The following is a 72089-nucleotide window of genomic DNA, read 5'->3' as shown; positions in this document are numbered from 1 at the left end:
TTCTGGATGAAGAAAAAGGGATGGAGGTGAATGAGCAGTCAGAACAGATCACATAGGTTGTCCTTATGCTGTCCATTTTCAGCCTGAACTGAAAGATATCTTTCTAAACTAATTCCTTTTTACCACACACCTTTTAATTTTGACAGATGTTCTCATGTGTCATATAATTCTAGGGAAAAAAAAATCAATAAAATGCAAACTCTTACAAGCTAAGATAAACTTCTTTTCTCAGGGTCTTGTAAGATTTCTGCACTAATTTTGAGGTGATAATCCAATTTTTCAAAGAAACTTTGGAGAAAGATCAAAATGTTCAAATTCATTGTCTGAAATATAGTTACCTAAAAAACCCAAGCAAACAAAAAGAAAATGTAGCTTAAGGAGTCGATTAGCTGCAATTGAATCAATAATGAATTCCACAGAAATATGTTTAAATCCCCTAGGAGACTGCAAAAGGATTTTAGAATACGCCTGTTTTAGAAGCCTTAAAGGGGGTATATATTTTTACCTAAACTTAAGCATCCCCAAGTTAAGCCTCTCCAAGCTGAACTAAGTTAGCTGTCTAAGAACCTTGAGTAGGCAGTTGAGGGTGATGAGCTTGAGAACATGATTCGTATTATGTACCATAAGCATGCATCTTTTAAGTTGATAAAATCCTTCGTGAAGGGCTGTTTCTTTCCATTGACACATGACTCTGAACTTGGCGAACCTCAACTTCCAGATGCCTAAAGCTAGGTCCACCCTCATATTTTTTGATTCAGCATTGGAAAGCTGCTTGTGTTTAAAACACCAAAAATGAAAATGTTTTATTCATATGCTTAAATACTCTTTAGAAGACTAACCTGGAACCTAGCTGTGAGAGATTTAGAACTATTGAGCTATTTAGTCTCAATCAAGATCAAGATCATACTCTGTCAAGATTAAGCCACCATATCTTTTGAATTATTTACTTTTTCTATTCACTTTCTTAGGAATAGTTAATCTCTCAAGTAGACACAGATTTATTCTTTGTGATTCCTTTTATAAGGAAATCTTAGTTTTGTAAATAAATCTGTCTTTTCTGGCCTATGGATTTATTTTTATTTTATGAGAAAAAAACAGAAGACAGTTACTGCTGCCCTTCCCCCCCCCCCCCCCCCCCCCGCCCCCCCCCTTTTCTTCTGTTGTCTCAGAACATTTTGTATGGCAAAATTAGCTGTACAGGTGGAAAAATGAAACAGAAATCATAAGTAAGAGGAAATCTCCTGTTCTGTCTCAGGAATGGGGAGAAGAGGGCATATAAGAATTTATCAATAATTTAATAAATACCATATTAACAGCTCTCTATATTTTTGGCATATTATGTATATCTATATTCCTTCTTCCCAGACATAATTAGCAAGTGAATATCTTCCACTTGTAGGGCAGAGTATGAAAATAACACCTGAAAGCAATTATGAAAACTGCAGTGTTTTTCAAAATGTCTATTGTCTAACATATGGTCTTTAATCTAAAATAATCTGTGCTGTATTATTTTCAACTAGAACTGAAGTAGAAACTTGTAAAGGTTTTTCTTGCACTGTATCAAGCTGTTTTTGAAAACTGTAGTTTATTACTTTGCCCATAAAACCAAGACAGCAAAACATATTTTATTAGGCAAACTGCACTGCTAATTTAACAGCAGTGGAAACATACTTTATTAATTTTATAAGGATTAACATAGAGCTAAAAAGCACTGACTGTATTTTAAAATCATTACATAAAACATGTTGTTGACATTCTGGAGATAAGGTTCCCTCTAACCAACAACAATAGATCTCTTCTGACTGCTAATAGCTGTGGAAAAATTGTTCTGATTAATCTGTGGTACAGCTCTGAGGAGTGGGTGGGATTACATCAGTGGCAATGTAGATGCCACGGGCTACCAATGTGATAGTTATGATTCAAATATTTCTCAGAATTTAAGGCAGTCAGTTTCCTGTAGTAGTGAGAACCTGATTTCACACACATGGACCACAGAAATTACCTCAATAAACCCACTCCTGAAGGACCTCAGCTCTTTTCAAGGCAAATGTTCACTCATCTTAAAAAAAATTCAGCAAAGTTGGACTTTGGAACCAGTAAGTGGCAGCTCCTGGGCTGGCCAAATCTTAATTACAAGCTAAATTATATGAAAAAGCTGTATACTGCCAAGAATATTTATGAAGTTACCATGGTTTGTGTTTAAGTTGGTTCCAGCTCAACTAGAAAAAGTCCTGAAGGACGTTTGATCTCCTGAGGTTTCTGCTTGCATCTTTGAGTAAAAGAGACAGTTTACTCAGATGGAATATATAGATGGGTCAAGAGGGGTCAGCATGACTCCATAAAGATCATTTAAATGATCCATATTGTAAATGATCTAGCTTTCTGATAGTTGTGATGTAATTTTTTCCATGGCAGGTGTTTTAACCTTTTTTTTTTTTTTTTTTTTTTTTTTTTTTGGGTGTTGGGTGTTTTTTTCCTGTTTGGGATTTTTTTTTTATTTTTGGTTTGGTTTGGTTTTTTTGGTTTGGTTTGGTTTGGTTTTTTTTTTAGTTTTGGTTTGTAGCAAATTATGATTTATGTATCCATTTCCCAAATTTTCTGGTGAAGACATGAGTAAGGGTTGACCTAACTGCACTCCACAACTGCTTGATGGGCAGTAATAAAGTTGAAAAGGCCAAACTTTTTCCAGCAGGTCGTGTACTTGTGGCTTGGGATGTTCAGACTGGACATTAGGAAAAAAAATTCTCATCAGACTAAGGGTGCAATACTGGAATATGTCACCCAGGGATGCTGTGGATCTCCACCCTTGGAAACTTTCCAGATGTGGCTACTTATAGCCCCATCTGCTCTGACCTAGTGATGACTAGTAGAGCCTGCCTTGAATCCTGAACTAGATAACCGCAGAAGTTCTCTCCAACCAATGATTCTATGGGTCTATGACACTGTTTATCCCATGGGATCATCTGATATTGAAAGTCTGGGGAAGCATATCAAGGACCTAGGTTCAGATTATGTATCTATAGATAGATAGATAGGTAGATAGATAGATAGATATAAAAATATAAGGCCATTTAGTGTTTGGAACACACCATTCAGCCATGGTGTCAACTTATCCTTGTGCTCTGAGTCATAGAAGAGGCCAGTATATTTGGAAGATTTACTTACACAAAATCATCATCATCATCATAATAATAATAATTAAAAAAAATTGGTGCAAGCAGTTATTTTTGCACCATGATGTCTGTCTTTGGGCTACAGGAGCAGAGGAAAAGAAGCAGTTGTGGATGGGACAGTTCTAAGAAGTTTGCATCTGTATTTTCCATGCTGTAATTTAAAGATGTTCCCTGGGAAAAGTAAACAAAACACAGACTGATAAACTTCCTCCTGTGCTTGCACAGGTACTGTTGCTCATTGCACTCCCTGGGGTGGAAGGCTTTTACTAGAACTGTGTTAAGTAGCATGTAAAATTAATTTTCCTATAATAGAGACATCTTTAAAAACATGATCTTGCTGTGCAGTAAGTCAATTCATGTGACAGATTTATTCTTTTATTGGGAGTTTTCCCAAAGGTTTTAAGAAAGGGAAAACCATTTGAGACAAAAAAAAAAGGGGAAAAAAAAGGAAAAAATAAAGAACCGGTTGAAATATCAGAAACAAGCAAACAAAAGAACCACAAAAAAGAAAACAAACAAAACAAACAAAAAAACCCAAAACAAAACAAAAAAACCCAAACAAACAGAAAAAAAAAACCCAAACAAACAAACAATGAACTGGGAAAATATTTTGAAAGCTCAGAAAGTTTGTTAAAATTTTTGGCAGAGTAATTCATTTATCTTCACTGTCAGCTGAGCTGACAATCTCAATCTTCATTTGTATGTGTTGTCCTTTTTAACTTGTAGGTGATTCCTGATTGCAGAAAGTGAAATAAGACCAGAATACATCAGAACAAAAGGTATTTTAGGTGTTTTCAGGATGTTTCCAATCCACTAGAGTTTAGAAAACCTGGAGATCTCTTCATCAAGTTTCAGCTATGTTTAACCAGTCAGTGAAAACTCTACATGAATCATTGTTATGAGAGCTTGATATTGAGAAGCCCAGGCTTCTTTTCTCCACTTCTGCTACATCTTTTCCATATAATGTCATGCAGGCCGTTTAATCTATCTTAGCTTGTGCTTCTTCATTCTTCGTTCCCTCCTAAGTGAAATGCCTCATCCGAGATACTCAGCAGGAGGCTGTGCCTTTCAGAAGTATTGACAATGTTTCAGGGGGTGGGGCTGTTAGCTTAAAGAGAGGATGGTTTTTATGCAAAGAACCCCTTTATTTCCAGATTGAAAGACTGTAGAAGATAGAAAGCTGTATGACTAGCCATCTGGATAAGGTGGGAAGAGAAAAGCAAGTGAAAGAACTGTGGTTGATAGTCTAGAAATGCAATGTGTAGAATATACTGAAGTCTTCAAATTTACAAAAATATTTCTGCTGAAAGGAACAAGCTCCATTTTTTTCTTGTCTTCTGAAGGCAGGATAAAAACTAATGGCAGAGTAGGAGATTAAATTAAATATTTAGAAAGGCAAGTACTGGAATAAAAGAATAGAATGGTCAAAGAACCTCTGTGCTGCTGCAACCAGATAGTTGAGTTTCAGTTGTTCTCACTTTGACTTCTGGTTAAAAGATGTCTCCATATTCTTTGTCTTTTTATGATTCCACCATTATAAAAATTGGACATTTAATTTTGTTTCAGCCAGACAGAAAACCAGCATATTTTGGCTAAAAATTGAACCAATAAAAATCCTATTTAGATCAAGGGACAGAGTCTGATTTTCTGAATGCATTTTGAAGGATGCATTTTTTTGTAGCTAAACATTCACACTTCAAAACCAAACCTCTGAGTTTCACCATTGCTGCTTAACAAAACAGACTCAGTGAATTGGAGTTTTTCTTGGCACAGAGCTGCATGCAATTAAGAGTTCCACTAGCTGGGTTGTTCCTGCCTGCAAAAATGAATAGTTTCTGTACAAGTTAAAAAAAAAAGAAAAAAAACCCGAAAAAAAAAAAAAGGAACTTATTCAGCAGTTGAAATATACAATAAAAATGTCACTGCTATCTTTGCTTTAATTATGGAGCTCACATTGTGATTATATTCTATACCAGTTTGTCAGAAAATGAGACTGTAACCATTATTGCTAAGCACTGTAACATCTCTTCTCTTCACTGAGTTTGTGTGCCCTCATTTTTATTCAGTCATATTCAAACCATATCCTTTTCTCACAGGTTTGCAATAACTAGGACATTTTTCTAGCTCATTCTGCTTGTTATAAATGAATAGCCTGGAAAATTTCCTTCTAACTCCCATGTTTAAAGGCACAGATGAAGGACAAAAAAAATTCTCTGCTGCCATTGTACAGGAGGCCTTTCACTATGACAGGAGATCTCTATGGTATATTCCGTACTTGAGCATTAACCTGATCTAGAGAGGGTAGTAAGATTGCAGCACATTGCCACAAAGGCCTGGAGTGTGGAGAGACATGAAAAGCAGCTTGAAGAAAGCAATTTTGCCCCTGGTTGTTCTTCCAATCAGAAGGAAGCCTGAAACATGCAGTCGTGGTCTGAAAGAAATCCATCTTGAAATCTTTCAAGAAATCTTGAAACACGATCAAGAGTGAGCTACAAACTGAACTCCACGTGCAGGACTGTCTCAGGAAGAACCAGGGTTCTGAAACACGTCATATGAGGAACACACCAAAATGAATATATACACTTTCATTGGAAGGGTTGTGGTTTCTGTTTTTTCCAATCCCTGTTTTCTACAGATCCAATGTAGAATTTTGGCCTTTGTAACTGTCGATGTCAGACTCTGTCTGGTCACCTTTTACTATAACTTGTCGGATTTGTACCTGATTATATTAAAAAAAACAAACAAACCCAAACCCAACAACCCAATAACAATGAACACTTTCTAGAAGGTCAATCCATTCCACATCCAACCTTGCCTGGATCACAGGCAGCTGATTCTGAGGATGTCATAAGAATTTACTGTATCTGATCTTGTCTGCAGAGAGGGGATAATGCAGACCATGTCTTGCTTTTGCCATACCTAGTAATACTACTGATAAATGTTTTCTGAGCAACTGTAGGTGGAAGATATTTCTACTGACTTCTGCTGACAGAGTGCATTTCTGCCAGACAATGCAGTTAAGGCAAAGTTTAAGTATTTCTTAAAATCATTCCTGTTTTGTTATTTTTTCTTCTCAAGACTAAAAAAAGTGGAATTAATCCCTAAATTTTAATAGACTTGAAGCACTTTTTTTTTTTTTTTTTTGACAACTTCAAAAATACTTCTTTTTTTGTGTGTTTAGTTTTCAAAGTGTTTTGGTTTAAAAGTATTTTGTATGACAGTTTATGTTATATATCAAAACAAACTGAAACATTTCAGGCCAACAGAGGCAGAACTGTTTTCCTCTGAACGTTGTATTGGTAAAAACATGAAAGTGTTGGTAAAAATATAAAAATATGAAAATGCCTTGTTTGCATTCAGAAAAGTCAGACTGGGAAATGATGAAATTCTGTGTAAATATATATATACTTATAACGTGCCCGTTTATGTTTATTATCACAAATTGGCAAATTCTTCTGACTGTAGTGGACAAATATGGGGAAATGAATGCTGTATGTTTGTTTTATTTCTATTAAAGTGGCTAAAAAAAAAAGAAGAAAGTAAGCATTTGTTTCAAAGTGAGCTAAATGAAAAATCAAAATAGGTTAATAGTAGCTAATAAAAAAACCAACAAACTAACGAAACTAAAAAAACCACAAACGCTGGTGCTTTTACAAGTATTTCAAAGAACTCCAAAAAGGCATTAAAAATTTTTCAGTATTTTTAGTGAAGTAAATTATAATTTGTCTGCTTCTTTCATAAAGGGAGTTAATAACAAAAATCCATAAATATTTGTTCCTTAAACTTTTGAACAGATATTTTCTCTTCTAGACTCAGAATAGAGGCATCCATATAAGTATCATATTTCTAAATGTACTGCTTGAAACAATGTAAAATAAATACACTTTTTGGTTATGCAATAGCCATCTATTTATCTTGACATTGAGAAAAACCCATTTTAGAATGTACAGTCCTCAGCGACTGGGCATTTCCATGCAGATAAAGGATATACGAGTTTGAATCCCATTTAAGTCAGAAAAAGAATTAATTCTAATTAAGTAAGACATGTATGATATAAATATTATTAGGCTACAGAATGCAAGATTCAACCTTGTTTTGCTGATTTTTATTGCTGGTATCTATGATGTTTTGTAACTCCGCTTGAAAAGCAGGAACATATTTGACATTTTCCTTTCTCCTGACTGCTGTTCAAAATTATTTCCTGGATTTGACTTCAGTTTGGAATCATTTCTACCACACTACAGTTGGACCTTTTAATGTCCTTTCCTAGTTTCCTTCCCTCCCCACCCCAAATAAATGAGTCACCAAAAAAAAAAAAAAAAAAAAAAAAGGTTGCAGCTCTAATGAGAACCACAGAACTGTTCAGAATGATAACTTTTTTACGTATGAGAAAACTGAGAAACAAAAATAAGTTCAGTCCTTGCCACTGACAAAGAGTTCAGTACTCTGATCTTTGCTATGGGCAGAATCAATCAGCTCGCCCTATTCATGGACCACGTCTCACCACACAGACGAAAAAAAGCATTAGCTGTGGTGTCCCCCCAGATATTTGAATCCTCTCATCATTATACCATTATTGCATCGGTTCAATGTCCTGAATTTTGATCCAGCTGCACGCTGGGGTCCTGCTTATGCTGGGCTTCATAGCAACCACCACAATATGTATGTTCTGTGTAATGCACTCAATGTAATATAAAGGCATTTCTATAACTGTTGCTTCCTTTGCTTTCTAGCTTTGTTAACCTACAGCTGACCCCAGTCTTCAGGTTCTATTAAGAAGATGTAAATACGTATGTGCCTTCTAGTTGTCACTCTGAGGAAATGAGTAACGCTGGCTTCGATTCGTGTTACCCAAGTGTAGATGGGAGACGTTTACAGCAGCATCTCCCTTCGAATGCATCATCCTGGACTCCTTTACTCCACAGAGAGTGGTAGGAGCTTTCAGGATGCAATTTATACAGTCTGTCTTACATATCTATTTTAGGGCGGAAAGAATCATCTTCTTGACTATAAAGGGACTCTCAGGTAACTAGGTCAGAGGTATCTACATGATGGATATCTGTACTCATTCAAATCAATGTCTCCCATAGGGTCTGACTGCAGTTCAGGTATAGGCACGTATTATCCAGATTAAGAGGCCAGCTCCTCCTTTTCTGACCACTAGACATTCATTAATGTCCCTTTGCCTGATGATACTGCTCATCTGTGCTCCCCAGTCTGTTTAATCCAAAATGAACTAGGTTAACAATATAAATAGTAGGTCTCTGCTAATGTGTTTCTTTTTGACTGAAATGTACTGTGGAGGACTCATGAAAATAGCTGGTCATCAAAACACCCATCTAGGTGGTAAACTGAACTTTCAAGTAAACTAAAAAATTCAGAGAAATAACATTTTATCTTTTTGATTATCTTTTCATGAAAAAAACCCAAGATTTTAAAAAAACCAACCAAACCCACAACTTCCTACAGAGAAAAATGTATTGTATGTTATATTTTCTGTCTTCCCTCCCATTATGTCTATTTTCTGGAGTTTTTTTGTTCAGATGAGATTTAAATTATGGAAACAATAGATCTCAAAATACTTCCATGGCCAGTCTTCTAGGACTTCCACAAACAGTCTTCTTTGGCTTTCTTCAGTACTCTCAGAAAACTTTTCCCAGAAGAACACTTAATAAATCCCTTCCCTTAGTTTCTTCAAACTATTAAAGTATTGATATTTCTTACGGTTTGAACGATCTTCTAAAGTTTCTACTTTCTCTTTACATTAAGTTCTTTGAAGTACTGGAAACAAAAACTCCCATCCAAAATTTGTTTGATTTTGTTTGTTTGTTTGTATTCTCTCTCCCTACCCCCCCCCCAATAATAGTGAAAATAATAAATTCATAATTATTACTATATAATAATTATTAATAATAATCATATTTTTTATTTCAAAAATATCCTGTCAAGCTGGAGAGGTTTTGTTCAAATAGTGGATTTATTCCATTATTCTGGAGTATTCGATGTATAAAAAAGTTTACTTTATATTTATCTTCTGAAACATTCAAGAGTCTCTTTGTGTTGAAATGATGAAGCTGGAAATACTGGGATTTGTCTAGATTTTCTCAGCATAACCTAAACCTAAGAGTTATTTACTATGTCTATCATCTTTCTAGTCTTATGCTAGACCAAACATGCAGATAGTGGTGACACAACACTGGAAACTACAGCATATTAACCTCAGTAGTTTCTTGGTCCATTTAGAACTGACAGGTTAAGAGAATGAATGAAACACAAGGAAATCCTGTCTTGCCTCCTGGACCTCCCAAGGAATTTTGCAAAGGAAGATTAAAGAAACCAGGGGCTGGATTCTGGTGTCTAAAATCTATTCCTTCTCAAGTCTCAGGCATCCAACAGCACCCTTAATTACACTATGAAACTATATTTGGGTAGCTGGATTATTTCTTGATTCGTCTCATGCTCAACTACACATATAAAATGGATCACCTGCATTTTCCTGTAGACGTCCTTCCTCCCCCCCCCCCCCCCCCCGACTCTTTGAAGAGCTTTAAGTAGCACAGAATTATGAATATACTTTCTACATTTCCAGAGTTAGGTAATATTAATCATATCCATGTCTTCTTTCTTTCTTTTACCTTTGGAAAAACTCTTCCAGCAAGACTCTGAGATGTTTGCAAGGTACAGAGTCACGATTCATACAGATTTACTTCAGTAAAAGGAGCTCACAGGAAAGGTATGCCTTCCATGTATGCTGTGAAAATCAAGGTGAGACAGAGTTTTGCTGCTTGGCCAAGCCAAGAGTTGATGAGGAACACCAGAGCAGGGAATTTCAGGCCAACAGAGAGGATGCTGTTGAGGTTATTCTGGCCTCTGACATCTCTAGAGTTGAGCTGAGGAACTGCTGTGGGCTTTGGTTCAGACACACCTGAGAGGAAAAAGGCAGAACAGCAGACTGATCTGTGACTCCATAAAGATAGTTTTGCATCTCTCTTTACACGATGCCCAGAAATTAGTATTCTGACTCTGAATGAAGAATTTTGCCTCAGACTGCTTGATTTGGAGAATTTATTACCTGCATTAGAAATGTAGTTTGCTGTTTGTGAGCTCAAGATTGAAACCAAACTAAATCTAAAACTCTGCCAAAGAGTTTTATTTGATACCACAAACCTCTAACTGACTTTTTCTCATGAAGTTTCAGCTATGTTCATATAGGAAGCAGAGGAATATCACAGGGTTTTATTACTCCCCCTGAAATCACAGCGGTTGATACTAATGTAAAAGTTGCAGCTGTTCTTCCAAAAAGTCCCCAGAAATTTGTATGTGATGGTTGAGCTTCAACCCAGCTCTGTTTTTGACCCTGAAGTTACTACTAACATGTATGGCAGTGTTTATTAATAAAACAATAGTCCAATGGTAAACAAGTTTAATACCAGGCATGAATGTTTGATATTCTGTCTTAAATGAAAAAATATGTATTCTATAATGAATACTTAATTAGGACCGTGATCTGAATACAACGACCAGAGCCCCTACCGCTGTGCAGACAAACCAGAATGAAATGAATTACTGTCATGCAGGGGGTGATATTAATGGTGTCCAGCTTTATAAATGAATCCAATTTTAAGCCACTTTAGTTGCTATCATACTGAGAGAGAATGCAACATGCCTAACATATCATTTCTCTCCTGGCAAATGGTAAGATTTAAGCTGAAAACAATTTAACTTGCAGATGTTTTCCTGCTTTAAATATTTCTAATTAGCTGTTGTTACAGCCAGCCATCATTAAAAATAAATAAAATTAAAATCTTTGCTCTTTTGTTGTTGTTGTTTTAAGCCATCTATTAATAAACGGATGGTGATCGGAACTCTGATTTTCCCAACAGCTGAAATTCTGACTAATGCTTAGCATAAACCCTTGCTATTTGGCCACTTCTAATCTATCACAGTGCAGTTTTGCTTAACTGATGGTGTGCCGTGCAGGATATGTCGTACAATTGGTTTAGCAGCTGATAGTAACTGACCCTCAGTGAGAACCTGTGCTTACTACTTCACTTGCAGAAATTTTAATATTCCCACTTGAGGGAGCAGTCATGCAAAGTCTCATACCTGTGAATAGCTTAAGTCATGTGAGTATTTCTTCACTGATTACCCAAGGCTTACGTGCATGTGCAAGCATTTGCTGGATTTAAATATATCATCAGTGTTTTGGTTTAAATGTGTATCCTAACGTCTGACTCATTTAAATCTTCCAGATTGTAGACATTATTTTCACTTGTAAAACAGGTTTTCTCACTTATATAACTGGCATTTCTCTCCACCCCTGCCAGCAAACACCCAGATAAATATATTACAAAAAGGCAATGCCAGCTTGCAGCCAACTTGAAAGCAAAATTCTTTGGGAATGTTGAACAGTTCAGATGGCTAGTAGCAGAGCAGATGAAACCATTCCCATTACAGCACAGATCAAATAGGCAAATGGGAGAGCCAAGCAAGGGCATGTATTTAATTTCTGGTAAGTTATTTGGAAGTATACGGTGTAAGCCTTCCCCTGTTCCCCATGAGGTCAGTGCAAATTTCACTACCGACTCTAAGAAAAAGCAGTGTTAATACAAAACTGAGCAGTTTCTAAAATCTAATGTAAAGTCTGTCTGAGGTTTGTCTCAATCTCCGGCTGCTTTTTTATTGCAAATGCTGATGTTCAAGTTCTCACACATAGCAGGGATGAGTGGAATGCTTTTCAACCTGGCTGAAGGATGAGCCCCGAACTCACGGACATATCACTATGTTAAAAAACATTGCTCGCTATTCCTTTGCCAGAAATATTCCATTTTGAAAGAAAAATGACAGGGTTAAATAGACAGAGAAAAGAACCTTCCAATATTTTCTTTTCCAAGATAAGGAACTTTGTAAAATGGATGAAAATTTCTGAAGAACTGAAGAACTGTGAATAAAATAATTCTGATTTTTAACACTCTTCACCTTTTTTTTCTCTCAACAAATGTTTTGACAAATAAAAAGAAGTGGGATTTTTCTTTTTGCCATCAGCTCTGGCTGTGAAAAAATATCACACAGACTGAAAAGAGCTTAATTTGTCTCAGTGAACCAAATGAAAAGAAGATAATTTCTCTGAGCACTGGATGTTTCTCTCATCTGATTAGTAATAGGAAAGGAGTTTAATACTTCTAGGTCAGTGATTTGAATTGAGGTTAGTTAAGTAGTGTATGTTAGACAGAAGTTCATTATTACTTTTTGTTATTAATTATGGGTTTTGGTTGACTTATCTGAAATGATTAAGAGCTATATTCAGAGTCCAAATTTCACCTTTGGTCCTGTGGAAAGTGGTCCAACTTTTCCTTCAGCTGCCTTTTTCAAGTGTTCCCTGTCAATGAGGCTTAGGTGAAATTTTGGCCACTGCATTATAGTTCTTTTAAAGGAGACTATAGGGGTTCAATGCCTAAATTCCACTGAAGCTTAAAGAGAAGAATGATCTAAGCTTAAGATGTCACGAGTCCAAAATTTCTGCCTCAAAGAATTTCGGTATGACTTTGGATAAATCACTCAGGTTAAACTTATACAATGAAAGCAACTGTGTTTCCCAACATTGGCTAAATGTTGTGAGTTTAAATATATTAACAATGCTGACATATTTAATTATCATTGTATGGGTAAACTGAAAACAGGAAATTTTTATTATTATTATTATTATGTATTTTTAATCTGCACATTACTAGACAACTTTTATAGAACAAATAGGAGCGAGATTCATTTCACATAATTTTAACCACCTAGAATTTGGACACCAAAACTAAACAGTTTGTCTTGGCTCCCTCAGTACTGAGTTGAGACAGACACCTCCAGGGAATGATTCATCCTGTATGCCTTATGTCTTACAAGTGTCTATATCTCCCAATTACCTACAGAAAAAGCCTAACTGAAATAAGATGGCTTTTAAAATCTTAAGATTAGGTCCCCTCATCCTGCCCTATCACTATTGGCCCATCCCCATAATTTCTTGCACCAAGAATATTGGAGGACTGCAATAAGAAGAAATACTTTCCCTCTATAACCTCTACAACTCTCCAGAAGGTGACCACTGATGTGCTAGATAAGCCAGGGGAAATTAGCACTTTCATTTGTTTATTTTGTACCAGAGTGGCTGATAAAGAAGCAGTGTCTTCCAAAAGAAGAAAATGTGTTTTTATTGAAGCAATAATATGAAATAAAGGACTATCACATGATATCTGGAAAAATCACACAGAGCATAGCTGTGGAACAATGACTGTTTAATCCACATTTAATTTGTGTCACCATTGTATATTGATTATCCATTATCCTCATGCAAATGGCATGACTTATCCATTGAAACAGCTGTGCATTGTTTTTAATTTTAAGTGAATTCTTTTAGTGCTCCATGAAAGGTGTCAGATTAATAGCCCCAGGGACTGAAGGCCTCTGTTTATCCACAGAGCGTATTCAAGTGATAATGATGGATCCACTCAAGCAGCTGCCTCAGCCTTTACTTATCTTGAGGGTTTGTTCCACTGCTCATAGGGTCAAAACATCCCCTGCACAAATGAAAACCAAGCAGACTCTGGCCCTATAGATAGGAAATGAGGGTGTTTAAATCCCAGTGTCTTCAGCAATAGTATGTTCCTGTGAATATAGGAGCTCCTGTGTGAAACTGGGGATATGGAGTTGTAAGGTAAGCGTCTTGGAACAAGAGACAGGCACAGCTGTATTTTGAATATTGCTTGCAGTTTACACGGCTTCTAAAAAGTTTATATATCAGAGTCAGAAAAAAATACAGGAAAAGGAGACAAAAATTATCTGTGTTTGCTGATAGGTGTTATACAGGAAAAGACTCAACAGTCAGACTCTGAAGCTTGGCAAAATTATGATTGTGTGAGGTTTCCCAGAGAGGTCTGTAAACATTAGTCATTAAAATACAGAAATCAGGGGGTATTCAAGACATTCTTGGATATTACAAAAAAAAAAAACCAAACAAAAAAACCCAAAACAAAACCACAGGTATTTTTCAAGCAGCACACAATTAAACCAGATCTCTCATCACCACAGGATACTTTTGAGGCTCCAAGTGGATTAAAAAAGGTAGTAGACAAATCCAGCAAGACCTGGTCCATGGGAGGTTATTAAATACTGTGCCATGGATGTTAGTTTCCATTCAGAAAGTGCCAACATCAACAGCTGCCAGGAGCTATGGGAATTCAACAGCAAGTAATCACTCTATAGTTGCTTTGTCTGTCTTATTCTTTCTCTAAATGTCTTTTATTGCTCTCTTTTGGAAAGAGGATCCTGTTCTGGAAAATTCTGGTGTAGAGAATCTTCATCTCTGAAATCACTGCCCTGTTTGTGGTAAAGTCTCTTTTTCATCCTGGTAGGAAATCACAGATTGCATTTCCATGTCCTGATTAGTCTTCGAGATCTTGATTTTCCTTCTCCCTATAAATGAATTTTCTCATTGGAATAAGAAGATCTCATGGTCGTTACAGTCCATTAAAATGATACTGAAAGTGAGATGGGGAGATACAAAACTATTTCGTGCACAAGTATTATTTGGGGAATGTTTACTTATGTTTAGTCTCAAGCCATTTCCAGATTAAGGGCTTGCCTAAGGAGTTAGGAAAATAGGTTCTCCTTTTCAGGCAATGAGACCAACAAGAGTGGGGAATAGGCTGTCTCCTTAACACTGCATGTAAGTGACAGATTTCCTGATGTGATTCCAAGGCATCAGAGGCAGCAGGGTTCAAGGTGGGATGCCTGAGAAGACCCTTGATATTTTCTCCCATTCTGTACTCTGTATACATCAAGATATTTTCAATTACAAATTAGGTTTTCCATCCCCACACAATCCCTATCTTAAGTATTGACTTTCTGTCCTTATTAAGAGGCTTTCTTGAGAGTGGTAAAAAAAAAGGGAGGATTAAGGGACATTAATATGGGACATTCATGCATTCTGCTGGTTTTGAGTCCCTGACAGTCTAGCTACAGTTCAGGTTTAAAGATATGAATAGTACACCAGGAATAATATATTATACAGTAGAATTGTATAATATATACCTATAATACATCATCCCACTATAGACAAATATTTCCTATTCATGTCAGGAGCTATCTTTTATGGAGGAAAACAGAACAGGCAACTTTAACTGCAAGCAAAGCAGGTAGGTGAGAAAGGCAGCAGATTGATACAGGCAACAAACTCATGGCCTTGAACAAGACAAACAGAGAAGAAGATAAAGAACATCCTTTTACTGACTTAGTCACCTATGTCAGGGAGTGAGCCCTGGTCCCTGGCCAGCTGGGGTTGACTAGCTCATGTTTTCCCTGTCTCTGAAAACTGGACTGCAAAGCAAATCAACCTCACTTTTTGGATTGTGTTTTTTTTGTTTTGTGGTTTTATTGTTTTGGTTGTATTTTTGCCTAGACAGCAGAGCTAGATGCCTCACTCGTCACTGAAACCTTGAAATAAAGTAGTATATGCATAGAGCAGGAGCCTTGAGGTGAAACATGGATCAAAGTGTTGTCCCTTTGAGATCCATTAAGCTCTGTGGTCAGCAGCAGAGCTTCTTCAAGGCACTTCTTTATGAAGATACACAGGATGTCTTAACTGAATGAGCTACCTAACCCTAGCACACTGCTTTCTGCAAATACACATATGCACACATCCTGATGCTGGAGGACACGTTGTACAGACAGAGTATGTTGTGGGGAGAGAAAATGAGAAAGGGGACTTGGGGTTGCTTGATCTGCCCTTCATTTACCCTTCTTTTCATCAAACGCAGTGCAGTTATGTGTTAGCAGGGAATGGAGGCTAAACCACTGCAGAGTGGGGCTGGAAGTGAAAGCAGCACAGCTAAGGAGAGATGTGACTCTGTCTGGGAAGCTCATTCAGTCCTGGAGCTTTAGCTGCTGGAAAAGGACTGTCTCTGGGGTAGGAAAAAAAAATTAAAAAAAGGTCTTAAATTACCCATGGGGGGTGAGGACTCTCTCCATCCATTTCTCCCACCTGTGCTCTGTGTTCTGGAGGCAGGGAATGCAGGACGTCATTCTTCTCCCCCTGCCTTTCTCCAGTGCAGTTAGTTCTTCCTCATGTTGCCTCCAGGAACGCCTCCCTCAGTCATCCAGAGGCCTTGGACTGCTCTGTCCCACATCATCACGGCTCACACTGCTGAAGCTGTTTAGACACATTTTTTAGCTGGCTTACACCAGACAAAGGCATTTGACCCACTCTGCTTTGGTCAACAAACTATAAGAATTAAGTATCTATTAAGGTTACATCTGAAGGACACATTGCTCAGTCCAGACCATCACTATTTCAAATAAATTACAGATATCACTAAGCAAGGGAGTAAACGCAAGGCAGTGTTGTCTTAGCAATCATCTCTTTACGTACCAATGTTTTCTGGACACACAAAACCCAGAAGTTTGACAGAACACTCCTTGAAAAGATCCTTTACCTGGAAACAAAAGGCTGTCTTTCACAGTAGTTTTTAAAAATCATCCCTCCCAACCCACATTTTAATCTGCATTTAAAAAAGAAAAAGAAAAAAAAATCACAACAGAAAACCCAAATTGGAAGACTCAAATGCTTTCTGAAAATTAATGAATCATTGCAAATGACCTTGTTTGCCTTTAAAATATACTAAGGTGCTTTTGAGGTTGTTGGTTATAACCCTTTTCTTGTTAAATGGGTAGTCAGATAAGACATTTTCGACTGAAGTGTACTGTGAATCTGGGAAGGTCACCTCACATGTACTTTCCATTGCTGATATAGATTCATAGATTTTAAGTCCAAAAGGGACCTTGTGTAACTCCTCCTGCATAACACAGGTCAGATAACTTTGCTTGATAATTCTGCATCAAATCAAATTGAAAGCATACCAAGGAATGCAGATATTACTTTATTTTCCACACTATAACCTCCCTCAACACTGCACACGTGTGTGTCTCTCTTTCCCAGGACTTCCTTAGATCATACAGAGCTCAGAATAACTCCCTATTATAGCTTCGAGTGAAAAGCGGTAAAAGGAAAAAATATAATAGTTAACAGCGGCTGGTCTGAGAGTAAAACAGAGGAACAGAGGCAGTAGGTCACAGAATAGATGTGACAGGGAACAGAAAGTAATGAGCAAGCTACTGTATTTCCAAGACCTCCATTCAAATTAATGCTTACTGTACCAGTAGGTCATAGATTAAAATGAGTTGGGTGGTTCCACCTAGTTCTGGACACCAGTGAGCATTTGTCAATATCACCAGGCATTCCCTAATATCAGGACACATTTAGTCCATCAAGTCCTTTAGGTGAACTTGACTAGTGGGAATGCTTTTCAAGTCAGAAGTGATTGAGCAAGAAGTACATGCTATGGGATAGAACAATTTTGGTGAGGCTGTCCCAGCTTTTCTATGTTGGACGAGCAAAATTACCCCAGATTCTGTATTTTGGCATTTTCACTCCAAGGACTGATGTATTTTTGACAGAGAACTTTCTCACTTTTTCCTGTTTTTTACAACCATATGGTGAAAGCTGATACCAATTTATTTGACTAAATAGGACAAATCAAAATCCCGGCTGTTCTCAGTTAATTTGTGAAGAATTGCACCATAGACATATGCACATGCAATGCACTAATTTCAGGGGCAAGACAGGAATTCTATTTTCCTCATTCCAAACTTTTCCTTTTACTCCTCCAGGATCTCAAAGACAAACTTTTCATGGGTAATGAGCTTGTCAGAACAGAATACTTAAGTACAGAGCCTTACTACTGCCTAACTGCTGCACTGATATGCCCTGAGGTTAAACATTTTTCTCTATTGGCCCCAGGGCATTTCTGGGCTCCTAATTTTAGCTAGAAATGGTATGACATTCTCTCCCTCCCCAACAAATAACTAACCCAAAATCACATAAGAAATTAACTAACCATAGTCATTCAATTGCCTTTCTGATCAAGTCTCTTTTGACTATCCTAGCCCAGGTTATTTATTGAAGCATGCTAAGAAAAAGACTTATTCAGTCCCTTGGAATTAGTCCATGGTTCATTTTTATGCAAAGACGACCTCATCTTCTTTAAAGGAGAAAAATTAATTACTAATGAGCATTAAAAAAATCCAACAAGAATCACTCAGCTTTAGTAACACATCACTGCATCAACTTTGTCTGAGAATTATGAGTAGTTTTCATCAAAGCTTATTTCAACTTCTGATGCTTTTTCTTGATGGTGTGGTAAAGCTGTGGTGCTACTGCAGAATAATAATAATAATATGTGTTTGTACCACCTTTCATTAATGCCCCTCATAAACATTATTTAAGTTTTACAGCAATCTGGAAGTGAAATAACTGTTTTTTACATATTTATCTTTAGAACAGACACTGATTTATTGCTTTGAGAAATCGCCAGTTTCTCAAGCCCTTTTTCAGTTTCTGTAGTATTTTGCTGTTTGTATTAGGAAACTACTATGCAGATAAGATTATTTACACTGACTATTGTATGGAGCTAATTTAAAGTGAAACCTCTACCTGAGAGAGTAAGTACCTTTGGAGGGCAAATCAAAGATGATTTAGTCATCATAGCTCTTTCTCCCATTTACACACTGGTAGGTCTGATGGACACTGTCCTTTCGGCTCACACTAGTAAATTAAAGGGTGTGCCTGGACCCTTGAAGAGCATCATCTACACTTCTAAGGATTTGGACTCTGGATATTGCCCCAGGTCAACTATCATTCCTTCCTGAATCTCTCCCTAAATCAAGTTTAACACAACAGTCTCAATGACAAAGAACAATCTTGGGAATCATTTAATTTATTGGTATGGATGGACCCGGGAAGCCCTGGCTGTTAAACAAATATCTTAACTTTGCTAAAAATTGTCATCCTCATACATGGAAAATAATGTAGACAGATAATTTAAATACATTTTGGAGTAGTTTGTGAACTGAAACCTGTTTGATGGTGTAGAAATTGGACCCTGTCAGCTGAAGCTGACTCCTATACATTTTCTTCTTTACCATCTCTGACAGCAGTAGCAGAGGAAGTGTTTCAGCATTTTGTTGGTTCTTTACAATGAGATCGTAAAGCATGCATCTGGAGATGAGGCCAAAGGTTGACGGAGTCCTGCTGTCAGCAGGAGGGACTGTACACAGCTGGGACCGTGCTGCCAGGCATAGGAATATATGCATTTTATGGAACAGTCTTTAGTTCCCTGGTGAATCTGTTCATAGACATTTTGGAAACAAATGGAGTCATTGCATAGTACTTCATGACTTCCCTTTGGAGAGACTTGGACCTTGTAAGGAATTATGCAATGCTCGCTGCTTGGATCTCTCTACAGTCTGTGGAAGAACCAGTTTAATAAGGCTGATTTAGGTCATCTGAATAGTCTTATTTTATTAATACGTAACTTAAACCATGGTGAATTTTGACAAGATTATCTGGCCCTGTGGACTAGGTGATATCAATGCAAGTAACCCACCTTTTCAAATCTGAATGGAAATAAAATTAGTAAGTCACACAAGGTTTGCGTTCTGAGTGATGGTCGTCTGGTTATTCTCAGCTTTTGACAGGTTCTGCATGGTCTACCGGACTTTGAGTTGACTGTAATCAACTTTCTGGCATTTAAAGGTGCGCTCAGATAATACTGACTGAGACAGCCTCACTCAGTGCTGCCAGAATGGTTTGGTAACTGCTTTACCTCCTTTTCTGTTATCCCATTGCTTCCATTCTCCTTGTGTCGGCTGTGGTGCCTAACTACTCAATAAGCAAGTTCAGCACACTAATTCTGCAAAACATTAACCAAACATCAACAGCAATTCCAAAATGAAAAAAAAAAAACCAAAAACAAACAACTGGTTTTGAATGAACCAGTAATTCTGACACTACCCAGAGAGACACTGTGTGGGGGGAGAATGAAGTGCCATATGATTCCCTTTGGTGGTTCCGCATGTGAAATTGGCTGAGATCTTTCATTCAACAACTCCTGAATGGTCTGACAAACCCGGACAGCTGACAATTGACCCAGGATTTCCACCATGAATTTGTTAGGAGACAAAATAATTTCACAGTTGTTCTTGTCTGTGCTTAGGATTTCTGTCTGAAGACAGATCTTCAGTGTTCTGCCTGCCACGCACATGCTTGCCTTTCCATATGCTAACCTTTTATTATGAGCTTCTTTGATCCCTAAACCACATTTAATCATATTCTTATCCACTTCTGTGGATCAGTGCGTCTTCATTCTTGATTCCGTATCTAACAGGACATTCAAGAGGAAAAATGAAGTCACAGGAGAATAGTTCAAATTTCTTCTTTCCTGAGAAAGGGGCTCCAGAAGTGCCCACAACAGTAGTTTGAAATAAAATATCATTATAAAACTAGTCAGTGCTGTAATTCAGTTTTTCTTCTTCACTTTAGGAAGACTACTTTGGCCAAAAGCATGCATTCCTGATAGGAACTTGAAAGTTAAACTACCATCTTAGAGATGGTAAAGGAATGCCTTAATGTACTAAGACTCCAAAAAAAAAAAGTGTTAATGTGTCCTCAGGACTGGTAGAAAAGTGCATAAGTGGAATAATTGGTGGACTTTACTTATTCCTTAGAAGGCAGAGGGAAAGTCCTGTGGGATTTCCCCACCTCAAATGTTTAGCACCTCTGGCACCTGAGCTGAAGCAGCTGCTTAGATATACTACCTCATCCCTACTGCAGAGTTAAACATGTCACTGTAGTTCCCACTTTTTAACAAAGAATTTAATCACTTATTCTCCTCAGAAAAATCTATGCAAAGCAGAAAGAAACAAAATCTAAAAGAGAGAGTAAAAAAAAGAAAGAAAAAATAGGAAGACATAGGCTTGTTTCACAGCTGATGACTTATTAGGCAAGAAAAGAGAAAAAAAAAAGGAAAGAAACTTTAAAGGCATTTGTAGTATGATGGATGAAAATCTGAGAGTAATTGAAAAAAAATAGTAACACTGAATGCTGGCAGTGCAAAGTGACAAAGAGAAAAAATGAAAGAGGGGTTGGAAAGAATGGGCTCAGCAATGGGAAAGTTTTAGAATGTTAAATTCTAGTTGAATTATGAGCTCTGGGTGTCCCTGTCCCTTCACTGAAGTTATTGCAGTCATGAACACTCTGTGCTTTAAAATTAAATATTGGTAAATCTAATTGTCTCCTGTGAAGTGGAACCTAGAATTACTGTATCTTAAAGCTATGAAGCAGAGTAGCAAGAGAGGGAAGAATTGGATCTGTAGCCTATAAACAATGCTCTTTTGAGACTCTGAAGAAGCCTTTAAGACACGTCTTCTCTCAACAACTTCTCTGTCATATGACCAGTGAGAACAATCAGAATGACGAAGTGGGTTTTTTTTCTTTCAAGTGATCTCTAGGCATATTGAAGACATTGTTACACCCCTTCAACACACACACACATATACACTCTCTCTCTCTCTCTCTCTCTCTCTCTTTCTCTGTCCCCCTCATTCAACAGTCCATCTTCTAAATCTTGTTCATCTGGGCATGTTTAAATGAAGCAACCAGCCACTTGTGCCATAGTCCATGCCTTAGACATGAGGTGAGGAGAGGATGCTGAGGCTGTGTTACAGAAGCAAAGGTCAGCACACCTGAATTGAAGTACAAATCCAAGTCAGACTTTTTCTCAGGCTTGCCTTGCTAACTAGCTTTGTTCTTGTTTGCTGGCTGTTAAGAACCCACCACATCTATATTTTCCTATTAGCTGTATGCGGTATCTAGATGATAATATGATTGCTGTGAATCCCAGGCACCCAATATTTCATTGCTGTAATGCTAGGTGTCACAACACCCCTTTTGGGAGAAAGTATTGATTCCAGCTGTAATTCATGCTGTACTCAGAAGTAGAAGCCAAAAGGCTTTTTAAAAATCTGGCTTTGAATCTAAAAAAAAAAAAAAGTGGATGTTTCCTTTCTCAGAGTTGCAATATTTAACTTTCAGAGCCTCTGCCACTGAGTGGAGCCTGTGGTCCTAGCCTAGAGACTGGGCTTTGTGAAAGTACAAAAAGAGGAACAAGGTACCAAGAGAGTACACAGGACATGACAGACGACTTTATGTGCTGAGATTCACCTAAACCAACCCACAAAGTATGGGAAGAAAGGCAAAGGGGACATTTACTTACTTGTGTTTTGGAAACACACTTGATTATTTCCGAACAATTTCTTTAGCGTCAAGGGAACCCTCAGCCCCCACTGCCCCACTGTCCCACTGCCAAAAAAACCAACAAACACCCCCCCCCCCCCCAAAAAAAAAAAAAAGGCTGCCTCCAACAGAAAAAAAGAAATAACATATTTACATGAGGTTACAAAGTGTTTCTGAAGTTCATAGTAAATTTGAGGCTGTGGAGGGGGGAGCCCAGGGGAAAACCTGTTACTTTATGTCCTTTCTGAAGCATAAAACTCAGCAAAAATTCAATAGTGCTGTCAAATGCCAAACAGGCAGGTCGATATGTTAAACAGGAAGTAGTGACACTTCTAAAGAAATAGGCCAACGCTTACAGCTAGCCTGAGATATAAACTCTAATGATTTCACACCTTCATTCTTAGTCCACGTCTGGAATGGCACTCTCACCAAGTAATGGATAGTGCAGAAATTACAGCCCTCTCTGATGGGATATTCAAATGTATATTTTCATACTGCAGTTCTTTCACTCTGTTGCAATGTTTGTTATGTTCATTTCATTCTTATCAGAGATGAATGAAAAACTAAAATGCTCATTGACACTACATGAAGTATGTGAACAGGCAAGAAAAGTTTCCTGAATTTTGAAATCTAATAAATGCATGATCAACTCTACCTGTTCTTTCTGCTAAACCAGATAGGAAAAATGTCTTTGTTTTATATGACATTCCTAAATTAACCTCTTCTGGCCCAAACCTGGAACTCACAAAACATCCGTGACCCTGTCCAATTTCCTTTTGTTCTGAAAAGCATTGTCTTAGTAGTGTTAGAATTTAGTAATCCTGAAAAGTTAGTGTTTAAAAGTCAGTGTTTATTTGTTCTGAAAAGTTTAGTGTCCTCAAAATTAATTGAGCGCTTGAAGCACAATGAAATCTGGAAGGTGAAGGTAAGAATCCTCCTCTTTTTTTTTTTTTTTTTTTTTTTTCTCATCCCAGGTCTATATTTTATTTATATGGTTAGCTCTACAAGGCAAGTGATGCTTCTTACAGTGTTTATACAGCAACTAGCATAGTGCTGTGCATTGAAATAGAAATAAACAACTGTTCCAAAGTACTATAACATAAAATGAGACTCTATTCATTCAAAAGACCTTCCTATCCCAATGCACTACTGATCCTTGATGTATATGAACAATATCAGAAACAGGTCCATCCCTATCTCAGAGGCTCAAGGTGGGACAGTAGTCATCTGTATGACGCCAGTTTAAAGGTATGCATGGATTGAAAACATGGAATTGTGTTCTAGGGTAAATATTACTCCACAGCTCTGCAGTTGTTGTTTGCAGTAAAATGGAAACTATATGACTGCTTCCTCTGTGTGCCATGTAGGATGTTCGTTTTTCAAATGTATAATATGCTGCACTGGTGCCTTTTTTGAAAAGATGGTGCTAGACTGGATTGTATCATCCCAAACATTTGCTACACTAATAGGCCTTATAATACACCAGGTGTATAGTGCATTGATGCAGATTAACAATACAAAAAGTTAAGCTATGTTTTATATTAGCATTATTATTAATGCTAATGTAATGTCTAACCACTAAGGCAGCATTGTTAGAGTGTTAGTACTGTAGATTGTAATGACAAAAGGAATTAGATGGGTTTTCTATGTTAAATCAATCATTAAGTGGTGGTATAATTATTTGCTTTTAGTAAAGCTCTTTTTTCCCCCTATTGTAAAATTGACAGTGTACGAAAGTAATTGCACTGTTTTCATTGCAGCAGGGCTCCTTAAGATTAGAGTTTGGGAGGAAAGATGTGGCACTCCTAATCCTTTTGACATTTCAGGAGGAATGCATAAGTAATATTGCATAGCCATGTAATTAATCAGCCTGGGTATTTGTGGTCTAAAAGCATGTATTTCTACTTGCATTAGGATGGGAAGGGTGAACGGTGGGTGGGACAGTTTCTATGTTCTGCGCTTCCACTGTTTTAATTACAGTGGGACACTGCCTCCAATAATTTCCTTTGTCAACTTTGTATGTGCCTTGCATGCTAAGATCATGGCTAGAGGATTCTCAATTGAAATACTTTAAACCGCAATAGAGGAGCTTGATTGTTAATAAACCTAGATTTTATCTTTGACATACCAGCCATCACAAAGAGTTTATGGAAACTAGATTTGGGGGTTCTGACTACAGTTTTGAATTTTCTTTGCTTTGTTGTGTCTGTGTTTAGTAACAACAGATGCCAGACAGTAGAGGAATACTGTGTTTTCTTTGGGGAATCAGGGGTGTTAAATGAATGTTTTTGTTACTTTCTTTTGAGGTAAGAAAAGACTAGCTTTTGTGAGGCTACAGAAGGACATGACATCTCCCTCCCTCCCTCCCTCCCTCCCTCCCTCCCTTCCTCCTTCCTTCCTTCCTTCCTTCCTTCCTTCCTTCCTTCCTTCCTTCCTTCCTTCCTTCCTTCCTTCCTTCCTTCCTTCCTTCCTTCCTTCCTTCCTTCCTTCCTTCCTTCCTTCCTTCCTTCCTTCCTTCCTTCCTTCCCTCCTTCCTTCCTCCCTCCCTCCCTTCCTTCATTCTCACTTCTTTCCTCCTTTCCTCCCTTTCTCCCTGCTCCTTCCCATTACCCCTTCTCCCTAATTTCTCCCTTCTTTCTTTCTTCCTCCCTTCCTCCCTTCTCTTTTGTCTCAATTTACAATGAAAGCAAACCCCAAAGCTTTAGTATTTCTCAGAAAACAATGTTTATGTTTGCCATCCAGCACAGAATTAGACCCATTGAAATCATATCTTAGAATACCAGCTCTCCTTGCAATGGCAGCAGCAAGTAGCACACAGGCATTTTTGTTAAGTGGCACACAACAGTTTTCTAGAACAAAGATAAGATAGAAAAGGAAGTTGGAAATGACTGAAAACTTGTGTTCACCAAAATGGGAATAAAACTCGAGAGAAACAAAAAACTTATTTTCTTCTACTTTGACAAGACCTGGCACCTGGTGTGCTTTTTAAAATACATAAGGCACCGTTCTGCAGAGAGAGATGTTGCCTTCCATTGAGAGAAGGCATTGATAACCACTCAGAGATCTACTACATTTTAAATCTGCAAGATGTGTTTTTTCTTACTTGTCAAGGAAATGTCAATAATATCAGCTGACTTGCTCCTTTCCTGGGCTGTAATGTTACTGACTTCAATGCATACAAAGCTACAATGAAGGCTACAATATAAGGATTGAATCTTGATAAACTTCTTCAAAAAAGAACAGAACATACTACAATCTTCATAGTGCAGTCTTAGGCAGTACATCTAGAGTTTGGACAGGACACTGAAATCACAGCTATCATGAAAAATCAACGCAGATATTACAGATAACTGTATAATTTTTGGTATGCCACAGATACAACAAATGTTGGAAAAGTCCGTGTTGCATCATGGTCGTTAATGAATTGAGGGATGGGGATGGTGTGTGTGGGGGGGGGGGAAGGAAAGAAAAAAATTAAAAATAAGAGAATTATCCATTAACCAACTCTACATCTTTATAGCCTGGTTTATTTTAACTACTGACACGTTTTCAAGGGGATATTTTAAAATGTGTATATGAAGGTCCTTCCTGTGACATATTAAGCTCTGAACTGGACTCCCAACACCCACATCAAGAGACCTATTAAACTTCATATAACCTTTGGTTCTGTTATATAAATATGAAGACTTTCTTCCTTGTACTAGGCTTAGAAGGTTTTCAGTCACTTTCATGTTTCTGTTTTTAAAATTGTCAAATGGAAACTGGTAATAATAATTTGTGTGTCTGGTACACATTGATATTTTTGGTACGTTTGCTCTAAAGATAAGCAGATGGAGGTTTATTAAATTCTATAAAACTATATGTTTTAAAGAGATAGAATATGAAGGCAGCTTGAAAAGGCATGCTGAGCTAGCCTTCTTTTTAACTGGTTCAGAGCCACAACAGACAAATTGTTGGTAACATACTTTATGTTGTTAATTGGTTATGGTCTCTTATGGTCCTAATAAAAAAAATAATTGAGCTGTGTCAGATGTTTTTCCTCACTTTTTTTTACTTCAGAAACAAACAGCCAACCTATCTATTTCCCATTCAAGTTAAATAGCCAAATGACAATAAAAATCTGGCAGAAATCCTCCTTAAACCAATGACAACAGAGAAAATTCATGCTGGATTGTCACTCTACTTTACTTTCACATATCAAGCCCATAATATGGCAGTCAAGTTTGGTCTGACTCTTTGTGAATCTCTTTGCTCACGTTATGAGTGGAACAACTGATCGAGAATGGCAGTCATATTCTTTAAAAGGTATTTCTGTCTCTCTTACCTTGAGTACTTTGTGCTTTTAAGGAAACACTTCAAGGCTCTGTAAGCTCAGGAGAAGGGCTGAAGGGCACACTGGGCAAGCAGCAACAGCCTGAAAAACGGCAGAACCCACTGCAGTGGTTCCTTGCTTTAACACCTCTGAATGAGTGTTCAGGGTGTTTCATTTCAGGAGCACAGCCACGATGGAGGCTATTGCAGGTGGCCTCAGCACACTCTTCATCCATTTTGTTGCTATCACTGCACAACATATTTCTAATAAAAAGGCAAAAGCTGTTGCCAGGGGAGATGGCAGGGAGAGAGCTGCGATACCAGGTGTTGGACATGATTATTCCAGTCCTAAATATGCACAGAGAACTTTGACCTGGGATTCCTACGGAGTGGGGTGGGGGTGGGGATAATCTAGTGATTTTCTAGGCAGATGTTATTGAGTAAAGGGAGAATTACTCTTTGTGAAATTATGACTTATAGCACCTATATAATCTTGAAGAGTTAGACTCCTACAGTTCAAACTAGACAAGGCATTGATTTTGGAATTGCAGTGGGATAGGAAGATGGCAGACTTCCAGGTGTCTTCCAAAAGAAACCTCTCAGTCCTATTTTGAGGTCTTTTAACTACTCATTATGTCCGATTCAGTATTTCTAACTACAGGAATTGAGAGATTCTTGTAAAGCATCAGCTTTAATGTATTGCCATATATGTGGTTTGTCCCTTCATTAAAGGAAAGGCCCTGAAAATATCTGTTTGTGTTGTAGCACTTGTATCGTCAATGAGCCACAGCAAAGAAGGGTGTTTACATTACTATAAATAAATAAATAGATAAAAGCAAGAAAATAGATATATAAATGAAAAGTTAACGAGGAGTACACTTTATACATCCAAGGCTTTCCCCACAGACACTGTCATCTGAATCTTAAAGACTAACCTGCTTCATTCTGTCTTGAAATGAATACATCTATCCTTCAGTCTCTGCAGCTTATACATGAGAACTTAAATAAGGTGTATTCTTTTTGTAGCATATCTGTTGCTACAAGGAACTCATTGTGGTCTGAAGTACCTACACTTAGAAGCTGGGTAAAAAACTGAGAGGTAGTTTGTTCCGACCTACTATGAGTACTGACCTACAGGATACTATGAGTATGTTGCTAAGAGGTCCCAACCTAATTACTTGAAGTTTGGGTATGACTTATAGAGGCTATATTCAGTAAGATTACTACAATACTGAGTTGTGCATCTCCATTCAGAGGATGAGATTTATCAGTTTAGCCACAAGTAGGCCACTAAACAAAAAAACCCAAACTCACGCACCTGCCCCCCCCCCAAAAAAAAAAAAAGAGTTTAAAAAAAAAAAGAGAAAAAGAAAAAGTTACAAGGACCTTAACATAGTGTTGAAAAACATATTCACCTCTCCAGTTTTACTTTCTCATGGTTATCCCTGGAAGCGACCATTCCTGGGCTGGGTTTGGCAATAAGATGTTGGGAGATTTTTACCAGTCAAGAGGGTGCTAGAACAGCAGCCAAGCACAGGGAAGGAGAAGCACTGTGCTGCCAGAAAGGAAGATTAGCAAACAACTCAGGAATTCTGAAAATAAAACATTCAAGAATATATTTACTTCAGCGAGGATAAAGGGTACTCATTAGTAATTACATTCATCAGTGGAACAATTCTACTTTAGTCTGTCTTATATTTGGGGGTAGTTCTTGTTTCATCCAGATCAAACACTTGTTCCTAAAACATAGATGCCTGAATAAATTGTTTTCAGTTCCAAGGCAATACTTAAGATCTATTTTACAACATGGAAAAAAAAAAAATATCAATCAATTTAAACACATTTCTGTAGCTATTATTAGGAACTACTTACACTCCTTATTGCATAAAGTAAAGTACATTCTCAAATGGCACAAATTAGTTACACAGGAGGAATATCTGGAGATTTAAGTACAGAATGTTCTTCCTTTGGATTAATGTATCTAGACACTTTCGGATTCCTAGCTAACAGTATAGATTATATTCTGGTATAATGGTGGACACTGTTTTTCAAGGCCACTGCATCGTTAGTTCTGTTTATATTAGGCCAATGTTTTCCCAAGAATATAGCTGATAGCTTAACCTTGTTTAGTTTTCTTGGGAAAGACTTTTCATTACTTCCTGCCTCAGTTTCTACAGTTACCAAAGGAATGTTATAGCCTGTTTGTATGTGACGAGAAAATAATGATATTTAAGTTCTTTATAAATGGTCATAGGATCTATAGATAAAAAGATCGCATATATATTAGTATTTTATAGTTGTTGAAAATCTAGTAGTCAGTATTAAGAGATAATTCTTCTGCACTGTGAATGGATGAGAGGACACAGATAATGATTTGCCAATCTAGACAGAAAAATAGCAAAATAGCCCATTATCTGCATTTTCATCTGATAATAGGATTTCTAGGGAGAGGAAAGAAAATGCAATCAAGTAGGGACCATGGCCTTTTATTTTCATGAACATTGCTTTGAAACAAAATGGAAGCATTCATCTTATTTTGTTGGTATCGGCCCTCCTCAATACTATGAATAAATATGGCAACTTATCAGGATAACATCAATATCACAACAACATAAATGTTTCCTTTTTGTAAAGTAAACCCCTACCACAGGTCCTCCAGTATCAAAAGAAGGTAGGTACAAGTTGAATTAAGTTGCATTAAAACAACTCAATAAATCAAATATTCAAAGCTCTCAGAAACATTTGGAGATCTGCAATGCATGCAGAAATCACATTTAAAAGTGGTGGCATTGAGCCAGATTCAGGAAAGATGTAGTGAGACGGAGGGAAGTCTTCTGAGCTTATGTTCATAATAATTTTAGTTGTCAAAGTAACAATTCTGATGATCTTTCTTATAATTAAATTTTGGAAATTGACCTATTTTAAGTGAAAGGCAAGGAAAAAAATTCTATCCACCCACATCTGCTGTTTCCTGGATACAAGCCAGTCTTTCAGTGAAACACTAACTCACAATGCAACAAAGAAAGGAAAAACATGCCCCCTCTCTTTGCCTGATTAGAGGATGTCTCATAAATGCATTCCCTGGACAAGCTTTATAATAGACTCATCCACTTTGTGTTCAATTGTAAATTCAATACCTACCACTATTAGCAGTTCAATCTATTGAACTTCATCCTGTTAAATATTTGGTAATAAACAGGACCAGGCACAAACAATAAAAATAATTGTACATATTTCTTCAAAGTAGACATTGCAACTTGGGATTTTAGGTTTGGGTTGTGGGGGTTTTAAATTATTTTTATTTTATTTCACAATAACTTCTTGGTAACACCAGAGGAGGAGCAAATATATTGTGTGATGTGCAAAGTCTGAGTGAATTAGCCATAGTTGTCATGTGTATTCAGATGCAGTTGTTTAAGGTGAAAATATTCTAAATGCAGAGAGCTGTTACATATGGGGAAAATTTCTGCACTGCTTATCAGCTGTTTTGCTCAGTACTATTAAGCATGGACTCTGTCAAAGCGGCAGAATCCCAGCTTGGTAGGTCTGTGCCTTATTCCTTAGCCCTGATGAGCTGGAGCTGCCATGAACTCCCATTCCTTAGAGAGATCTAGCAGTCCTGCCTGGGAAATTCTACCAAACCAAGCTGTATGGCCCAGTTCTGCAGCACTTTCTAAAAGTATAACTGTAAATCCTGCAAAAAATGCGTTCCTTGTGTCCCCCTCTCCTGAGCAGCCAGCTCCCACTGTCTTCTGCACCGCTACTGGTGGCTGATGTTGAGTCATATAAATAAAACTCTGCAGAACCAGGTGAGCAGCAGGGAACTCGTGGAAAAGGGATAGAGCTGGTTTATGTGCAGACAGCTGCTAGGCCTGTGCTTAGGCTTCTTGACTCAGTAAAACACCTATTTAATTTTAAAGCACATCTCAACCCATTTCACTGTTTGCTTGTTGGACCCGTAGTCCAGAACTCCCTGTGTGCTTTGCATCACTTGCACCAGGAAATCTGCCTTCTAAAAAGCCTGTTAGTGCATGTATAGCTGCCTATTCACTGCTGCTCTATTGGCAGTCCTGATAACGACGATGGCACACACGAATTCGGAATGTAACCACAAACCTGTGCTTTTCAGAATCAGTCGCTGATGTTTTCAGTGAAAGAACCAGGTTTCTACCGAGAGGAGCTTGTCCAGGCATCCCCTAGTGGATAAATGTGTTTATCACAGATTTTTTATGCTGCCCGGTGTTGCCTTTCCAGACCGGGAAACATCATCTCTGTTTTCAGACACCAGAAGCTTCTTATACACATTGCACAGACAAAGTTCGTTCAGTGCAACCTATAAGCAGACAAAAGAATTAAGGAATCTTTTTTTTTTTTTTTCTGGAGGAATGACAGTAATCATGACATTTAAAGATCAGCTCATATCTGCCCCTGTGTATAGCTCTTGCACAGGGACTTTTCAGCCTCAGTTTCTTCTCAGAATGGGCTGTTAAAGAGTCATGGCAGCTGGGAGATATTGGTTTACTGATATTTACAGTGCTCGCAATACGTAAGCTGTAACACAAATGCTATCTTTCTATCATTATCAGTCATTTATTTTCTTCCTCAAACCTAAAATAAAGTCCGAACTAATAAAGCAGCTAGTTCTGATTAAAAACTAAAACTCACATCTTCTTTTCACTAGTGTGGATCAGGACTAGCACCGAACCTTATTTAAAATTTGAAAGGGGAAAAAAAAAAACCCCTACACAACAAACAAAAACCAAGAAAGAAATAGAGTTTGGTTTAATTTAAAAGAAATGGGTTACAGCCCTTTTTATTTCCTTCTGGACTAAGAGAAATAGAGGCTTTGATTTATATCCCCAAACCAGGTGATGCTGGAAACCCAGCAAGATGAATCAATCGTCAGTGATTTCCAGTCCCGCGCCCTGGCTGAGGCGCGCTGTGTTTGAGCAGCCAAACTCTGCTGAAATTCGCCGGTTGCTGCTGAGACCCAGGGTGGCCTGCGGGAGCCAGGAAGCAGAGCGGATGGCCAGCAGCCCTTTAAGGAGACAGCAGGCCATGTGTCAGTTGTCAGGAAAACATATTCCTCTATTTTCCTACCCCTTGAGTCAGCTATATTTCACAGCTCTGGTGTCAAAGGAAAAGCTTAATATCAACTGTAGTGGAAATACAGCTTTCCAATTAATTCATGACCCTGAAATATAACTTTTTTTTCTGTTTCTTTTTTTATTTTCACTCACTCTGAGTGCAAATTTGACCACAGCTATGACGGTGCAGCTAGTACTACATTTAGTTTTAAAAACGCTAAACCAAGCCATTGCCTTAAGATCCACCTATTGTATGCAAACAATAGCCAACACAATGGCATCTGCATCTCATGCTGATGTGCTTTTTCACAGGTCAGCAATAGAGAAAGAAGTTATCTTATTTTGGCAACGAAAATACTGTTATTCCCCATATTGCTAACACCAGTACAGCTGATGCTGAGATATAAGAGAGTTTATTAAATTTTTTTCCTTTGTACATACAGAAGGACGGGATCCTAAGAGAAATGCTTGGAGTGTGTTTTCATTGAAAGGAGGGAATCTGAAGACTTTACAGCTTGTCCTGAGCTATTTCTCAATTTAAGTCAGAGGCTCTTTCCCAGGGACGTTAGTCTTTCAAATAATGGAGGTAAAGTAGTTTCATTTTCTTCTAGATGCATTTCTTTCCTGTGTACCATGGTTGATAGAAATTGTACTTTAACCCATTTTAATGGGCCATATGGGTATGAACACATCTGTGGCTTATAGCAGTCCTTTATAGGGTGTATCATATAATGTAGATAGCTGTCTTTGTGCTAAGCATCATAGGCACCTTTTATTGTCAAAAGGAAGAAGTAACATCATTTCAGATTTTACCTTATCCTAATGCAGTCATTGAAATCAGGTCATGGGACACCTGCCTATTTCTTTTTCCTTACAGTAAAGGAAACACATATGTAGCAGTTTACGTCCTGAAACCATCTGGTGCCTTGATGGAGCCTGAGTAAATTTCAGGCTAAGGGTGTTTCTACAAACCGTAGTTCAGTCAGTGACCACCCCAGCAATTGGTCTCCCCAATCTTTGCAGAGAAAAGCTCTCAAACAGAGCCTTCACTCCCCAAATTCTGCATATAAAAGTACCATAAGCAACATTAACATTGCTGTGATTATCAGAAAAATGGACCTGATTCTAGGCCCAAACATCAAATCGTCACCCTTTGTAAGCACCTACCTTTTGGAATGGAGTGGAATGGAAGAGGTGAAGAGGAGAAGAAGGAGAAGAAGGAGAAAAAGGAGAGGTGAGGAGAGGTGGGGAGGGGAGGGGAGGGGAGGGGAGGGGAGGGGAGGGGAGGGGAGGGGAGGGGAGGGGAGGGGAGGGGAGGGGAGGGGAGGGGAGGGGAGGGGAGGGGAGGGGAGGGGAGGGGAGGGGAGGGGAGGGGAGGGGAGGGGAGGGAGGGGAGGGGAGGGGAGGGGAGAGAGATTTCAGTTGGAAATGGATCTACAATGATCATCTGGTCCAACTGCCTGACCAATTCAGGGATGAACCAAAGTTAAAGCATGTTGTTAAGGGCAGTGGCCTGATGCTTCTGAAACACTGACCAGGCTTGGGGCATTGATGACCTCTCTAGAAAGCTTATTCCAATGTTTGACCATGCTCTTGGTAAATAAATGCTTTCCAGTGTCCAGTCTAAACCTCCCCTGGTGCAGCTTTGAACCATTCCCACGAGTCCTATCACTGGATACCAGGGGGAAATGATCATCTTACACATACATGGCACCTAGTGAGTGTTTTAAGACACAGTTCTAGATGCATGTACAACCAGTTCCTCTGCAGAAATAAGAAGAGTCATACTAGAAGATGCTTTGGGCCATGAGTTCCGTGAGATGATATTATGCTGCTGTTTCTTATCTTCAGAAGACCAATACTGTCCTAAGTATGATTGCACATTTTGCCTTGGAAATGGTTATTCCTGCAGTGGTGGGTGGGTGTGCATGTGTGCATGTGTGTGTGCATGCATGCGTGTGTGTGTGTGTGTCTACAGGTGTGTGTCCTTGAATTACTTTTTATATTGCACATCAAGATTTGATGACTCTAAGTGATCCTTCTATTGATTCAATATTAGGGAAACAAAGAGTTATTAAGTGATAACCTGTTGGTGTATATTTTTGCTCTGTTCATATAAACCAGTGGAGCAAGATCAATTTACTCTCCGGTTGAATTGCTTTTCTTGTGGGCACCTAAAGCATACGTTAGAGAGCAGCTTCCAAGAAACAAATTTATTTTCCTGAAATGATGGTCTTTATTGGCAACATCTAGTTCTTTTAATTTTACAGTTGGTTTACCAGTTATTATCTCTGTTTTCATGAAGCATGAGAAAAATGCTAGAACAGTTAAATGTGCTTACCATATAGTTTGTGAATTAGTGGGTCCTTAAAAATGGCAGCAGATGTGAAGCAAAACTGCACCGTCAGTTCTTTCTTTTTCCCCCTTTCATCCCCACAGACCCTGGGAAATCACTTGCCTGGCAGAGATTACCAAGGTGCCATCAACATGTCACACAGAGCTCATGGAATGGTATCAAATATTCGTTCTTATGCCTGACCCCCTCATTTGGCTGTGACAAATCCGAGAAAACTGAGAGTTGAGGAGGCTGGGGAGGGGGACAGAAGTAAAACTCTTCTGATGCTTTTCTTGCCCATTATGCATTTGACGAAATGTGCCTTTTAAATGACTTGTACATCTCTTCTCAGGTGTTCTATGGGCAGAGTGGCAGCAATTGCCAGCGGTGACTAAGTGAGAAGTGACACTCTCTGTCTCTCTGAGGATTTCTTCAAGTCCAGTTTGGAGCCTTTCATTACATTGCAAGAATCCATTAAGACAGAAACAAGGTTATTCCATGAAATGTTTTTGTGACTAAAGAGGACATCCAGCTCTTTAATCAGTGACAGAACATCTACTCTGACAAGACTGAGTGATACAATGCGCTTGGCTAGCACCTTTGCAACTGAAGGGGAATATAACTTACAAGGACAGACAGTATTCTCATTAAATTGCCATTGGTTGATTCATCAATGCTCCAGTGGAAATAATTATTCTGTATATGTTTGATGTAAATGTCTATGTCAAATGAAACCTCATTTTGTATTTTGCGGATGTCTGATCCATGATAATTTGGCTAATGCCTTTAGGTCATGAGATAACTGTCTACTCCCTTCAGATATGACAGGGGCTGTGCTGAGAGTCTAAGAGTGATGAGGGGGAGAGAAATACACACAAAGCCACACACACTTGTTTATATATAAACAAATAAACAAAGAAACAAAAAATCACTATTATAATGTCAGTATAATCCACATGAATTTTATTTGCCTCCATGCGGGTGTGTCAGATTTTGACTAGAACAATCTAAAAGTAATTTCATTGACTTTTACAATGTCACCCTAGAATAACTGGCAAGCAAAATCTCGTCCCAAAAATATCTTTTGCAGCAAGATGCTGGAAGTCACCATGGGGGGAAAGAGGTGCTGTTGTATACTTAGATGTGCCAATACAATGCTATATAAACACATATAAGGCTACAGATTGATTTTAGAATGAGCCCTGAGCAAAGTGGAAGATGAATGCACAGTGAACTACTGCAAAAATAACCCAGAAGGCTTGAAGTCTCTCTGAATAGCTCTGATTTCATTTCTTTCCGTTTGTTCCTGGGAGAGAGGAGTTATGCTTCATACATGTAGAAAATTACTACCCATATAATATTGTCTGATGGAAAATGGGGGAGTTACCAAATAAATGTTCACAAATTCTCACTAAGGAGATAGAAAAGCACTGATTAGCTCCCTTTGGTACTAAGTGAAAGATCCAAGAAATAGATTAGCCTTGGGAGTTCTTACAGTGTTGTTGGCTTCTTCATAAGCATATAATCTTACAAACAATCTAATCTATTGTATGTAAAATTGAGATCCTTCATCATTTAGATAATTGTAAATGATTAATAAACCCTTGATAATACCTGGTTCTATCTTACTTTATGAGCAGAACCACTGAAATCAAAGGGACCAATTACTAGATAAGTAAAAACTCAACTATTCATTAAATTCATGGAAGTTTAGTCCTTTTTTTTTTTTTGGTGAGAAAGTCAGGAGGAGAGGGTGAAAATGGAAGGAGAAAGATGATGAGGAGTATCAGTTGAGATTATTTTTTCAGATTGTTACTTTCATATTTTATTGAAGGAATGCAAAATTCAGTATTTAAAAATAATCTTAACAGAGAGAGAAAATACAGATGATACAGAAATCAGTGATTACCAATAAGCTGTTTTGTTGTCTAAGAAAAATAAGCAGATCTTTTTAAAGAGAAAATTGTGACTGATTTTGCTGTCCCAGAAGGTAATGTTATAGTTTTATTAATTAATCGGTAAAAATTAGGAAAATGAAAGAGACAAGAGATCAAGAACATAAGTATTTATCAATTTTTTCAGCCACAGCTGTAATAAGGAAAAAAAAAAAGTTAAAAAAAAAAAAGGCAACGCTTTTCTGAGACAGTTCTGAGACAGTTCACTACTTGCAGTGGGAATTCTCAGTTCATAAACAGTTTACAAGAAAACCATTCAGTTAAAAAAAAAAAAAAAAAAAAAAAAAAAGGACCTTGTCTTTAAGTCAGAGTTGAAATTGCAACTTTCCTCCAGATTTAAATCTGTAGAACTTCTTGAAGCAATGGAAAGATATGTATTTTAAAGATGGTTGATAGGGAAAAAACGGACCCCCACCTCCTACAGGCATGGGAACTAGACCGTGCCAGCCCAAATTCCAGTGGCACAGTTGCCCTGTTAACCCTGGGAGGTAAAGAGCTTTAATTTGGGCAGACCTCTGTACTGAGTATTAAATCTCTCAGAGCTGATTTTGATGCTCCATAATACACTGGATACATGTCCTTTATGACACGGTGCTGAGCTGCCCTCTCTTCACTTTAGTTATCTGCTGTGGGCACCCAGCAAGGCTGTGGCCCATTTCTTGCAAGCAGAGATGAGTCCTGGCTCTAGAAGAGATGAGTCCTGGCTCTAGAAGAGAAACACAGAGTTCAGGGCTTGATATTCCTAAGGGCAGCTGCAGCAGCACACTACAAGAAAACGAGGGTTTTGTCTTTATGATATCTCAGATAAAGGCAATTTCCATGAATGAGAGGCATAAAAATTGAAATACTTAAACTTTCCCTTGACAAAGACATCAGAATGGAAATCAGCCTAGAGTCAAAACCTCTGCAATAAAGCAGGAGCCTTCTTTATACCTCTGTAATCAATGGAGAAGTCTACAGTTCAGCTCTTCCTAAAAACCATACATGTTAGCCACGGAAAAGATAGGAGTGATATTTGGGATAGCTATTCTTTCTTCATTTCCAGAGTGATGGCATATTGCATAGCATAAATAATAATATTGTACCCTTCATTTAAAGGAGTTCATCCAGCTAAAAATATTTGAAGAGTTAGTTTGCCATCTAGGAAAATATCTTTAGAAACACAGAGACAACAAAATCACACCCCAGTGAAGTTCTGGAAAACTAAAATATTTTTTAATGTAACCCACTTTCCCCCCCCCCCTCACTTTAAATCATGTGGCATATAATGAGTAAAAGTGATGTATCAGGGAGTGAAGAACTGGTATTTATTGAAGAATTCTGATATTGTCGGTAGGAAATAAGGTGGCAAGGGAGCACGGCTTTTTTTATCATTATAGAGCAAATTATCTCTCCATGCTATATATGTGTAATGTGTAAAAACAAGGAAAACCCTTGCCTCAGAGAATTTATTGCTAAAGAGTGTATCGATATAGCTAATAGGTAAGCCTTTGAATATTATAGAATACTATAGAATATTATAAACATGAACATTTCTGAATGTGCATACGTTACTGATGGATAGATAGTGGGATAGATAAGTGGCAGTATTTATACACGCATACATACAAACACACATACTATATTAGACAGTGGGTTATATCTTTTTCTCAACTCCTAATATCATCTCTGTACCCAAGACAGGGATCTTTGTCAGAGATTTATTCTGCAAATTAAGTGAGCTATAGCCTCTTCCCTTATTTTAATGTACACTTTATTCTCAGAACCATTGCTATTTAAATTTGTTCCTTAACACAAGCAGTTCACTTTATTTTACTTTTACTGTGTCTGGACTATTCAAAACTGACACATATAAAAAATAGTGCCGTTTCCCTGAAATAGCAGTGCCTTTGTATGTGAGAAGCTATAAATAAACACTGGCAGTTAAACTTCTGTGCTTTTAAACTTTAGCCTCTTTATCTCTGTCACTGTTAGAGGCCCCTATCTGGTCTGCCTTCCTTTTTTGCTTATGACAAAATGCTTATGCAGCAGTAATCAGTCTTGAAGCCCTACCCTCCCTTCCATTTCTTTCTTTCTTTTTTAATTTCAGAGTTGCAGGCACATGGTGTCTGCTGCACCTTAGCCAGCAAATCAAAGTAGCAAAGCATGTTTCTTCCAGAGCCAGCCTTTCCCTCTCTTCAAGCCCTCTACGGTTTTTAGTCACAGCCAATTAATGAATGCACTAGCTTGTTCCACTCATTCCAGATTTGCTACAACAAAACCATGGTAAAAAAAACGTGCCACAGTTTTTTCACACTGTAATGTTTTCAAAATGCCACATATCTTAGATTCATACAATAGTTTAGGTTGGAAGGGACCTTTAAAGGTCACCTAGCCTAAACCCCCCTGCAATGAGCAGGGACACCTTCAGCTAGATCAGGTGGCTGAAAGCCCCGTCCAGCCTGACCTTGAATGTTCCAGGGATGGGGCATCTCCCACCTCTCCGGGCAACCTGTGCCAGTGTTTCACAACCCTCACCATAAAAGATTTCTTCCTTATATCTGTTCTTTTTCTACCCTCTTTTAGTTTAAAACCATTACCCTTTGTCCTATTGCTACAGGGCCTACTAAAAGTGTCCCCCCAGCTTTCTTATAACCTCTCTCTAAATATTGAAAGGTCTGAACAAGGTCTCCCCGCAACCTTCTCTTCTCCAGGCTGAACAAGCCCAACTTTCTCATCGTGTCTTCACAGAAGAGGTGGTCCAACCCTCCGAACATTTTTGAGGCCCTCCTCTAGCCTCGTTTCAACAGGTCCATGTCTTTCCTGCACCGAGCAGAGCAGACGAGCAGAATCACCCCTCTTGACCTGCTGGCCATGCTTCTTTTTATGCAGCTCAAATGCAGTTGACTTTCTGGGCTGGGAGCACACACTGCCATCTCATGTCCAGCTTTACACTCACCAGTACCCCCAGGTCCTTCTCAGTGGGGTTGCTCTCAATCCCTTCATCCCCCAGTCTGTATTGATACTGGGGGCTGCACCAACCCCGGTGCAGGACCTTGCACTTGGCCTTGTTGAATCTTAGGAGGCTCCCAAAGGCCCACTTCTTGAGCTTGTCCAAGTCCCTCTGGATGGCATCCCAACCCACAGGTGTTAACTGCTTGGTGTCATCTACAAATTTGCGGAGGGTACACTTGATCCCACTGTCTATGTCACTGATGAAGATACTAAGCAGTACTGGTCCCAGTACAGACACCTGAGGGACACCACTTGGCACTGATTTCTATCTGGATGTTGAGCTGTTGACCACTACTGTCTGGATGGGACCATCCGTCCAATTCCTCATCCACTGGACAGTCTATCCATCAAATTTTTCTTTCTCAAATTTAGAGAGAAGGATGTCATGGGGGACCATGTCAAAGGCCTTACAGAAGTCCAAACAGAAAATATTGGTAGCTCTTCCCTTGTCCACTGATATCATCACTCCATCACAGAAAGCTACTAGGTTGGTCAGGCAGGACTTGCCCTTGGTGAAGCCGTGCTGGCTGTCTTGAATCACCTCCCTGTCCTTCATGTTCCTTAGCACAGCTTCTAGGAGGATCTGTTCGATGATCTTCCCAGGCACCGAGGTGAGGCTGACAGGTCAGTTGTTCCCAGGGTACTCCTTTCTACCCTTTTTAAAAATGGGTTCAAAGTTTCTCTTTTTCCAGTCACCAGGGACTTCACCTGACTGCCACGACTGTTCAAATATTATGGAGAGTGGCTTAGCAACTACATCAGCCAATCCCCTCAGAACTCTGTGATCTATCCCATCAGGTCTCATAGAGTTCTGTATGTTTGGGTTCCTCAAGTGATCATGAACCTGATTTTCTCTTACAGTGGGAGGCACTTTGCTCCTCCAGTCTCCTTCTAGCAGCTCATCCACTCAAGAGGTGTGGAAAGAGGGACTGTCAATGAAGACTGAGGCAAAAATGTTGTTGAGTACCTCAGCCTTTTTGTCCATTGTTACAAGTTTGCCAGCCTTGGTCTTTGAGCGGAGTATGCTTTCTTTGACCTTCTTCTTCTGCCTGACGTACCTGTAGTAGTCCTTATTATTCTTTGCTGCCTTTGCCAATTCAGCTCCAGCTGTGTCCTCGCCTTACTGACCCCATCCCTACACAACTGGGCAGCGCCCCTATATTCTTCCCAGGATACCTGTCCCTGCTTCCACCATGTTTCCTCTTGCCCTTCACTTTGATGCGCAGGGCTTGACTTATCCACACATGTCTTTCGCCTTGCTTTCCTCATTTCTTACACCTGGGGGTCGAGAGCTCTTGCAGCTCTATGGAAAGAATCCCTAAAGATCTTCCAGCTCTGTTTTGGTTATCCAAAACCCCAGGTTTTTGGAGGTGACTTTCTAGGCAATCTCATATAACAAATTGGCCCATCATCCTATTTGTAGTTGTGATCAATAGCTAATGCTCAAGGAAAGTGTATAGAACCAGGAAATTTACTGTTTTTTAAATGTCTTCTTAGTGTACCTTTAGCAATATAGAGACTTTCTGAGGTGAAGATTGTGTGCAGATTGCAGAAGTAAGTCTTGTTCAGAACGTCGTTGGTGAAATCAGCCAAACTTTTGAAACCTTCTAATACTGCCAGTGCCTGTATATGTGAAGACCTTCAAAATTTAGAAAACTGAGTTTCAGTTCAAGATCCTAAGTGAAGTTCTAGAACTCCAGTGTTGCTGGTTTTACATCCTGGTCGTTAGACTCCTTTCAATTGCTTCGGACTTAATTAACTGAAATAGCTTTTCTTCAAAATCTTCAGAAGTTTGCTGCAGTTCAGATTCAATTAAAGTTCCCCCTACTCCCATTCCCCCTGCGTACGGGCTTTATAGACATATCTGTCAATATCAAACATTGCAGAGGAACATCTTTTTTACATGTATGCATAATACTTTCTGCTTTGCCTTTCAACGTTCTGTTTAATAATATTAATCATAACGTTAATATGAGTTTCTACTTAGGTTTTCTAACTGACCCTGGTGGGATTTTTAACTCAGATGTTATTAACAACCCAAACAAGTTGAGTCATGACTGAATTTTCTCATGCATAAGTAATAACACGCCAGTTGCTATTGCAAACACACTGCTTTTCAAATAATTAAAACACTCTTCAGACAATTTAAGTTTACAGATGAGGAGATGTTGCAGCCTAAGCATATGGATTCAATTCCAAGGAAATACTTCAGTATGTAAATAAAACATTGTTCATGTATCATATTTATCAATATGATAGACCTGCCAGTCCTCCTGGGGTTTTTTTTGAAAAACATTTTTCAATTCAGTCAGCACTCTTCGTGTAAGAAATTAATTCTCTCAAACTCATACACTTTTTTAACAGCATCATGAACCTCAAACCACACTCAGCCCTACATACACAAACATGTATACATATAGAGAAAACGAGTTATCACAAAAATTGTAAAACTGAAATATACTCTCTGCATTTGGCTTTTAGTAACTTTAGAGATTATATAAACATCAAGCTATACTTGATTCACTGTTCCTAGGATTTCCCTTAAAGACTTCCTCAATCTCCCTAACGCTGTCTCACATTTCTGTTCCTATGTAAGATGTAAAAGTTCAGATGCCTACATGAACCATAAGTAATTATAGTACACCTTTTGTCCAGGTAATTATTGACTGAGCATAGACTGAGTTAAAGATGGTGCCTCATCTGGTTATAGCATGGTGCTAGAACATCGTCATCCTGCTATGGAGACCTCAGTTTGGTGGGACACAGTGAACCTCTGTTGAAATCCTGAGAAGCCAACAGGGAGCAGTGAGCTCAGGTCACTGTTGTATGTGATGGGGTAGTCAGGGTGAGAAGAGATGAGATCAGATGAGGTATGATAGGATAAAGCTGGGAAGGAAAAAGATAAAGATGAGGTAGAAAAATTACTGCTGGGGAAAAAAAAGCAAAATGCGGTTTTGTAAAATGGTTTGGAAGAAGAGTCAGACAAGGCAAGCAATCAGCATTTAGAAGTATTTCTATTGGATTAATGGAGACAAAAATAATAGGAAAAAGCTGAGGATGAGGAGGTGAAAAATAAGTATTGTATTAAATACAGAGAAATGTAGACAAGTATAATTTAAAATGTAATTTATCAATTTATTTATTTGCGTTTCCATTAAAAATAGAATAAATCAGAAACTGATGTCTCTGATAAAAGACAGTTCAGGGGAAACTGACATTTTCTATTTCCCACCCCCAAATAATTCTAAAGTGTGTGGTTTCATGGAATATATTTAAGTAATTTTCATAAGTAAATTAAAAATATGGTTTTATTTTAAAATGAAATGTATTTGGTAAAAAAATGCTGTTTCTGATTTTGTTTCAAAATCCTTAGCAGAAATAATTTTTGCCTGATGTTTCTTGCCAGCTAGGCAGAACGAAGAAAGCAACATAATTGGCAACAGCAAAATTTCCCCCTCTCCAGAGCACCACCAGCACTTGCAATTATTTCACAACTACTGCAGTTCCCCTGCCGTGTGTCATTCTTGACTTAAAGTTATTCAGAAAAGCTATTAAGCACTACATAATTGTGAGCAAATTGGAGGTAATAAAGACAAGATCAACCAACATGATTGAGGGGCTGGAGGGATTGATTTATGAGGAAAGATGAAAAGAGCGACAGTAAATATGTATAGCTTGGCCACATGATAGCTGGGGGTGGAGAGCAGGATAAACATCTACAAGGATTCTATTTGAAGAATGTTGTCATCACCAAGGGCCAGATACATCCGTGGTGTAACTTCACTCGAGTCAACTTTGGTAGTGTTACCTCAGGGATGAATTTGGCCATGAGAAAGAGAGTGAGAGAGAATGAAGAGCTGTTAAGGGAAGTCTGAGGGAATATAACTGTGAAATCCATGGGAAGAATTGGCGCAAAAAGAAAATGTAAGCTGCATACCAGGAATATCTTACCGGTGAGATCTAGAAGGCTAATGATTAGTTAACGAATGAAAAGCACTTTGACGATGAAAAATGCTATTCAGCTACAGCTAAGTACCATTATTAAGAGCAGAGCTGAGCAAATAATTGGTAGTGAATTATGGATTCAACTAGTTAAGAGTTAGATTTTTAAAGGCACCTATGGGAAACAGATGCCCAATAGATGGGTGATTCACATAAACTTAGGTGCTACATTTCTCTTGATACCCTTGCAGCTTCCATCAGAAATATTTCATTAGATAAAAACATAGAGAGATGGATACATATGTATATGTGCGTGTGCACATGTGCATGTATGCAGGTATCCATGCACAAGCACCCAGGCACACAAGAAGACGGAGATGAAGGAATGCTAGCCAGAGTACACAGGTTTCTTAGACATGATAGCTGGTGTAACAAATTGACAGGATGCCCAGTTCTGCCACTTCACTTCATGGCCCACCTCACTTTCTTTCACTGACTGAGTTTTCAGTGATTCATGTGCTACCTAGCAGAATTAAGGGTCACAAAAATGTATTCTTGAGTAATCCTGAACAAAATGTGTAAGCGCGTAAGATGGATTCAACTGGTGTAAATACATGCCTTTGCTAAAACTGAGTTGTTTCGATTTACATCATCTGAAGATCTAGTTCATAGGTGTCTGAGCCAGAACAAGACACTAAGAGCAAACATTTAAGTTTACTTAACTTTCCAGAGCTCTCCCCTGCTCCATAGCTTTTTAAAAATGTTCTGTTCCTGGACGGGTCTAAGCCTTGAACCTTGGGGAGCAAAATTCAGTTTTTCCTAAACTGAAGACAAAACTTCTTTTCTGAACTACTGGTATAGGAAAAGGCAAAAGCAATAATAATTTTTCTCAGCAATTTTATAAGTTTCATCTTCATATTTTGTAACTTTTCTGGAGCAGGACCAATGTCTTAGTGTAACCCTGTGCAGTTATTAGCTGTCATCTCCATTGCGATGTCCTTAGGCCATCATCATTCAGGTAACAACAGTGACATGTGTGGGACTCATCTGCAAGAAAAGCAGAGGTCAAAGATGTGGCATCAATTAATTACCGAATGATTTCCCTAACACTGGACAAACATAAGAAAAAAAATTATACTAGCAAACAAGATACATAACAACTGTTGCTATCAGATATCTCTTCAAGCACATATAAGGTTAATATCTGTAAAATGTTACTAAGTGAAGCAGATGAACACTTCAGATCAACTACTATTGAGAAACAAGATTCAACAATAATGTATATCTGTCTATATATTTGAAGTTAAATATTTATGTGAAAGAAAAAAAAAAAAGTGAGGTTGGCTAGGAATTAAGTGTTCTGTTATGTCTCTGTGGCCCGATATGGAACTCCTACTAATTTAATTATTTAGGGGAATTATTTCTAATGAGGGACTTAGAGAATGTGGAACACTTTTTGAGGACTAAATTTCTGACCTATGACAGAAACAAAAATAATTCACTTGAATTAATGTGAGAAACAAAAATATCTGAACAAATATTAAGCATTTCATGTTTACAATCAGCATTGCAACTGATATAATTAAATGAATCATAATACCATATATCTTCAACTATTACATTCAAATTATACTGTCTGCATACTCTGGATATAGTAAAACTTATAAAAACTGATATACCCGGGAAAAAAAAATAATAAAATCTATCATGTACCAAGACTGAGCCAAGCTTTGTAAAAAGAAAGTGTGCCCTTTAGATTACCATGGGGAAGCATTTGGTAATAAATTTCTGAAAGAACTGATACTGAGTGGCAGGAACATACTAAAGAACACAATTTGCTAGGCACTGTCTCCTCCCCAAAAAATATCTGAACAGTTTAAACGGTGTATAAATGCAGCTGACCCTCATTCCACAGTTCACTGTGAAAGTGACAGTCCATAGCTCAGAACAAATGAATGGAAAGCAATTTCTTCATTTGTTCAACACTGTTCATTTTCTTCTTTTAACAGATGGAAAAATCCAGCTGAGCAAGATTATGTGCCTGTATTAATAATAATAAATTATTAATACCATTATTATATTAATTATTATTAATAAATGCAATATCAATAATGCATTAATGCTAAGTAGGTAATACTACCTACTTTTAAAGTCCTGACTGGACACTGTTTAACTAAATTGTATTTTGTGTTGGTGATCTGACTGGAAAAGTATTTACCATAGATGGTCTTAACTCAGAACCACTTTTCCCCCCTTTGAAGGGATTTGAATGCCCCAAATGATACAGAACTTCAGATCTTCCCACACACATGTCCCACATTATCATTTTCCCTTCCTCCCCATCCAGGGAAACTACAGATCATAATTTTTAGATCTGAATACAGTGTCAGCATCTTCAAATAACCTATCCGTTTCTGCTGATCACACTGATCAGCTTTACAGCAGTGCCTACACATTTATGAAGTACAGCAAATGTCATTAAGCACATTGGTGCATATCATCCAGTGTAATTAAACACCAAATTGCACTAAACAGGTGTCCTCTTCCGAGCCTGTTTTGCTGAATCCTTTTCAAAACCCAGGCACAAATCTTACAAAGCATTTACTCTGTAGTATACACCCTACCTGTGCCGTAGCTATTTCAGGCTGCTTACAAGCTCTTACCTTTCCTCTCAGCCTCCTGTTCTAAGGAAGCCACCAAACCGGCCACTTGTCAGAGTGATACGAATGTATTTTGACATCACCAGGACACAGAGACTGGGGTCATTTCCCTTGGCTTTTCCAATTACACAGCTTGCTGCAAGGAGCTGAATCAACCATGAATGTCATTCTGCTCGTGCTGGCCAGGAGGGTGCTCTCTGTTCGGCCCTTGGCATTTAACCATGCTGAATTATGAATGTGCTACCAATCTCACTGTTTGCCTTGGAGCTGGAAAGGATGAATCACAGGGACCTTTTCTGAATTAGATTTTAAAGTGGACCATGCAATTTCTCCCACCACCCCCCTCTTTTTTTTTTTTTTTTTTTTAAGGCAAAGTTTATTCACAAAGCCCCAGTTATCTCAACATCGGCTGGATAATAGGAAATAACATTTGTTCACTATAACTTCCTGCCATAGTACACTGTGCCATTATCTGAACATGTCATGTGTTTTATCTAATATTAGACAAAAGTTGGAAGAGAAGCCAGGGCAAGTTCTGTGTAAACAAATGACTGACATTTTGCTATCTCTACCTTTAAAAAAAGAACTGTAGAGAAACTCATGTAACATCACTGTACAAGATGAGACATCTCAGACAAGAGTAGAGGGGACAAAGAAGAAATTAAAATTGTCTGCATCTACATAATAGGTTGAAATCTGAATTATTTTTTATTTTCATTATTTTAGTTCATTTGATTCTAGCAGTACATATAAACCCATTCACCTCAAAAACTGATGTCTTATTTCTTTGCAGAACAAATCACGACAGGATGAACTCCCTGAAATATTTACCCATCCACCACTATCTCAACCGGTCGGGTAATGTCATTATAAACAGGGGGGGGTGAATGGCAGAAATGAACCCAGATTCACCCCATCTAACATTAGGCACCTAACAGGAATTTAGGTTAAGAGCATAATTTCTGCATATCTCCTCGGTTGTGAGCATTGAGAGTTCAACAGTTCTAAACTGATATTTTGGATGATGCACAGAAGAAATCAATATTGAGATATCCCAGTCTGTCTCAATTGACTATGCAGTGAGTCTAGGGAAATGACATTTAGATATTTAATTTAGACAACTCAGTAATGTGCCTTAAAGTCATCTGGGGTGAGTCTAAATCTCCTTTTTTTTGCAATTTTCAGGGTTTCAACTAGCAAAAGAGTTGTTATTGTCCCTAATTGTGATAATTTCTTCAATTAGAGACTGAGATTACTGTGAGTTAAAGTTTCCATTACTCATGTAATGGAAATAAACAATTTTTCAATGAATAAAAACTACTACTGGATGTTTCTAACAATTTGGGGATTAGAGCACTTCAAAAAGGAAAGAGATTTCTAGTTTGTTACTAGCATTCTAGCATTAGCCCGAAAACGACCCATGAAACACTTTCTTTTGTATCTCTGGTGTACCAGAGTCCTGTACCTTTTTTTTTTTTTTTTTTTTTTCATTTTTGTTTTATTTTGGTTTGTTGCTGCTAAATCAAGAGATACAAATTCTTTTCCTAGATCAAATATGGAATCACCTGAAAAAAAAGATGCTTCTGCTTCTCTGAACTTCTGTTCCAACTTGCCTAGCAAAGATCTAACTTCTTTGTCTGATCTGAAAGTCCCTTCAGTAATTTGTTTGTTTGTTTGTCTTTTCCCCTTGGTGCTTCTGATGATCCTAGTCCAGTAATGAACTCTGCCCTGAAGGTCTTTTACCTTTCAGTGGATTAAATATACTAATGCCTACATGAGTCTTCTGGAGATTTTGGAATCATCTTAGCTTTTTATAGCACATTCAAGAACAACATGGTGGATTAAAGACTAGAAAGTGGGGACAAAAAAGCAGACAGATAGACAAAACTGTGATTTACTTTAACATTTGCAAGGTGAAGACTGCTTGTTGCTTCTTGAAAAAAATTTCCTGCGTAGAAATAAATGTTTTCATTATTTTCCAACCCTTCCAGTCTCCAAGTCGCACACATACTCTCCTCCTGTGATAAAACAGACGGCTATAAAAGCTGTGCTGCTCAGCTCCATAAATGACTGTTACTACGCAGAAGTGCATGAAGAACCAGAACTTGTGACATGGATCGGGAAATGCCAGCTATATAATTTTCAGGTTTTCAAACAAGAAATAAAATCAAATCACATCTTTCTTTCTCCCCTCCCCCCCCCTTTTTTTTTTTCTTATTTTAGGATATCATTTAGTTTGCTAAGTAGACTTTGGAAAACAAACCCCCCACAAATCTAAACATCTATTTTTTAAACTGACAAACATTTTCATTTCCACAAACAAATATTTTTCCTTGAAATAGTTTTCACAAAACAATGGTTCTGCTGACACATAGAGTATTTGTCCTTTATGATGTATAATTACATTTATAAAAACCAAAACCAAAACAGTAAAGCTAAGAAACACACCCAAACCAAAAGAAAGTAATCGGTATAAACACTTTAAAAAAAGGGCAAGAAACATATATTATCATATGTGAAACATCAATACCTAATGATCCCACCCCCCAAGCAAAACAAAGGTTACTCAGCTGTCATTTGGCCCTCTACTGTCAAGAAAACCATGTCATAACTTTTGAAGAACCTCCAACCTCTTGCTATTATTTTCTTGGAAGAAATGGTGTTACACGTATAAAACCTTGAATACATTTGTTAGCTGACTGCCACACTCCATGCTTGTAATGTCTGCACAGTCTTAAAGCACCTTAGCACCTCTACCTACTTACACTAGCTAGGAATTTTAAGCAGTACCTAATAAACTACAGCTGGAAGCCAGAAAACTGATTTTGATTTCTAGTTAGTTTTCCCCATGGGAAAAGTTCTCTAAAAGCTAAAGATCAGGACAGCATCCATGCCTCCCAACTCAGAGCAGTCAATCACTCCCACCTTGCCATTCTCAACGTGGTCGCTAAGTACAGCTCCGAGTTAAGGCACTAGAAAAAAGGGACATACTCTAGCTACTCCATGATAGGATGAAAGATACGCAATCCATCCACTTCCCTTGAGGACAGAAATGAAATTAGCTTCTACTATTCCTCCCAAGATCATGTTTTAGGCCCAACAGGTCAGGAAATAAGTAACAAAACCTCCATTCAGAACTGACAAAACATTTCTGTATGTAGCTATAAGAAAAATGCCATTGATGCAAAATGTGTCATGCACAGCACTGAAATGAGGTGAATTCTGAGTATTTGTACATAACCTTCGGATATATTTCATAGTTTTAACATTCACTAGTGTTGCTGAATTTTAAGTAGAGGCTTGAAGATGCAGTTTTGCTATTTTAGTCATCTGGGCCATTGTATATACAACTTACAATTATTGTGAGGAATCATATCTAATGCTCAGCGGTAATATTTCTAAAAAATGGCCACAGAGCCAAACTGTGAATTCCTTATTTGCACTGGAAAGCGCTTACTCACACAAGTAATTTTTCTGTTTCTAGGGTAGCTGCTTGTCTAAGAAGTGACTCTAAGTGTGATTAAGGGTTTTGTAATTTAATATGTAAGAACATAAGCCTAACCACATTTCTGGTTTGGTTGTTTTGGGTTGTGGGTTTGTTTTTTTTTTTTTCCCTCAAGGTTAAGAGTTTGAATGTGGCAGAATTCTGAGCATGACTGCACATTTTTTATGGGTTTTTCTCTCTCTTTTTTTAGTGTGCCATTAGCTGTATTGTGTTAATGTTAGTGATCAGCATGGCCAATTGCTAGTTAACATGTTTTTCTGCTGGCTACCCTAGCTGTTAAAATAAGCATCTCAAGATTCCCCATTAAAATAATGAAATTAGCTGCAAAAAAGTTCTCACTTCTACTTTGTAACACACCACATTCACTTACTGAGCCTACATAGAAAAATTTAACACTCACACTCCTGAAAATTTAGTCTAGAGCTTATTGAAATTTTTCAGGCTTTTCCTTTACTTGAAGGACTTTGAAAAAACAGTGTGGATATGCACACAGCTAACAAATTTAAAAAAAGAAAAAAAAACCAGCAAAACACACCACCACCACCACCGGCACCAACAAAAAAAACAACACCCCCCCCCCCCAAAAACCCAACCCCAAAACCTAGAAATACAGAACACTTTCCATTATACTTTCTACTTATATAACTGCAATATTGTGAAAAAGACATGTTGCTATTGTATGCCTTGGTTTTCATTTAGGCTATATAACTGATTTTACATTTAATTATCTCAGTATCAAACATTCAATGGTAAGGATTACTGCTTAAATGTCAGTCTTGGTGTCAGCAGTTTATCTTATTATTATTTTACTTGTATTTCCTTTAGAATTCAAATTTTGTTCATGGTTTCTTTGTTACTAATCCTGCTTAATTATAATTTAAATTTCTTCAGGAAGACCCCTCAAATTAGAAAGGCTATGTAATTTTTTATAGGATTTAACTGAAATCCATGCTCCTGATTGCTTACAATTGATAAGACTTCATTCATATTTAATGGTATAAACATAATAAATATTCTCTCACCTTGACAGAATATGAATTTATTTTAAAAATGCTGTATGTGAAAGTTTCCGAGTTATATGAGAAAGAATTAGGTCTGTTTACAACCACTGATATTAATTAAAGAATACACATATATTAAGTGCTGTGTTGAAACGGAAACATTCAACTCATGAAAACCAAGTCTGTTAAATTTCTAGAAGCTCTAACAGATTTCAGTGACCATGTCACACAGATCTTTTCAAAGTGATCTGTAACAATTTTAAAGAGTGATACTGTACAAAAATAGGTCTAAGAAAATGTAACTATGAATGCATTCATTCTTGTAAACAGCCAATAAAAATATAAATAACCTATTGGTTCAGACTGGTCTACCTGATCAATATGCTGTCTGCAAGAAGAGGCATAGAAGAAGAGTTGTACCGCCACCATTAGCACACACCATCACCAAGGTGCTCCAACACCAGGTTGCAACTGTCTTCAGCGCTGCTAACCATGGTATTGCTTATATCTGTCTTCCTCGCTGCTATGGTGCTTCCAAACCAGCCCACTCAGGTGCTTAGATCTGTCCACCCCTTGCAGCCAGCCAAGAAAGGAGATACTGTATGGTGATACAGGACCCTTGGAGGGAATACTAATCAGGACTCCATGTGGTGAAGGAGGACAGCCCTTTTGAGGAAAAGGCCACCTCCTCTTGCACTGGCCATCCCACGCTAGGATTTATATATATTATTATATATATATATATAATATATATATATATATATATATAAAGCATCTATCACCATATTGATAAACGTTCTTTGGAACCACTCTTGATGGCAGAGGTAAGAACAGAAGTCAGTCTGTTAGTACTTCAGCACTTCAGTTTCAACCAATTAAAAACAACAAAAAAAAAGCCACAACACTTTTCTGTCAGCCTGACTGGCTGGTGTTTAATACGGCTACTCCATCAGGCTTGGAGGGCCTCCTGAGCCCTCAGAGCACAAACTGTGGAGCTAGAGGTAGCACTGGGCTGGTTACTTCTCAGCACAGGTTACACTATTGTGCCAAAGGTTATCTTGCTACAGCTCAGTCCATTCTGGAAGATTTTATCCATTCTGTTGATGGGTTTGTGAGATCTCCCAGGGAATGCTACACTACAATGAGTCATTCTCTGTTTCCTCCACAGGATGAAGTGTGAGTGTGTGCCCAGAGAGCTGCCTTTGCAGGTGGTCTTGACCACGACCTCATGACATGTTCCCTTAACCCAGGTCCCAGAACACATATTCTGTTTGGATTCTGATCAAGGCAACAACTTCTCAGCTTCATCTGTCTGTGTGAGCTGCGTCAGGAACTCTGTCCTGGCATTTGGAAGCTTGTGGCAGATGGGCATCTCTCACACAGTGTACTGCAGAATACAGCAGGTCACAGGTCCACCACTCAGTCTGGGCATCACCCTTTTGACCACTGACCTCTTTTCAGATGCTAATTAGGAGAAAATAAAAACCTACATGTCAAAGCAGTTGCAAGAATGAGTGGACAACTGTAGTGACTTTCTTTTTAAGAGAGGGCACTCATATCAACCAGCTAGTCCATAATCTGGCAAAAGTGCTTCAATTAATAAGTTAATGTCTTGCATAGGTCATGACACCAGAGTATCTCCATATTTTATACCTTATAGCTGAAAGACTGGGGGATTTTGTTCAACAACCAAATGTCATGATTGAATCATGAGATAGACATCCACACCTTTCACATTAATAATAGTCTGAGAAAGCATCATAAACAGGGTACTCTGTTGAGATAAATGCTTCTTTTTTATACGTTCCAGCTGAGTTCAGTCATGAGATAGGTGCAAAAATTTCCAGAAGTGTTAAAGCAGCCTCAAAAAATAATTTTAGCCTTTTTAGAGAATGTTGCTGTGACACTTTGCTACCGTTTATTATGCAGCAACAAGGTAGCATAATTTTGGATTTGGCCACCTGCATAGGTTTTGGTTGTGGAGTTGGAGTTTTTTCTTTCTTTCTCCCTTTCTTTTTTTGTTTTTTTTTTCCTCCAGAATATCACTAGCTGCCTATTCTTTTCCTTCAACATCCAATTATTTCTGAATGTATGACTCAAAGTCTCATTGACATTCAGTAAAAGTCAAGGGGAATTAGGGTTTGAAATTTACCTTTTAGAAATTTCTCCCAACAGCTACTTATCTCAAAAAGTTTGATAAAAGACTTCACCAATATTCACCAGGAGCTTTTGAGAGTACTATCAATTGGATGGCAGTGCTATAGCTGAAGTAAAATTATTTCAATGGAGCTACACTGATTTCTGTCAGCTAGGGATCAAGGCCTTAAAACACCAAGCAGGTGTTAACATTACTAGGAACAAGACATGGCTGAAATGACCATAAATATGTATTTGAAAGGCCCTTGAATCCAAGCAGGAATTCATACTGGACTTCTTCATAGAAAGAATCTAGCTTACCTGGAGTGAAGAAAACGTTACCAAAATTTTACACCATTTACAGCCTCAACACCAAAAAATTCAAGGTTTCAGTACCATGAAATATGTATTTCTGTCAATGTTTCTTTCTCATTTAAACTCACAATTCTGTTTTTGTAGGATCCTCTATGCTGCCTTCTTGTGTGTGAGAACATTGTGTGATCCTGCTTTTAATAGCTCTGCCAGTGCTACATTGTGCAAGAAAGCACTACAAAATGTTCTGAATCAAGAACTGTTTGGTGCTTGACGGGATTCTGTATGTGTGTGCATGAAAGGGGAGGTAAACTCCTTGGAGACACCTAGATTCTTTAGAAAAAGAGAGAAAAAACCAACCTAAAACATAATTATTGTCACTATTATAAGACAAATTGGAGTGCAGCTTCATTGAATACATTGCAAAATAGCTGCAGAAGAAATAAATTAGAAGCTGATATTAATGAGAAGATTTGAAAAGTGTCCTACCTTTATTTTTCTATTAAAAGCAATATATATATACACACACATATATATGCACATATATAACTAGGATAAGGCACATAAGGAGTGTAAATATGTTCCTCCAAAAATATAATTTCTGAGAAAAGCATTACTGTGGATGTGACTTATGATCCTATGAGGAATCTCTGCTCCTGTTGCTTTTATTCCTGTTGGAGGACAAGAAAGTCACTTTAGTTTTGAAGATGGTTTCACTGGAGGTACAGGTAATATAACTATAAAATTAAATAAAAACATTATCTGGCCTGCTCTAGCTCTGTTCCTTAACTCCTACCTCCATCACTCCTGCTGGGGACCCAGAGAAGTGCTATTATCTTCATAATTTACATTAACTAATTAATGGGAGATTAGGACCTGGATTCATCCTACCTAACTTTAAATGATTAACTCAAGTCCCTACTCACCATAGGCTCCTTCCATAATCAATGAAGAGATACTCTGCATTGAGATGATTAGGAGGGCTTAAGTCTTATGAAAATAAGCAGCAGACAGGCAAGGCAGTCTCTATGGCTAATTCCAGCAAGAAAGACTAGAGACACATCAGGAAATCTACATGTGAGATATGTTGTAAATACTCCATACAGAACAAGAGTTTCAATGAAATTCATGCCTTTTAGATGTTAATGTCAATCAGCTGCTAGACACAAATCCACAGAAAGTAAATATCGTTAGTTCTGTGCCACTGTGATTGGAAAGAATTAATTGTCACCTGAAAGAGCTCACTGGGAAGAACACCAACATGATGAAGATGACTAACAAAAAAACAACCATCCAACCAACAAACCCACACCCAAAGAGACTTAACGAACCCCCAAACCCACGCCACCACCCCTCCCACCAAATCAAACCAACCCCTCCCCAGAAAAACCCAAATAAACAAACAATAACCACAAGTGCTGGACCTTGAGGTGAACTGTAAGAGAAGCTGATGAGTTCTGGACCAGAAGAAGGCATAATGCCGACACTAACAGTAACAAACATAACAAGCAAATGAAAAATTAATGCCAGGAAAAATAAAGTATAGATTTCAGGGCTATTTTGAGAGTGTGTATATATATTCAGAATATTAGTTTCAGGGCAGTTTATAAATAGACTCAAAATAGCCTTTGTGTGTTTGTGTTTAAATTCTGAAATACAGATGATTTTTTTTTTTAATGGTATTTACTGAATAAATGAGCTCCACTAGCCATTGACTGCCAGAACAATTAATACTGTTCTTGTTAAGAGCTCTTGCTAAGACAGGCCTTGGTTGTACTATGTATTGCTCAGCTTGACTGTGCTCGCTTATAAATCCAAGCTGAACACACTTATGCCATTGCAAGGATCACTGGGTAAAAACTTACAGTTAACTTTATTCGTCAGTTGAAAGCAAACTGTGTAACTATCCCTCCTGGTTTTAAAAGTAGTGAATTCCATCTCCTGTGGAAATCTGTAGCCACTTTTATTGTGAACTTCTGCATAATTACGTGATCCATACAGATTTCATCATATGGATCTAAAAATGTTGGAAAGCCACTCCTAGTAATTTGAAAAAAAAAAAAAATGGCACCAACAGTGCACTTCAAACACATGAAGGACTTTTTTCTTTTCTTCTGTCTGCAAGTCTTTGTGTTGGTTTTGTCCTCCCCCCCCCCCCACTCCCCACCCCCACCCCCACCCCCCCCACCCCCAATACCACCATCAACACAGTGGGCAATACATGTGTAGAATGGACTAAAGAGGCTTTTTACCCCTTTGTCAGTTTACAAGAAATCAAACAAAAATAAATGAGTCCTTATCAACGCAAGTCACAAACATACTCTGTAAATTAACATATATCAGATGTTGCAAAAAACAGCACATCAGCAATCCAGATCAGACAAGGATAAAGAAAGAGGATTGACAGGCTCTTTGTTATCTTTTAGAAAGGTAATTGCTGGTTTCCATATTGATAATATAAGGGAACAGATTCCAGTCTCAATAAGTCTCTTTAAAATCCAAGGTAACACTGCTGACTCCAGTGAAGTCATTCTGGATTTACACAGGTGTAAGTGAGAGCAAATATATTTTGACCTGATTGCAGTTTTCATCCTTTCATCCATTCTAAAATATCTACAGTATCTTCTCTACTACAAATACTCTCCTCATTTTTAAATTATCAGTACAGAAAAAGCCAAAAGGTGATGTGAATGGGCTTTTCTGTATGACTGCATCTTTTAATGTTCACGAGCCATATCTTCACCTGCTGTAAAATGACTTATTTTCATTTATTTTGTAGTAAAACCAGAATGTATTTCAATGACAAAGAGTTTGGTCTTGTAAAAACTTTATCTGGCAGTAAGATCACACGTAAATACTCTCTCACACATCAATGGGATTGTTCGATAACACACCCTATTCCATCACAAGCATTCAGTATATTGGGCTCTAATTTAGCCCAGAGGCACATGCTGATAAAAAAGCAAAAATGCACCTGAATACCAACATCAGACTTTCAGTTAAACTGTGGCTGTTTAACTGTACTCAGCAAAGGGAGTAGCTTTGTCAAGAAACAAAGCTCATTTATGAAAGTTAGAAGGAAAGATCAGAGAAAACAAAAGCAGCAAATATGGTTCAGAAGCTACGCCTTTAGAGTTCAAGGCATCCTATGGTAGCAGCAGTTAAAGCAAAACAACAGCAAAGCATTTCAACTGCAGCAGTAGCGGACCCATCTGATTGCTCATTAATGCAAGAGAATCATGGGACCCAGTAAGACAGGGCAAATCCTTGGTACTGGTCCAGGTAAAAGTAAAATGCTATTCCACTGGGCTTGTTTTTCTCTTTTCAGCAAATTCCCACATACAAACGTGCCAACTTCAATAGTCCGTGAGTTTTAAATATTTTACAGATCTCATTTTTTTCTCCTTCACTTCAGGGACTCAGCTTGTATTTTTAAAATGTGCTTTTTATTCATAAGGGAGGGTGTTTTTTTTCTAGCCATTGAATCAGGCAACTAAGAGCCAGGACACCTGGCTTCTATTCACAAATCCATTCCTATTTTAAGTGATCAATGGCTCCATCCTAGTTTACTAGGCTGCAGATAGAAATCCTAATAGTTACCTACCTCAAAGGGGTTTTCTGGACTATAAGACTTAATTAATGGTTGCAAAACAATTTGAGTACCATGGATAAATTGTTGTAGAAAAAAATAGCCTCTTTACCTGTGGTAGATTTTTTGCAAACTGCAGGTCTGTAAGGTGTGGGTAACCTCACTGCTGTAAATCCTATACAAAATCCATTTAAATTGTTCAAATAAGTTTTTAGCTAAGAACAAACGTGGAATAAAGCTGGACTCCATAAAATAGGGGTGAGGTGAATCAGACACTGTATGTCCCGAGGAATCAGATACAGTGTAGTCAGCTCACTGATCTGTATCAACACATTAATGATTTATGTAGCTTTTAATTTACAACACAGACATATCTAAAATAATCAGGTAGAGGCAAGCATTAAAAATTCACTGCATGGGTCATAAAATGATTAGTTATTCAAGTGACTTCAGATTTGTATTTCATTAAGGAATAATTTTAATTTACTTTTAAACAGTTTATATACAGAGATTTAAGAACTCCTGGAAGCTGATTATGCAGAACTCCCACTTTTATGCATTCAATATATTTAAGTCCCTTTTTTTCAAGCTGTTTTAATTTGTTTGAAAGCACATGTAAAAAATATGGCTCAGTAATTTGAAGGGGGGGGGGGGAATTCTTTTAATTTACAGAAAATGGTGGGTCTATTTTATTTGCATTTTTTATACATGCATGAAAGCCAAAGGAAGATCAAAGGGGAGTGTGTTCTCCCTACAGATCCAGCCTGATTGTATCCCCCTCCCACCACTATAACAAGCTCTCAACTTGGAGCTTATTGTAGTTTGGCTGCATTTAAGCAGCTGCATTCCACTTTGCTGCTGTAGAACTGGTTTCCTCTTTCATTGCAAATGTTTATTTTCTACCACCCTTCTTAATCACATGCTCCAAAAATCTGTACAACAGTAGCAAGTCCAGAGTCAGTTTAAATAGAAAATTGCCTTTCTCAGGTTATTTAGCAACTTTTCCCCTTTCTTTCCTTTTTTCTTTCTTCCCCTCCTTCCTTCCCCCCCCCCTTCTTTATCCTTTTGCAATAAACATTTTCAGGTGTCTCCTGCAACTACAAGAACTAACACAATTATGTCAAAAACATTGCCATTATCAACTTTTTGGGGGAAGCAGTCTAGCTCATCATGCGGGTAGCTTTTATGTTCTATTTTTTAACTATTTCTTTATTCACTTCCATGTCTTATCCTGGATCCCTGTAGCTTTAAGCTTAAACAGATGCCTGTCATGTGGAACTTTATTGAGGGTTTTCTGAAACTCCAGATAAATCATGCTGTATGTGTTGACACTGTCAACCTTGCCTGTAACCTTCTCAAAGTCAAAAGAAGCTAGGCAGATTCCTGCTTTTCCATATTAACATTTTGACTTTATTTTTTGTGGAGGAGATTCTGGGCCATACTCCCAGCTGATGTAAATTGCTGCATCTCCATGGAAATGAATGGAATTGTGCCATTTTACACCCTGTCTTGCAAATCTTTGCCTTTTCTGACTCAACAAAGTTTCTATTTTTGATGCATACTGTAAATGCCCAAGTTTAATGATGCAGTGATCATTTACTTAAAATATGGACCCTGAGATACATAAGTTATCCACAGCAGATTAATGCCCCTGCATCTGTATTTTTCCCTTTTACTCCCAAACTTGCTTAAAATGAAGCTTTCAATTTCTTTCACAAAAATAACAACAGCAAATCACAATTGAAAGCTTTGCAGGAGATGTTGATCCATCCAAAAGGACCTGAATCATGTCACATTCAAGTCTGGTATGACTCACATTGGATAATGGTGGATATGCATTGCCTGTAACACCTCCCAAATATGTCAAACAACTTCTGTGGGAGAGTTCAAAGACTTTATTTTCACAGAAAGTACACAGAGAATCCCAGATTTTTCAGATCTCATTGCTTTTATGATCCTATTTCTGTTTCCATTACCATTAATTTCCAAGGAAGGAAACTTTCACCTTCAGTAAGAGTTTAAATATTAGACATGTTGAACTTTGATTTTTTAAATGCAGTATAAGTATTTACACCACTATTGGGCAAACTGAAATCAGATAATAATACCTAATATAAGTCTCATAAAATTAAAATCAGCTTCCGGAAATTATCTGCATTTTGCTCCTTCTAGAATACCAGTTTGAAAATAATTACTGGTGGCTTTTCCTCCTTTTTAACCTGCAAGGATAATAACATTTTCTTAAAGCTATTTATACTTTTTTACAACCAAATACAGAAATCAGGCACAATTCTTCATCTGCTTTGTTGAGCTTGATCCAAGAGAGTTGCGTCCTTGATCTTCCTATGAGCTGCATCTTCATTGTCAAGCTTTTTTTCTGCCCTGTATCAGCATGAAATCTGATGTTCCCCCCTGCCTTTGGCTGAGACATGGGCGTAATAACCCATGCTACTGCTTATTGCACAACAGAGTTGTGTTCATGAGCTCATCTCCTTAGTGATGCTTCAGAGGTCTTTCCTCTTTTTTGACAACAAATTTTGGAACAAAGAAAGTGGGGTGGGAAGTAGGGTGGGGGGAGGAAAGGATTTGTGTATGGAAGTGCAGAAAAAATGCTTTACCTATGCCTTACAGTGTCTTAGTACTATACATTCCTTAATGCACCCTTCTGATCTCTCTTATCTTTAGAGACTCATATAATCCATGACAGACATTCCCATTGTTCTTCTGTGAGAGAAAGAAAACATTTCTTGTTATATTAGCTATCCTTACTGTTGGCAAGAGTATTTAATGGCTCATGTGGGGAAGTGATATTAGGCCCATTTGCATCATTAATAGTATTTAAAGGCATGTCCTCTAGTATCCCGAGAACTCTGAAGGCAGGAGAAAGGCTCTCACAGATTTTAGTGTGCTTTCACTGGGACCTGTGTTCAAAAAGAGGGAAGCTGTCCACAGATGAACTTTACACGGTACATTGAGAATGCTCCCTTAGTCCTCGGTGACCCTTTACCTTTCTGTCTCACTGGATATATGGAAGGTATCGAATGCAGAGTGTTGTGCCTCCTACTCTCAACATCCGTTTAGCGCATCGACACTGAAAGATAAAATTTGACCCTCCAAGTACATGTGGTCCTGACTGTAGCCTTCACAGACTCGTACTACAGCATCATCATTAACATACAAAACAGTGTTCTGCCTGAAGAAAAACCAAAACCCACACCAACAATAACCAGTGTTATAAATATAGATTCCCATTTCTAGCTGCAGCCCAGACCAACTCCAATCCCTCACAAAAGTTTGAGAGGGACAGTACCAAACTGTGAGAGAAACAATCACCAAAGGAGAGAAACATTAACATCCTTAAATCCCCTTGGTGTCTTTGTTCCTACTTCTATGGCAAGTGCCCAGACATTGGTAATGAGCAGTAGTCACGAGCAATAGTATTAAACTCGGGCCTGGACAAAATCATAGCTTTTTCCATACCCTTTTCCGCTGGGTAAATTCTAGTGTCAGAAGATCTGTCTTTCTGAAGGCAATAGTAAAAATACCAAAGTGCTCCTTTTGCTTCACAAGTGAGCCTGTCTACCTGTTTTACTGGCATCCTGCAGGGGAAGACAGATGCTGTATGAAAACGTGTCTGCAAGGTATTAAACTGGATCCAGCTCAAACATTAACTATTGCCAGTGCTTTTTTGAAAAGAGACTTAACTCAAATGTACAAAATCACAGATCCATGCTTGTAACAATTGGCCATTCCCTACAGACAGCTACACCTTTGGGCTTTTTCACCTTTTAAGTTATTGCTGCTCTGCCCTACTTCTATTTTAACAGGAATATCTTATGGGAACACATCTATTTAGAAAGAAAATCAAGCAGCATTTACAACCTGTATGTTCCCTCTGTTGCTGACCTGAGGACAAAGAAAACAAATGAAATCTGGAATAAAATGAAAGACTTAAATGAAGATAAAGGTAGCAGAATTTCATTTTAATAAGATGAAATCTTAGGCTTTGCATCTTAAACTGGGCAAGATCAAATTCTGATACCAGTAGAAATCAGACTAAAGAAATTGTGCATGACAATACCAAGTATATGGCAATTTAGTCCTTGAAAGACAAAATCATGAGTCCAGCACTTAATGGAAGTTCCCTCTCTGGGTTCTCTCCTAATATATGTGACATTTTAATGTCAGATGATGTCCTTAGTGTAATTATGGCATGCAATTTCTCCTTGATTGATGAAAAGCTTACGCCTTTTTGTCCTTCACATATATATTTTCAGACCACTATGAATTCCACCTCTGACGTCTTCTTCCTATTGATGCTGAATTTATCAGGGGTCAGCCTTTCAAAATAAATACCAAATATCCAGAGTTTACTAAGAGACTAGTAAAGTAACTCAGGACATTACACAGAGGTCTTTTAAACCCTGGCATGAGTTTTGGGGATTTTGGAACATTAAGAGAGATAATGAATCAAACAGAGGACAGTAACTGGATTGAACCAGAAGCTGCCTCTTTATACCTTGGGAGAACTACACAAAACAGGACCAGAGAGGTAGACCTAGGCTTCAGTTTCCTTTTTCAGAACAAGGATAGCAAAAGAAGAAGCAGAGGAAAAAGAAAACAAACCCCACACCAGAAACAACCCCCCTTCCCCTAACAAACCAAAAACAAACAAAAAAAACCCAAACTGAAAACAATCTAATACCCACCCACCCACCCCCACATATCTCTCTTCACTATTGATCTTAATAAATTTGGTTTAGATATCCAGATGAAACTCATAAAGGGTATGGAAGAGCTGAAAATCAGTGAAGTGTCATAAGACAAAGGCATCTCTCTGGCCCTTAAGACTAGGAGTCAGCAGAAAGGAGACTAAAAGACACAGAGAACCTGAGGAAAGGAGGGGAATTGAAATAAAATAAAATAAAATTTTAAATCCACTAAAATCTGCCTTGAATGCTGGAAGGATTCAGGATACTTCACCTGGAAGGATTTTTTACCAGTAAGAAACCCCAAATAACACTTGGAAAAATGAATAGATGAGTGCACATGCTGATGGAGAAGTTATAGCAGAACTCTTGTTGAAAAATAGCTTCTGCACTGGTAGGAATTGTAGTTTTGTTTGGGAAACTGGGTCTCCCATGGACCTAGCTCTACTTAAGACCCTTCAGTAGAAGCTGAATGGAAATCCACCCTTCCTAGCTGGTACATCATTGGCAGCTTCAGTCCAAATAATCAAAAAAAGACATTTTTTCCTTCATTATGCTATCTGCAGAAACATCATTGCAAAAGACACTAAACATTTAAATATTCACTTTTCATATTCAATTTTCAATGAAGCTGTTGTTTTAAGATAGTTAGGGTTCTGGCACTAGATTTTTTAATTTATTCAGGCTTAAATACAGTTTCTTTTTTGTTTACTTTTTCCTTGCTCTTGCTTTTTTCTTTTGACATCCCTGCCCCTCCCCCCCCCACCCCACCCCCCCCCGCCCCCGAGGACGAAAAAAAGGATCATATTTTTTTATTAATAAAAAAGAAAAAAGAAGGGGGGAAATATCAAAAGAACAGAATTTGTCTTTATGAAAGAAAATACTGTAGATATTTTGCCAAAAAGGACACATAGTGAAAATAGATTAGTTCATTTGAGCAGTATGGGGAAAATATATATTTCCTGAAGCAGGTGGTGGAATGAAGAGGATAGGAAGAAAAATGCCTTGCGTAGAAAGTATTCTTCAAAATGTGATTTCTCTCATCACGTGAGGAGGCAGGAAAACATTGCACCACTGAGAGCTGCACTGTTTCCTAGCAGGCTCTCTTTGGAATCTTCGTTTCTTTAGTTATAAACACAGATCTCTTGGTGAGCAGTGTTGTCTGATTTTTTTTATCCTTTGAATGAAGAGGTGGATAGAAAGATAAAATGGTGTATTACGTAATGAGGTAAGTGGGGAAAAAAATACCAAAATAAACCCCCCACAACCCAAGGAGGAGCTGGGGATGGTGGTGGGGCATAACTGTGTTAGCAGAAAAGATACATCCTTGCATCTTTTGAGGATCAGCTTCTATTTAGCAGCCAATATCTCTTTGGTTTTGTCTTTGCCTTTCTAACCCGCTATGGATAGCAAAGGTGAGGCAGGTACTGACTTCATTTGGCAAGAGAAGAGTCCAATATTTCTCTAATTAATAGCTGAATTGCCAGAACATAAAAATATGGGTCAGCCAAAACAGTTGATAAACATGTGTTGAATTAACAAATTGATATACTTTGGCTTAGTTTTCTTCAGAGGTGAGGAACTGAGATGTTTTGGAAAGAAATCAATGACTATTTATAATCCAAATCAAATTCTGATTATGATCACTTGCGTACCACTGAAATTCTGACCAGACTCTTATTTACCATCCCACTAACTTCCAAAAGCTACTAATAAAGTTAGTATTTATTTTTGTTGTGTTGCTATTAAATCAAGAAACCAAAGAAATATCTTAAACTAACGTAATTGGAGTTAAAACTTACAGTAAAAATGTTCTTTTTGAAACAGACTCTCTATACAGGATTAATTTTTGTATTTATGTAAAGTACTCTTACACTCATTCATTCTTCACCATCATATACTTGCCTGCATGCAAAACAGCAGAAGACAGAAATCCAGGCTAAAGGTATATGCAGAAATTTATTTGTTTGAGTTTTTTTCTGGTCCAAATATCTCTGAAGTATTACTTGGATTTGTATATCCAATGGAGTGGGGAATGCACGGAGAGGGGAGGGATAATCCTCCACTTTCTACTATGAGTAAGGCCCTTCCCTTTAGTAGGCACTAACGCACTGCAGGTCTGCCTTAAGCTAAGTACCTAAACCTTCTCTGTCAGTAACTGGGGAGAGGTATCACCAGCCTAGCTGTTACTGTATTTACACAGACTTGGAGACAAATAGGCAAAAGCATTGAAACACATCTCTAAGGAGAAAGATGAGCAGAATCAGCATTTCATGTGAAGAAGTACAGTTTTGCTAACACTATTTAATAGTTCATTAGAGTCAAAATATTGGAGAAAAGACTGCCTAGTTGTTAGTAGATTCATTTGAGAAGGAGGGTCATGGATTCAGGTCTTCACTGAAGTGACTTAACAGTTTTTTTTCCAGACTGCTTCATGTAAAATACAAATATTTCTTTAATTAATGGCTCAGGGGTTTTGCCCTCTCAGATGAGTGCTGTAGCCATTTGGAGTTATATTGTCATAGTTTTCTTATTTATACTGCCTCACTCTGGCTAAATGACTAATACAGAGCGTTATACATATACGTGTCACACAGAGCAGCTCTAGTCTCTTGACATCAGGCTGAATGAATTTAAATGATGGCTTAATTTTGGCTAGCTGAAGTTTTTGATAGCCTTTGGTGTCTCCCATCTTAGCATAGGAAGGACTTTCTGGAATAGCTCAGTAATGCAGGAGCATGCTGATGAATGCCAATTGAAATATTGTTAACACTTGACCGCACACTGACACCCAGAATTAAAATTTCAGGTGCCAGAGAAACCAAGGTGTTTATAAGTTAGAAATCTGTATGCTCTAGGGAACTGTAGGGCTACACAGCAGTTGGACAAAGATTTTAAGAATGAAAAGGTGTTCAAAGTTCAGTTTAATTTAATTATAGTGACAGACATTATTTTAAGGATTTGAGTTAAAGTGGCTGGGAACTTTCATGAGACCTAAAAGGGCTGAAAAACCAGTCCACCAATTCCTAAAGGCTTAGCCATCTTTTGCCTCAAAAAATGCTCACAAGGGAGCAGCCGATTAAGAAAGATATGCTGATAGAAGGCCTTGGGTTTTGTAGATACCTCACCTAGCTTCCCTTCATTAATTATTTAAATGTGAATAATTAAACACTTTCAAACAGTCCATCCTATGTAACTGGTACCCAAGCAGTTGGAAGATGTATTGGCAACAAGCACCAAAAGTGAATGAAAATGTTTGCTAGATCGAGATGGAAGTGTCAGCACAATGTTCTTCCACCACTGAAGGATCCCTTTCTGTGCTGTTCAGGGCTCAGTACTTCTCCGAATCAACAGCAGAAAGTTTCTGTGGATATGAAAATGTCAGCAAATGTAAAATGTATGCAGAATTAGAAACCAGGTTGATGAGAACAGAAAATGCGGTTGGGCGTGGCTACGACTTCCAAATTCACTCTGCACTCGTAAATTTTACATTGCTATTTTTAAAGGTTGTTTATGCTCACACATTTTTTTTAATTGGAACTTGACCAGATTGTGCATATTTTACGATGCCGTCACTTTCCAGAATATCATTCACAGTTTCTTTTTTCCTAACATTTACAAAATTTAATGACTTTCCTCCTATAAAAGATATAGGCATCTGCTTTTTTTTTTTTTGAAATACAATCAGTTTAAGCTGTTTAAAACCAGGAGGGGGGAACATCCTGCTTGATAGTTTACCAGTAAAAATGAGGAAAGATAAAAACAACAACAGGAACAGACACCCCCTACTTCTAGCCTAAGCTTTCTGCAAAACAGAATGCACTGAGCTTTTCTGCTTTGTATGAAAATGCAGAGATAAGAATAACAGGATAAAGCAGGCCAGAATTCTTCCAGTGAAATTGCATTTATTTAAAAAATGAGATTTCATTGAGCCCCATTATTCAGAAACTCTTTGGTCGGATGGACTATCAGCCAGTTCTGAGAGAAACTCTTTTAAATTCCTGGTGGATCTGGAGCTCCAGGTTTTTGGAACTCTGGCACTTCTACTATGGGAAAAAATATTGTGGTGGGTTTCTTCCAGGATTAAAGGAGCACGCTTTAACTTGCTCATTTGGGCTGGCATTATACTGACTGTTTTTAGCAATGAAACAGGAAAGAAGGCTGATCCCACAAAGCAGGTTTTGTGGGCTCCCAGATCTTTGTAAGTTTTAATGAAATTGATTGAAATTCTGTTACAAGATAGCTTTGTGACAAAAGAAGAGCCTGATGTCTTTGTTTTTCCTACAGGAATTTCACCTTACTCCTTCAAATTGTTCTGATAAATGCAAAGGTAAACCACCAGTGACTAAAAAATCAGAAGCACAATATATTATGAGTGATTAGGTACTTTAAAACAGGTTCCCATGGTGTGAATGGACTTTGTGGTATTATTATTTATTTGTTTATTTATTTGCATAGGGTTGAATATGAAAGTTGATCCCATAGATCAACTTGAAACCACAAGACTTCCTGCTGTTCATAAAACAAATGAATGCTCCAGAGGAAGTCATACCCTTGTACCATATATGTCTGGCTGAGTATGAAGTGGCTGATGTTGAATTAGCAGACAGAGAGGCATATTTTTTACAGCAGTCAAAATTTTCAAGCGGTGAGTTTTCTGGGCTGTTTGTTGCTATGGACAGTTTGTCATTCCCACGTTGTAGTACAGATTTTTGCATATGGTAGAAAAAGTACTGTACAGAATTTTAAATTTAGTTTTGCAATTTGAACCTTCCCCTTTAAGAAAGTAATGAAGTATATTTCCATCCTGTCTGACTTTCCTTAGGAGAGGAGAAAGCATGTGATCCAGTGCTCTGAGCACTGATTTGGTATAGACACTTCCCGTCAACCTTGGATAAATCATATACTCCATGTTTCTGTTCCTCATCTGTGAAATGGAGATGCTGGGATTTCCCCACCCAATGCGGAAACCTAGCCTTATAACTGGATGTAAAGAAATATCCAATTGACTGCTTATTAAGAATGCCTCTTTAAAATCCCAGTTGCATCCATATGCAGATCCAGTCACTCAAAAACATATCAGTCCCCATCTTGTTTTACTCCTTAAAAATCACCACATAATGACTTTTGAACAATATTACCTAGTAATATTGTAATAGACCTGAAAATTTTCAATAAAATATTTTCTCTGCCTTCATTTATGAGTCTGGCTTTTTATTATTTTTCCAGTTCTCCATTGTTTGCTGGCCCTGCTATCCTTGTAACTGTGGAGGAAAATACTGGGAACTCTATAAATGTCTCTTTCCCTGTCCATGTGCTCCTCTACCAGAGTGCTTAAATCCCATTTCTTACAGCTTGGAGAGTTTTCTGCCATCAGCCTCAAGTTATGTCATAATGGATATTCCCCTTATGTATAGGGAAGGCCATAATAATCACAGGAGTAATTTGTACCCTCTGCAAGGTATCACTGAAAATTCATTTATTTACAGAGTTGTGTAAAAACAGACCTTTAAACATATTTTTTTATTATTATTTCAGTAGGAGCTGGCGCCTTAAATCACTGCAAAGTCTTGTCCTGAAAGATTTTGAGCTTGTTGACACCACACAGCTCCACCAAGCCCACTGGATTCACAAATGGTGACCCTGCAAAAGCAGTCTCGGTTGGAAGGAACAGGTCCCCAGGGTATAAAGTAATCTGTTTGCTTGGGCACATGTAGGTGTCAGGTGATAGGTGTTTGTGAGATAGCTGTGTACTGGCAGTAAGGCAGGATGCAAAGTGGGGCATGTTTATATGTAATATGCCTCGGACTCCTTTCTAAGAGCAGCGCCTCTAAGTTCAGACAGTTATTCTGTGTTCAAGCAGAGGCTGATGTTATTAGATGTGAGTCTCTGGATTATGTTTGCAGTTCTATGTATGATTTGCAAAGGCAGCTGGAAGAAGGCATCAGAAAGAAGAAGAGTCTACATCCATAATAGAAGCATGTCCTTAAGTCGTGTGTCCTTGGAAATGTTACTTCTCCGTTCTGCTGTAAGAGTTTATATGTTCCCAGGCATTGCACCACGTCCCCTCTGCAGAGGGGATAATGGCAATAGAATTAGGCTTTTACATTCACAAAGAAAGGTCAACATATGGCTTTATAAACCTTGAAAACATCCTTTTTTCACTTTCTGATAATCAAATATGTTGAAACAACCAATCAACTGGATGTAAATGTTTCATGTTTGGCAGTGTACAGACATGCAGGACAGTGTGTAATGAAATGTTCCAAAATAAAGAATGGGCAAAATACATCCCTATAAAAAACATAGATTTATTGACCTATCAATGTGTTTAAAAGGTCTCTGCTCTGAAGCTAGGCTATATGTAAAGAAGAACAATTGAAAGCAAAAGAGAAATTCACAGGAACAATTGAAACTATATGAATCACTCAGGTTTTCTGTAGCTGGACTTAAAAATTATTTTTAACCTATACTTGTCTCTGATCCTGAATCCTTGTGGTATGATAAAGAAAGCCTGTTTCTACAAAACCAATTCTTACCCAAGTTAAAAGACTGTGTCTTAACACTCCTGATTGACTTATTTTTAAATCATAAACATTTTAAAGGATAGGAATACCAGAATTTATGACAACAAAATTTTAAACACTAGAAATAAGGAACAATGCATCATGAATATTTAAAATGAATATTGAACAGAACTATATTCGTTCCTTTAAAAAAAGAGAAAACAAACACCAAAAAAACCCCAACCAAACAAAAAACCAACCCCCCCCCCAAAAAACAAAAACCCCCAAAAACCCAAAAAACAAAAACCACCAACATGCTGCTTTTCTTTTAAGATTCCTTTTACACATTCAAGTCTGTAAATCCCTTTTCTTTTTCTTAGAAGGTAAACAGCATACTTTACACTCACCTCTGTAGGCATAAAAATAATCATTCAAGTGTATTTTTCTGATTTCTATGTCTATCCAGGAAATACAATTGAAGAAAATATCTTTATATATATATATACTTCTATATACATGTATATTTTAAAACTAAGACTGAGTCTTCTGTGGAGCTCATTGCCTCAAAAAAACTTGGAAAGCAAAACTTCAGGAAAGGCTTAGGGTGCTGATAAATGATCTCTGGCAAATCTGTCAGTATTTATGGCTCTTCCCTGTTTGGAAGTTCACCTTGTCCCTACTCTGCAAGTCACAGCACCCCAAAGCAGTCAATAAATGAAAAATATACTCATCCCTGAGGTGTTCTAGATTGGAAGTTTTACTTCTAATTTAAATGGAGATGCTAGTCTTCCTGATTGTGCAGCTGAAGTCTAATCATATGTAGTCTTTTTCCAGCTTTGTTATAGGTCTAGGAGGAGGGAAGAGAGCTGGAGGGGAAGACAGCTAGAGACAGTAGTATCTTAAACCACTGGAGCAAGTTCTTGCAGATCTCATCTAACAGAGCCTTTGGATATTGTATATACAAAGAGACTATACAAACTTAAATCAAATCGGGTAGGAAGGTGGTGGGAATAGAGGTTCCTCAACAGATTTTATACACATAACTTTTGTTTTGACACCAAATCTTCCATTGAAATTAATGAAAGCTTAAGCAGCTAAATGTATTTGCAAATCTGATAGAAGATGCTTCAATGCGTAAGGTGTGATTGGGAAGAAATACAGTTTAGAAGCCAACAGTTATATAATGAAACAGTTACTGATTACTTACCTTTTCCACTGAAGCATCAGATAACGGGTTAATGTCAAAGATGGGAGCCTGGATAATAAAGACCAATTTTGTTATCTGGAATAATGGGCAGATTTACCACAGTGCATGATCAAACTATTAAAATTTTCTTAAAGCATGAATATCAGGAAACGAACATTGGTCTTCAGGCAACTGACAGAGATACCATTCCACTTACATTTAAAAACAAATTCCTTTCACTTTGAAGTGCTCTACTAACTGCAGAAAGAAGTTTACATGAAACAGTTTAGGAGAACACTGCTGAAAAGAGAAAGTTTTAAACTGTACCCACTCTAGATAAGCAATGATTTGTTGATCAGATACCTGTTATTTGAGAAAAGACTGATAGTTTGGGAAAACCAGCTTGAACATAACATATTTGGGGAGTACCAATTTATCCTGGTGTTTCACTTACGGTATTTTTCCAATGCCCTGATTCCACCAAATAAAATTTGCAGCACTCCCAGGCGACAAATGACAAAGCTGTTGGATCATTTAACTTCTTCTAGTAGCCCAAGAGAAGAAAAAAAAAAAAAAAAAGAGAAAAAGTGGAGAGGGAATGGTAAAAGACATGATGCTGAGTTATTATTAAAGTTGCTCAGATGGATTAGTAAGGTACTTCAAATGGAAGGAGGAACTCTCAAACGTTATTCGGCTTTCAGACAGAATCTTCTGGGTGAGATTAGAAAATGTGGAAGAGCATTTGGGGGGAGAGTTGGGGTTTTTTTTAGCATTGTTGGCTATACAGTTCAACAATTTTACATTGTTTATCTGTTGACATCCACCTACTGAGTCACAGTCAAAGACATGCATATATCAATCAAAACATAAATGCCAGACAACATCACTAACATCACTGGAGTTATACTATCTTTATCAGCTATCTATAAAATCTAGTTTAGTCAAAACAAGAACCCTTGGAAAGGCTGTGGGAATCAATTTTTCTCAGACTGTTTCTACCTAGTTTTGAAAATAAAGAGCTTTTGGGTCTTCTTCCCATGTTAACTGTTGAAGTACTCTCCTCAGAAATCACTTGCAACTCACCTAAATAAGTATCCTTATCCATACATCACACATCATTTTCTTAGGAAACATAGATTGGTGTAAAATAGTTAATAACTCAAAGAGCTTGTAATAAATCAAATTAATCTGTTAATGAATGTATGAAGTAAGCACCGGGTGATCAGTGCTGCCAAGGTGAATCTCTTTTGGGCTCCTCTTTTTGGAATCCCTTTGAACAACATCTAATAAAGTAAGGTATAAGGTCAAAGTTATTGGTACTTGAAGGGTGAGATCTGTAGGAAAAGAAAGCTGAACAAATATTTTTATTAGAATAACTGAGAAAAAAAAAAGAACACACTTTCAAGCACATGAGATGTGGAGAAGAAAGATATTGGTTGGTGTAATAAAGCTGATTTCTTTTTGGTACAAAACTTTACTTATGACTACCACAAGCACAAGAATACCATTACTCCTAAACATGTTGGACTACTCTTAATACTGATAGGCATGGTGATCGTTCTGTTACTTTTAAAGAAAATGAACAGGAAAGTAATGTAGGAAATTGAATTTTTAAAATGGCTTTTCACAAAGGGATTAAAAGAAAAATCACCCTCAAAAGCCAGACACACTCCCTTCCCCCACCCCCACCCCCTGGCATTTGATAATGTAACTCACCTGGGAAGTAGACAACTTGTTCCTAGAATGACTGTGAGCATAAAACTGAAGAAGACATCCCTAGATCCAAAGGCATTCTTAGCTCTAGGAGAGGTGATAAAGGTTTGCTCTGATCAAGGAATCACTTTCAGAGTTTTCCACTTGGAAGGCAGACTGGATGCTTAGACACAGACCAGTGTTCCAGTACAACCTTTTTCTGGAGTAAGGGTGCAAGTCCCATATGTCTACTCATGATGCTCATGCTGACATAATCATGTGTGTCACGTTGCTATGCAGGAATAATAACTTCCACTAAAATCACTTAAGGTTGTTGTTCCTCTTCCAAATGAATGCAACAGAATCTGGCCCACAAGATCAAGCAAGAATGACTTTTCAAAGAATTGCTGGAGCAATTTTATTATGCAAAGAATGACCCAAAAATCTGTTTGCGTGATAGAAGAGAATGGCTCTGAAAGTAATAGATTTTGCTTTTTAAAAGAATTTGCATTATAAAAAACTACATTTAAGTGGAAACAGTTGCAACATAATACACATTTTAAAAAGCTGCCTCAAAATATATTTACTTGGCAGAACAGCTGTTCTGGTCTCCTGAGTAAATTATTAAATGTTTTAAAGAAACTGCACATATACATATTTACCTGATAGACTGGAACAAATATAGCCAATATTTTTTATCATGCTTAGAATACATAAAAATTATTTCTGCAAGGACATGAGACAATATGGTCCTCATCATTTTGTAAAGTTGTCCTAAGGGACAGCCTTTAAATATGAGGTAAAGATGTTTTTGCAAAACAAAACCAAAATAAAAAAAGAAAAAAAAAGGAAAATTGCAATAACAAACCAAAATAAACAAACCAAAACCACATATACTAAAACCGAGAAACACTAAAACAGACAGGTAAAAGTGTTGATTCATTAAAACCAAAAGCATTCTGAAGACAGGATTATTTTTGATGACAATTTTGGCATCTTGATTTTTAGGAATAGGATTGGGACATCCAGAATAGTCAAAATATTCTCATTTTCTTCACTGACATGCATTTCCTCTTATGTATAGATATTTTCTCACTTTGATTTTGTATGCTAGTAGTTTTTCAGTCCCAGAAGAGGGTGGGACCATAGGCTGGGAGAATAAAACAGAAGGTCTTTGAATAGCCTGTGAGGTTTCTGGTTAGTTTGGAAATGAATAGCAGATCTCCAGATTCATTGCCACAGCATTGCAGAGGGACTGACCCAGATCTTCATGCTGAACCTGCAAAGGCAACAACATACAAACACATCAATATATGTGGAAGCATGAGGGCTGCCTACACAACAGCAGGAGCCACTAAAGACATCCAGCTCGATGGCTGCAGATATTCATCGACAGTTGGTTTCTGTAGGAGGCAGAGTTAGCAAATGTCATGGTTTATGAACCTGCCTCCTTCACTCTGAAAGACAGAAGCCAAACAAATTTCCTGTGTTACGCAAGAAACAATATCGAAGGTATATGAGACATTTCCAGTTCTGGCGACTTGGCCAAAGGTCTGGTATCACACCGTATTTTCCAGCAGCCAGTATCAAGTAGTAGAATAAGAAGAATACAATCAATATTAATCAGTATCGATTTAATCTGTTTTGTTTCCTGCATTTGTTTCACTCTCACAATATTTTTTCCCCCCATAAAATGGTCCTCTCTACATATGAATGGACTTCTCTGCTGTAATTATCAAGGAAAGCTTTCTTCCTTATGGATCAGCAGGGCTATGGTGACTTTAATGTCAGGAATGGAGAGGGACCTCCAATATTAACTTTT

The sequence above is a fragment of the Falco rusticolus genome, chromosome Z, assembly GCF_015220075.1.
Source record: "Falco rusticolus isolate bFalRus1 chromosome Z, bFalRus1.pri, whole genome shotgun sequence".
Lineage (NCBI taxonomy): Eukaryota > Metazoa > Chordata > Aves > Falconiformes > Falconidae > Falco > Falco rusticolus.
Note: the sequence above shows the minus strand (reverse complement) of the source record.